The 72,089-nt window shown below is 37.3% G+C and overlaps 1 protein-coding gene across 15 annotated transcripts; it reads left to right on the forward strand.

Annotated features, from left to right (window-relative positions):
• The first annotated feature begins 16,096 nt into the window (after positions 1-16,096).
• LOC136208528 (D-lactate dehydrogenase [cytochrome], mitochondrial) lies at positions 16,097-52,010 on the forward strand. Of its 15 annotated transcripts, none has more exons than XR_010677193.1 (18): positions 16,097-16,417; positions 16,724-16,817; positions 17,304-17,404; positions 20,174-20,222; positions 20,561-20,653; positions 21,129-21,243; positions 21,479-21,539; positions 22,666-22,702; positions 22,775-22,836; positions 23,241-23,337; positions 31,613-31,687; positions 31,761-31,869; positions 32,078-32,187; positions 35,019-35,081; positions 45,109-45,188; positions 45,288-45,413; positions 50,723-50,766; positions 51,845-51,940. XR_010677193.1 is itself a non-coding variant. In XM_065999471.1 (18 exons), exons 1-18 carry the CDS (start codon positions 16,185-16,187, stop codon positions 51,962-51,964), a joined length of 1,674 nt encoding a protein of 557 aa, XP_065855543.1. In that variant the 5' UTR covers positions 16,097-16,184; the 3' UTR covers positions 51,965-52,010. The 15 variants fall into 15 exon arrangements, 11 of the variants coding, with proteins under 11 accessions (XP_065855543.1, XP_065855544.1, XP_065855547.1 ...); XM_065999471.1 differs by having other exon boundaries at positions 45,283-45,413; positions 51,845-52,010; XR_010677194.1 differs by lacking the exon at positions 50,723-50,766 and having other exon boundaries at positions 51,845-51,984.
• Positions 52,011-72,089: the final 20,079 nt, after the last annotated feature.

Raw genomic sequence — 72,089 nt, forward strand, 5'->3', positions numbered from 1 at the left:
TTATTTTATTAAAAATAAAAATGAAAAGAGGAGGAAGTTTCCTAGGCTAATTTAGCTAATCTTTGGCTCCAAATTTACTTGGAGCCAAGGATAAACTAATTGTTGGGAGCTCCATGCCTATAAATAGGATGGAGCTCAATGCACAAAAGGGGGAAGAAAAGGAGACCCGAACCACTGGAAAATTTTACCGACACTCGAACAAAGCAAAAAACACGTAAAAACGACTCAAAACACAATCAATCGACTTGATTTGGGATTTCCATTACCGATTGAGAGGTAATAATCCGAGGAACTAGACTCGTTTACTCTTTTATTGCACTTTTATTGTTTAGATCTATTTATTTAATTATTTTTGCACTTTTATTGTTTAGATTTGTTAAATTAATTTTCCATTTTGCATTTGAATAAGTATTTGGTTTTGATTTTGAAATAAAAACTTCGTTTTAAATCCCCATACGAACCGTGACCCGATTTATAGGTAGTTCGGGGTCTAAACGTCGTAGATCCGTGTATTTATAAATGTTTTGAACCGTTATTTTCAATAAAATGTCGTTTTAGAATCCTCCGCTACAAACCATGACCCGATTTGAGGTAGTTTGGAGGCTAAAATGATGAAATAGAGTAGATCTAATGTTTTGATCAAATCTGAAATGTTAAAGGACTGTTTCTGAGATTTTCTGTTTTTTTTGTCACTAAAGGCAGTTTAGCGACGGGTTTTCCGTCGATAAAGCTGCTGGAATCCGAAAATGCTTCTTTTAACCTTCTATTTAATTATGTAATATACTTATTAAAATTATTTTGGGAATATTTAGCTAATAATTATGAATTATATAGTTATCTATTTTTCATTTAAAACTTCATTTATATTAATTTAGCTTGGTAAAATTACATGTATGCATATAGCCTTTTTTGGTTTAGTTATTATTTCGGAGGTTATTGGTTTGAACCTTTGAGATGGTTAAGTAATAAATACTTTTGGGTTGTTAAGGGATGTTTTCTATTATCTATATTTAATGAATATTAGGAGGGTTATTTTCTATATATTTATCATAAGGACTATTTTGGGTAAAAAATTATTTTCTTTTCCTTTATAAACCTTTGTTCATTATTTTTACATATTTTCCAATTGGAATAAAGGTGTAAAGTGTTTAACATTATTTTTACCTACTAATAATCATAGTATATATATTTTCTCTTTAATCTATAGGTATAATTACCATTTTTACTAAAAATGTATATATATGTATATATTTATTCTTCTTTTTTTTACATTTATATGTATATATTTTAGATATTTTAGGTTGGGTGAGTTTTGGATTTAATTTGCTCATTGTGATAATTATGTTAAGTAAGGATTAATTTGAGGGAAGATGGGAAGCATAAACTACAAAAAGAGATTTTAATTTGGTTATTTAAGTCAAAGGTATTTAGATGTCTTCAAAAGTGTAAATAAAAGTTCTATTCTTGTTGTTTTAAAATGGTTTTCTAAAATGTCACGTTTTAAAACCTTAATCCGTTCCAACGATGGATTAAGCGAACCTTGTAATTAAAATCGTTTTCATTGTAAATAATAGAGTTTTGAATCGTTTTCCTAATTAAACGGCTTGGTACAAAAATAAACGGACTTGTATGCTTAATCACGTTTTAGGGTTAAAACTTTTTGCTCAACGTTTTCAAACGCTCGAGTCGTTCCAACGGCGATTCGAGTGAACATCATGTAAATTAACGGGGTTTTGAAACGTACTTAAATCGTTCCAACGACGATTGAGGTACGAACCATGTAAATAAACTCGTTTTTGGGAGTGAGATTAATTTAGATTTAATGTATAACTTAAGACACAATTCATGTTGTAAATAAATCAATTCGTTCTTCTATCTCCCTCTTTCCTCCATCTACTCTAAATTCATGTAAATGGGTGATTCTTAACTTCTATGGCTTTCAATAGTATATGCTCAAAACGGTTTTCAAAACAAGAAAGAAAAAGTTTCAAATGAATTTTAAACTTAAAGAAATATGCGATTAGTCCGTTAGCGCCTAACATGCTAAGTAGGAGGCCGGTGGTTCATAACCGGGCGATGTTAGGGTGCCTAGTAGCCTTTCTCCGGAAAGGAGCTAGCCTTCTCGGCTCGTACCTAAGTTTCCCGAACCCTCACCGGTCTCCCGCAAGGGATCGGTGTTCATTTCCCATTCGTGGGTGGCGACTCTTCCATACTCCGAGCTCCGGCCCTACCGAGCAGCTTGATTCCGCAATTGGTTGCTTTCGGTGCCAATCACAGCATCTGTCGTCAACGGTGTCCACCCCCCGGTCCGCCCGGGCGAGGCCGCGACACCTACAATTGGGTAAAGGTTTGAGCTCCAATTTTTTAGGTTCCTCCAACGAGGTTTTAGGCTTTGGTTTGACCTCGCGATCAATGTCTTCTTTTTTACCTTTTACCCAGTAGCAAATTTCAGGCGAAAGGTCCTCTATTGGTTCATCTAAATCTGAACCTTCCTCACTACCCGAATCAATGTCCGCAGAGGTCTCATCTATGCAAAAATTAGTTTCCTCAACACACTTATCTAATAGTGCATCTATAAAATTACAGCTTTTAGAATGTTCTTGAAGATACTTCATTTCATAAAAGTTGAATGTTACCTCTTCATCTTGCACCTTTAGGACCAATTTACCTCCATAGACATCTATGAGTGTCCTACCAGTTGCAAGGAATGGTCTCCCAAGGAGGATAGGGACGGAGTTATCTTCTTCCATATCGAGGACCACAAAGTCAACTGGGAAGATCAGTTTGTCCACCTTCACCAACATATCTTCAACTATGCCTCTAGGCCGAGCAATCGACCTGTCTACTAACTGTAATGTCATATTTGTTGGTTTAGGCTCTCCAATTCCCAATTTCCTAAAAATAGACAGAGGCATTGGGTTAATACTTGCTCCTAAATCGCATAATGCCCTATCTATATGCATGTTGCCTATCCTACAAGGGATGGTGAAGCTTCCGAGATCTTTAAGTTTAGGGGGTAATTTATGAGTGATTATGGCCGAGCATTGTTCTGTTAGGGCCACTATTTCATTTTCCCCAAACTTCTTTTTCTTAGACAACACGTCTTTAAGAAATTTTGCATAATTAGGCATTTCCTCTAGTGCTTCCATTAATGGGATGTTAATTTCTAGTCTACTGGGGATCTCTCAGAATCTAGCAAATTCCTTATCTAGGTTAGCCTTTTTCAATTTCTGTGGAAACGGCAGTTTAGGTACATAAGGTCTAACCGGTTTTTCTACAGCTATGTCAAGAGCTGAGTTTTCAGACACAAGACCGAGGTTGCTTACCACTTCTGATTAGACCTCGCCATGGGCCGATGAGCCCGCCCGAGCCTAGGCCCATTTAGCCGGATCTGGACACATAAAATTAGTGTCAGGCCCAGCCCGACCCAAGCCCGATTAAGCCCGCCTAGTAAATGGGCGGGCCTGGGCTATGTAAATACTCGGCGGGCCTGGCCCGGCCCGGCCTGTTATATATATTTGTATTTATAAATTTAATTATATAAATTAAATGAGTCCATAAAAACCCTACATATATAAATTTAGGTGCCCGCTATGGTTACTTTGTTTTTTACAAAGTACCGTTACTTGGTGTGGTTTTCACCATTGGATGATGGAGCACCAAAGCACCAAGTAACGGTACTTTGTAAAAAACAAAGTAACCATAGCGGGCACCGATAAATAAATTTATAGATAATTAAATAAGTAATCAGTATTTACAATTTACAATTAGTTTTCTAAGACTTATTAACTATTATGTTTATTATTTTTTATTAAAAAAAGTTAGTATTTTATTTTAATTGATTTTTTTAATTTAGTAATGGGCTTGGGCGGGCGGGCTTGGGATTCCTTTTTTAGGCCCGAGCCCGCCCGAGCCCGAGCCCGACTATATTAGTGTGGGCTTGGACTGGGCTTGGGCTTATCAGATTTGATCACAAGCCCGACAGGCCTAGCCCGAGCCCGGCCCAGCCCGGTCCATGCCGAGGTTTACTTCTGATTCTTTACTTACCTGAGGCGGTGGTCGAGCTTGTGACTGGGGTAGTACAGGTGTGTCAACTTCCTTACCACTTCTCAAGGCGATGGCTTGAGCTGTTTCCTCTCGTGAGGTGATCGCCTCTTGGTACTCTCTTTCCTCCTGCCTGATCGTGGCGATTTTCTTGCTCAGAGCTTTGCAGACCACCTCACTAGCTGCAAGCCGAGTGGATATGTCCCCTAAGAGGGCTATTACTTCTTTCGAATACCCTGCTTGCCTGTCATGAATACCTATGTTAGGCTGGAAGTAAGAGAGATCATCTGTCGGTGCCCTGTATGGCCCTGATGAATATTGAGTGCTTTCCCAATCATTATAGTAGTTATAAGTTTCAGGTTTAGAATTATACCTCTGGTGGTTTCCCAAGAAACTTACATTTTCACCTCTAGGTACAAAATGGTTGATATGACAAACCTTACCGTAGTGGTTTTGGCCACATCATGCGCAGAATGGTATCCTTGCTGGGTTATTACGGCTAAGAGAAGCCACAAGGAAGTCCATTTTCTTATTCAAATCAGCCATGGACAGTTCAAATGCTTTGTTATCCATGATAGTGTTGAAAAATGAAAATTAAAATGTATAAAAATGTGTAGAATTTTACAATAATATAGTTTTTACAATGTAATAGAATTTTAAAGTAAAAGAAATCACAAATATAGGCGAAATATAGCCAAAAACTTAGTGCGCCCCCGAAGCTGTCGCTCTGAGAGACTCACTGAGGGATAAGTGTATGTGTAAAGAGTTAGGGTGGAGAAGACAACTTACTGATCGGTCGGGGAATATGGCCACTGCATGTTGTAGCGGGAGCAATAGTCCTCCGCCACATACTCAAGTCTGGATAATCTCTAGTCCATGCTACACTCAAATGTCGCCAAGGCTTGTCCATCTGCTGAACAGTAGCATGGGTCTGGAGATTGAGATTTCGCATCTCAGTCATCATGTTGTTCATTGATTGTAGTTGAGCCTGAACCTCCAGCCCTTGATCGTACTCTTGGTACTCTTCTGCTACTGCTCCAACCTCTTCTTCCTCTTCATTCTCTTCCTCATGCTCTTCCTCTACAACCCTCTGAGGTGGTGGTCTTCTTGCTCGTTTTTTTAGGTTGCTACTTGGACCTGCTTCGGAATCTTGGTCCCAGTTTAGCACCTCCTGAAAAGTGGGCCTGCCAAGAAAATCTTTGCTAATAATAGATGTGGGTGACCAACCTCATCAAAGGACACGTGTTGCCAGTAATCCTTAACAAAGTTGGTCACTAAATATCCCAACCCAATAGACTTACGCCTACGGCTAAACATTTCTCGAAAGCAAGTATAAATAACATCCACAATGTTAGTTGGTTTGCCTTTGGACACACACCATAACATAAAAAGACCTCAGTGCAAGACACTTTATTGCTCTCTCTCTCTCTTGCCCAACAAGTTATGGGCTATAAACTTGTGGACCAGATTGAGAAGCGGGTCTCGTAGGGATCTGGGAGTAGTAGTATTGGAAGAAAAACAACGCTCACCAGTCAGTTCAAACCATGCCGTTTCGGTATTCATGGGCTTTTCAAAACCCAAAAGAGCCCCACTCTAGTTCTCCACACCTATTAAGGATGCTATAAACGACTGTTTTTGGCGAATGAAGGGTCACCCCTTCAGCCGGAAAGAATAAAGGTCGCCACTTGGCAATCCCTCTTTGTCAACGTACTTAAAAACTCCAAGGTCTCATGAAGAGAACGATTGCAACTGCTTGCAACTCGCTTGTTCCTTCACTAAATCCACCTTTAGAATCTAGAGATCTTCGTTAGCCACGGCTTTGGCCAACGATAACCTCACAGTGTAAATATGGTGAAAAGCCTGTAAAACAAGCTAAAAACATTGAAATGAATGTGTCACACAAACCTGCCGCCAATGACTTTTTAAGGGCGTGATTCACGTGATTTGTTGGTGGATACTTCTTCCTTCCTTCCACCACTCTTGGAAGATCACCAATAGTCTCGTACATATCATCCACCACCTTGGTATCTAGCAAAGCCCTATTAGGACCATTCGCCCCAACCTAGTACCGTCCTAAACGTGGCTTCACTTGTTGCCAAAACAAAAAGATATTCAGAAAGAGCACAGAAAAGAAAAGAAATGTTGTAAAAAACATATCTTATAAGAATAGGTTGCAAAATAGGAGGCATCTGTGATCCGCCTAGAGGGTTGAGAGATCCTAGAGTTAATCTGCCTGCCCCCTCATCAGCAATGACTAAAGTAGCGGATTTTTGTTTCTTAGTAAGAGGCATGTCCTCGTCAACCTCCTCAATAGGGAGTTTCTCCGACGCCTTCGCAACCTTCATGGTCTTTTTTCGCTCTGCATAGATAGAGGTCGCATTAGCTCTCCCGCTGTCAAGGGATAAACGAAACATATGTCAAGAAGCATAAGATAAAAAGTTATTACCTCCTACAAGAACATTATAGATGTTATAATGGATGTCGTCATCATGCATCACAATCAAGGGAATATCCACCCGGATAAACTCTAAGGCCTCTTCATAAGACCAAAATCCTTGAGCAATTGACTGGAGCAATTTCATAATCTTCGCCTCCCCAGGATTCGGCCGGTAATTTAACCCACGCCCTTTCGGCTTGGGATTATAGTTCCAAGAATTAACAAAACCAAGAGGTACACTTTCCACTTCCCTTATGAAAAAGAAGGCATTTCCCCATCCATGAATGCTCAACGTCTTCGAACTAAAAAGGTCGTATAATTTCTTCTTTATAAAGGTCACATGATCGTTAGATTGCCGTCGAGACACTGAATGTAGTGCATGAAAGATCCAGGGAGTAAAAGGTATGCCCAATCCATTCGCCAGATAAGAATCACAAAAGACATCCATCTAGCCATTATGGTGAAGTTGGGGAATACTGAACGATCGCAAGATATCCCCAATCACCTCAAGAAGCGGATACTCAAAACCCATGTTGATATGTCTGACATAAATGATAAAACAGCCTCATGGCGGACGTGCTGCATGTTGCTCAGGCTTAGGAATTAAACATTCCAAATCCCTCAGCCATGGGTGCAAGTCCTTCAACGCATCAAATGTGGTATGTGTAATGGTAGAATGAGTAGCCTCCATTTTTTGGGCTTTTGCTCATTTTTTCTTCGGCACTGACAAGCTGGCCTCTTCCCCCTCCCCAGAAACAGGATTGACACTAGGCTCAGTAAGGGCTTGGGGGTCAGATTAAGTGCCCTCAAGTTCTCCCGACAACTTGCGAGTAACTTTCTTACTCATACTAAAAAAATCTAGCAAATAAGAAAACTCAGAATGCAACCAAAATAGACAAACAGAAATTAAAATTACCAGGAAAGAAGTAAGGAGGGCGAGGAAAACTTACATGGCAACAGAAGCAGGAAGAAAGCAAATGGAAAGAAAAATCATAGGATTAACAGTTTAGGTAGAAGACACGAGAGAGAGAGAGAGAGAGATGGCAAGAAGAAGTGTGCTAGAAAGAACCCTTTATACGGAAATGGTGCTAAAACTCGAAAATCGAAGCACCATGGATGATGTGGCCACATCTGGTTGGTATGGGAAGTCGCGCCTGACAGGGTAATAAGTGCCCTCAACACACTAAGGAGACAAACAGCCCTAAAGGGATTTTTCGACCTAGGCTTCTGATAACATCCGAAATGATATCCATGGAGTAACATTGTAATAATACAAATAATAGAGGAGTCGCCAGCACTATAACCAGCCACGTGTAATAATGTAGAGATACGTCAGGCGGATACACAAAGATCCACAAAGGATGATACGTCCAAAGATCTGGATACCTCACAGAGGTGATCCATGATCCACCATCGTATATTATAGTGGTTACGATAATACCTAATGATGTAACTGAATAAACGTCTTTTATGAATGAAGACAGTTACATAGCTATTGAAAGACATTGAATGAGCATTAAAGGTACAACTGTTTAGTTCCTTCTTCCTTAATGACAAAGGGTTACGAAAACCTATATAAATACTCCAATAGAAGAAGCCAACGGTATACTTACTAGCTCTAAAAACACTATTGAGATTACTCTTATTATTCTCAAGTATATAATACTGACTTTGGCATCGAAATATCCCCCGCCAACCCAACGGCACCTCACAAGGAAGGCATTCCGGTTAGAAAAGTTTCTATAGTAACAATGGAATAAGGGCACATTAATAGAAATAATGTGAAACTGTTATTCCTTCTAGAAGAAAGATTAATGACAATTAATGCATGATTAATGTATAGTTAATGATAATTAATGCATGATTAATGCAGGGGTAAATATGTAATAATGAAGGAAAAGAAAGAGCCTTCAAACACTATGCCATGCCATCTGGATCGAACCATGACAAAACACGCCATAACAAGATACGGCCGATGAGAAAAAGTAAAAGAGACCTGTTATTCATCTCACAGAGATCGTACATACGCCTTGAAGGTTTTAAGAATACTAAGAGGCACCTTTACAGCCATCAATAATTGGGAACAAATACAATTAAGTGGCAATTATAGCCATTAATAGGAGTAGTGACATGACTGTTCAATTAAAACACTATTAATGGTAAAAAGTTATAAAATCTATATAAATAACCTTACTCTGAGGTATTCGAAGTATGCTCACCGGTTCTCCTAAAACTCTTGTCAAGTATTTTTTAGTGTTCCAAAAATATACTAATTTTGGCATCAGAGTGTCTCTCGCCGATCCTAACGGCTCCACACAGGGAGGAGATTCTAGCTAAGAAAATTTACACAATTATTAATAATTAAAATTAATAAACTGTAAAAAAGGAGAAAGTGACAGTTTAGCTCTGTCCTTACTGTTTTATATCATATATAGATAGATTTTTAGTGGTTTGTTGTTTAATGGAGGTGAGAGTTAAATGAGGTAATGGAAAAGGGAAGGGAAGTGATGGAAATGAAAGTTAAAAATTAACCTTGTTTGGGAGTTTATAGAATGTAAATGAGGTTAAATGTTTAACTTAGTTTGGGAGTTTAAATATGGAAGGAAATGAAAGTTAAATTTACTCTGCAGAGACAAACAGTTTTAAAAAACTTTACATTACTCCCATTAACCCCCAATTTGGAGGTTAAAGGAAGTAAATATGTAACTTCCATTAACCTTCATTTATTCTTAAAAAACAACTCCCAAACAAGGTTAACTTGATATTTAACCTTCTATTACTCCCATTTACTTCCATTAACCCCCTCCCAAACAAAGGATAAGGGAATTATTTGGATTAATGCATATTTTCACCCTTAAAGTTGGCAAGTTTTGCCTATTGGTACCTTGAACTTTTTAAATAACCTATCACACACTTATAGTCGTTTTTAAAAACCTATCACACACCTATAGTTGGAATTAAAACTCTATCACACACCTAACGTTGGCTCATTCGGACCTCCTGCACACAAAATCACTGATCTGTCATCTTTGACAGACGAGGTCGCATGTGATACGTTTTTCTTTTTTTCTATAGCACTCACATGTGACCTCATCTGCCAAAGATGACAGGTCAGTGATTTTGTGTGTAGGAGGTCTGAATGAGCCAACATTAGGTGTGTGATAGGGTTTTAATGTCAACTATAGGTGTGTGATAGGTTTTTAAAGCCAACTATAAGTTTATGATAGGTTATTTAAAAAGTTCAAGGTGCCAATAGACAAAACTTGCCAACTTGAAGGGTGTAAATATGCATTATGCCAAATCATTTACTTGGATGGAATTGACCCGTAAGAAAGTTTATGTTTTAGTTATGTGGATTTGGTAAGTAAAAGTTTGTACTTGAAACTAAAACTAGATTTAGGCTCGTGCAATGCATGGATTACATGATTTTACTATATTAGGATTTTAACATGAAATATTAAATTAAGGCCCTGTTTGTTTAGTGGAAAATATTCTGCAGGAAAATATTTTCACAATTTTCCAGTGTTTGTTTGGGCAGGGAAATAAGTGGTAAGTCAATAAAAAAGGAAGGAAGAAATAAGGGAAAATGTTTTACCATTTTCAAAAGAGTAAAACATTTTCCCTAAAACATACGTGTTCAAAGAAAAATGGAAAAAACGTTAAAAAATGTGAAAATACGAAAAATATGAAACACGAAAAACATGAATAACGTGAAAACGTTACAAAACACGAGAATATGAAAAAAACCCGCAAAAAACATGAAAAAGTGAACAAATGTGAAAAACACAAACACACAAAAAAAACACTTGAAAAAGCACAAAACATGAACAGTACGAAAAAGTGACAAAGTACGAAATATACAAAAACACGAAAATGTGAAAAATGCTAAAACACAAAAACGTGACAATACGTGAAAAACATGATAAGACGAAAAATGTAAACAAATCATGAAAACGTGAAAAATACGAAAAACATGAAAAAACGTGAATAACACAAAAAAAAAACAAAATGTGAAAAATAGAAAAACGTGAAAAAGGGAAAAACCGAAAAACTAAACATGAAAATGTAAAAAATATTTTATATATATAATTGAAAATAAAAAATACAAAAAATCTATATCTAGTGGTTGGAAAATATTTTCCAATGTTGTAGCCAAACACCAGAAAATATTTTCCAGGGTTGTTTCCAAACATAGAAAAATATTTATTTTCCTGCACAATATTTTCTTTGCCTAAAAATTTTCAAAACACAATATTTTCCCCAAACAAATATGATGTCTTACTAATTTTTTAAGTTGTAAAAATAATAAGAATATAAACTTGTGGTGACGGTTATATAAGTGAGATTCGACTTATTCTGTTTTTTAGTGCGTGATATTCTAAGTTTCACTCAAACCAAAAAACAAAATTGGAATTGACAACTCATTATGCTTATTTATTGTAATCATAATTGAATTAAGCGTTAATTTTGCCCCTAAAATTGGCACGAGTTCAGTTTTACCCAAATTTAAGTTTAAGTATCAACGCAACCCTGAAGTTAGTAATGTTTAGCAAATTAGTCCAAATATTATAAATTTTTAGGTATTAAAATTGATTGTATTTAGATGAATTTGTCAAATATTGCCAACTTATTAAGTTGATACCTAAGCTTCGATTTAGACTAAATTGACTGTCAACTTTAGAGGTTAAATTGACTCTTATTTCAATTATAATTGGAAAACAAACAAATAAGCTCGTTGGTATTTTCATGCGTAACTTATAAAATGGGCATACTAAATATTCTCATATAGTTTAGTAATTTAATATTTAAAATAAATAAAAGCACATATTTTTATCACCATATACTTCAATTATAATATAAAATTTCATGATAATCCAACTTTAAAAAATAAAATAACAGCTTTATGTTTGAAAAAAAAAATTCATTTTTATCTTCATATATATTTAATTAAATGGAAACAAAAATTATCCGTATATGATCTAGTAATTTGAAATTTGAAACAATAAAAAAATTCTCTTCTTATCCTCCTCCATAACAACTATAATTTAAAATTCACTTAACACTTCAAACTCAAGATAATCCAATTTAATCCAACATTTAAACAACTAATGGCTTTTATGAAATTAAAAAGTGAACATAGTAGTATTAACAACTAAACACATGAAAAAACCATTAAAAAACTTTCTTGTAATTTCTGATTTGCAATTAATGTCAATTTGATTTCTTTTGCTGTGATAAAATAGTCTCTCAATGCAATTTATTTTCTTAAATGCTAAATAATATAAGAACTCATCTAAGATATTGCCCATCCATATCTTTATCCCAAACTCAACTACATTAAAATTCATTATCAAATCTAACTCGAATTTTCCATGGTCTAGGAATGATGAAGTTTTCAGCAGCAACATTAAATGATGCATGATTCAATGTCAATTTCAAGAGGTGTGGGATTTACTATTGTGTAGAAGTAGATATTTATTGGATTAAGAAAAAAGAATACCAACAAAAAGGCACAAAACAATAAAATCGTATCTAAGTGTTAAAATTTAGGTTTGGCTTCCTCAATTAGAGTTCGCATCCGCCAAGTTGTCCTCGTTAGCACGGCTGAGCGGATGCAAATGAAAATCTTTGTAGTTTCTTAAATACTGGTTTCCTTTCATCTTATTGTTCAAGACACAAAAATCATTTGGCAACCCTCCCATGCAAGTTCATTTTCATATGCAAGTTCATATTTTGAACTCTAATTACTATTGGAAATTCGGGTTAGCAAAACATGAAATGATCTTACAATATTAAGCCTATCCAAATAGCACAAAATATTCAACGTTTATAGTTGATGAGGTATATAAATACTTGATAATTACAAAATAAACATCTGAATAAAACCAACCATACTCGTGTAATTATTTGGGTAATTAGAGTTATAGCTAAAGTAACAATTTCCTCTAGAAAACTGATTTAATCACTCTCTTCTTAGCTTCTGCCTCCCCTGCTTCTTTCATCATTGAACTTACCACCTTTTTCAAATCAATCATTTGTGTTCTAAAATCAATCTGAAAAAACAACCCGAAACATAATATTCAGAGGAAAGCCATTTTTAAAAATCCTTAAAACAACATACATGTCCATTTTTTCTATCAAGAGCCTCTATTCCACTAGATGCTCAAATTTGCATATAGTGCTGCAATAAAATGAAATCTATTGAATTAATATTCTGGTTTTGTTGTGAAAAATATAAACAAATATGTTAATTTGGATGAAAATTTCATATATTAGGCATCTATTTAGCAGATGGAGATTAAGGTGGGTTAGTATCGATTAAGTAATAGAGCAAAGAAATCCCCAATTCAATTAAAAAGAAAAAAAAGGAGAGAGAAGCAACATAGAAAAAAGACTTACCATAGCTCAAAATTGTAGAATGAATATTGCTACTTACTTGTACGGAATTAAAATAGATATTTTTTCAAGAGTTTGAATGAATCTATACTATACATACTATACATAGTAGCGGAAGTAGAGAGAATTTGTAATATGTGTTTTAGATGCCTTTTCGCTTAGTTGGCATCGTAGGAGGAATATACAAGTTTAAATTATCAATATTAATAGTAATTAAGAAATTGAAATATCATAGCTACTATATATATTAATATCATTTATCGCTAAAATAAATTCATTAATTACACCGTCTATACAAATTCCATTAAACAGTTTCATCAATTCAAAACCTTGAATTATAAATAGCATCTCATGTTTCTTACGCAAATTGAAATATCCATCATTTGAATCTCTCAGAACTATTGTTTCATTATTAATTACTAATTCACCTTTGTGTTACTCTTCATTCTCTGACTCTGTCGTTTCTTCATTGTTTGATGAAGATTTTTATGAATTTAGGGAATTCCTATTAACAGATACAATTGACTTATTTTATGTTCCTAATCAATCTTCTTCTTCTTGAAAATGGTAAGGTAGATGCTGCCAATGGGGTGATTATATTTAGCTGATTACATGCAAAATAAGGCGATGAAGTTGTATATTTCCAGCCGACAATGATGGTAATGGAAGCAGAGGAGGAGAAGAACACATTTTTTCTATTGAGGATAAGTCTTATTTTCCTTCTTCTACATTAACTTCATTCTAATGAATTTGTATTTATGGTTTTCTAATTCTTGGATGATTGATTGCGTTTGTACACTGTTACGATTTTGGATTTGTTGGATCATTTTTTGTTTGTCATTTTTCTTTTTCGAATCAAATAAGGTTGTAGCAAATATGAGAATACCTCTTTATGTTCTTCTATTTTTTCTTCTATTCTATTAAAACTAATAAATCTTTGATGGTTAATCCGTTAAAAGTAGATGTTAATGGTGATGTAAGAGCAAGAAGATGAAGGTGGTAATGAAAGGATGAGAGGGGTATAGATATGACATACTTTTATTTGATGATTTTCACATTCCATTTCAAGTTTTTTATTGGCATATTAAGTATTTATATTTAGATCTTTAAACAAGTTTAGGAACTAACATGGTACCCTTTAAAGTTCAAGGCCAGTTAATTTCCGATTAATATATTAAGTCTATTATTATTGTTGTTGTTGTTGTTTATGGAGGTTAGCTATATCAGTATCCTGGTTCATGAAGTTGCTTTTATAAAATTATTGGTTTTAATTGATTAATTTATGGGACGGGTTGAACTTAATGAATTCAGAATTGTAGCCAGTGAAAATTAAATCTATTATATCTAATATTTAATTATATAATTTTGACATGTACATATGTATTATAGTTGAAAAACTAGAAACTAACAAGAAAATCCAACAAATTTATGTACAAAATCAATGATACAAATTTATCAAGAGTTAGAAACACATTATTTACAGTAATGAAATGACATGAAAATGAAAATTATAAACTATAATTTATCAAAGACGTTTCAATAATTAAGTATTCATAAATAGGGTTATCTAAGACATTTCAATAATTAAAGACGTTTTAAAGTTTTTTTTGATGAATTGTTAAAAGAGTAACAGAGAAAATTGAAAAGCCATTTATATATTTATATATAATTTATAATAAATTCAATTCATTCCCCTTTATTAGTGTTGGATCAATATTGAAAAGTCAATTCATTCCTTATATTTATACTATATATAATAGCAGAAGTAGAGAGAAATAAATAAAGATAGTTTTATAGAGATTTTTGATGAGTTGTCTAAATAGTAACAAAGGAAAATTAAAAAGGTATATATATATATATATATATATATATATATATATGATTTATAATAAATTGAAATCATTCCACGTGTATTAGTGTTGGATCAAAATTGAAAAGTCATTTATGCAGTTTAATTAAAAATAAAATAATAAAATATAATAAATATAAAATTTGATAAGAAAAGACTTTCATAGTGGCTACTAGAATAAAAAATTATCAACGATAAATTCAAATGATACTATTTAGCATGTGAAAATTTCTGAAAGAAAGTAAAACTAAATGATGATACATTTGGTGTGAGGAATGTAGGGATGGCAACGGGTAGGGTACACGCGGGTAGTGCCAATCCCAAACCCTTACCCGTTTATTTTTTAATTACCCGTACCCGTCCCATTACCCTAACGGGTATATTTTTGCATCCCATACCCTTCCCATTTAATTCACGGGTACCCACGAGTACCCTTACCCGTTAAAAATTAATAAATAAAATAAAAAATATTACAAATTTAACAAAGTATAAATTTAATAAATCATTTATCTAAAAATTGAACAAATTGAACCTTAATCAATAAGAATAAGTAGCTTAGTGGTATCATTCAATGATTGAAAAACAAAAGGTTGGGGTTTAAAATCTCAAATATTGCATCTAAAAAACAATAATTTTTTTAATATATAAAAGAATTATGACGGGTAACGGGCACCGGGTACCCTGGGGGGTATTCCCACACCCGTCCCATTACTCTAACAGGTAATTATTTTGATCCCATACCCTTCTCATACCCTTTTATACAAGGTACAGGTAGTCCCATTAGGGTCGGATAGTGTCGGGTATCCACGGGTACACTACCCGTTGCCATCCCTAGAGGAATGTGATCGAAAACCAAGAACTGCAATTCCAATGTATAAGTTAATAATAAAATAACAATGTTTTGTCATTCAATATTAAGAAAAATTATAAGGATATATTTTTCTTTCACAGCTACATATATGAGCTCAAGATAGTAGTTCGAGACTTAAGTGATTCTACGACGTTTGTACTTTTCGACAGAAAAATTATACATAGTTATTTGTTTATAAAATATTAAACTTAAATTATTTTAAAGCAAAATATTAATATCATTATATACGGACGATATATAAGTAAAAAATATTAAATTTATATATAAAAAATTTATCGACTCGCGCAACGCGCGGGCACAGTACTAGTAACAAAATAAAAACCAAGTCTTTTTTTTTTGGTTTGAATAAAAACTAAGTCATTAGTTGTAAAATAAAATGCTTGGATAGTTAGAAAGAGAGTAATTTTGAAATAAAATAATGGTAAATAATCCCCAAAATTACAGAGAAAGCTTTTAAGTGTTATTTTTGTTCACTTTTGTATATATAATAGATAATAGATGCTCTTAGTTGCTTGTTCAATCATCCTTCATTCTCCGGTCTCCTTCAATCCTGTTCGTGAGGAGTAGCGATTGCCGAGTAGCCACACATGGCTTTTGTTTCCTGTATATCTCGCCTCCGTTCATCTTCCAAAACTGCCTATAACAATCTCCGAAACGCCTATTTCTATAATCTCAGAGCCCAAAGCACTACCACCGCCGCTGAAAGGCCATTCTGGTCTACATCTCTGCTTCCTTTGACCCTCGCTTTCTCTGCTGGATCGATTGCTTTCCATTTCCAACCCCAGTCTTCTCTCTGTGACTCCTCCAATCTTGATTCTCGGTTCGCTTCCACTTTCTTTTGTTTTTATTTATTTTTGCTTTCTATATCTTTGTCCATTTTTCATGTTCTTCTATTTTAGGTTGTATTTTTTTCTAGCTCCCATGAAATTTGCATTTACTTACTATTTATCAATCTCTGTGAACGCTTATGCATATTACCAGTGGCATCACTGTTTAGTGGTTTGTTATTATAGGTCAATGAGTCTCTCTCTCTCTCTCTCCATATATATATATATATATAATTTTCATGGTAATGACATAGAATTTGCGGATTATAATTGCATTTACTTTCTTTTGGCAATTTTAGGATTGGAGGCAAAGGAAGCACTGATTTTGCTGTGAAAGGTTCTTACAGGAAGGTACCTCAAGAGCTTGTTCACGAGTTAAGGGTTATCTGTGAGGTATATGAACAATCTCTCTCTCTCTCGTTCTCTCTTTCTCTGTGTAATGCGGCTTACTTTCTTTCACTTTTTTTGTCCCAAGAATTTATCTTTGATTCCCATGAAATAGGCACAACTCTTCTCTTTAACTACCAATAACCACTATTTTCCCATTTATCTCTATTATTATGGTTTGAAATTACTAAATTTAGAATAAATTAAGTGCTCAAATTGAGGGTATATTAGGAAAATATGAATAATGCTTTGTTGTTCAGTGTGAAATCATATTTGTGCCTATATCCGTGGGATGGATGTAGTATTTATTTTGTTGGACATGGAACAGCTAGAGAATCAAGTTTGGACTCTTGGAGTTTTGATGTAATGTTTTTTAGTACCTGGGCATTCTGTTACCATTTTTTTTCTTTCTCTGGATTTTCAAACACTTTAGCGCTTTAAACTATATCTTTGGGCTCTAGATCAACAATATGATACTACTGGGAATTGCAGGATAACATGACAATGGACTATGACGAAAGGTACTTCCATGGGAAGCCACAGTACAGCTTTCATAAAGCAGTAAATATCCCTGATGTGGTTGTTTTCCCGAGGTCAGTTGATTTTTTGAAGTTGAAAATGGCTACTTGAGGTTTCTCATCATCCCCCCCCCCACCAACTAAAGTTGATTTTAGATGATATGTTCCTCAATTTGACTGAGCCTTGTACTCATAGATGCAGATTACACTCTTGGCTGCAAATGCTACTAGAGTTGCATGGCTGTTACTTATAATCGCATCCTATCCCAATGCAAATATTTTTCTGAAGAAAATGCAAAATGCATGAGAAGTACTCTGATTGTAAAATACAACTAAGTTGCGAGCATAAGAAAAGACCATCGGATCCCTGATTTATGTTCAGTACCCAAAAGCCACAATGTTTTCATCATTGTCATCAATCCTTGACTTAGTAACCCTAGGGTGAAATTTATACCTTTTGTATCAAGAAATTTGACGAAAATTTTAGTTTGATTATATTTTTCAACTTATGATAGGTTGAACCTGTTTATAGACATTGAATGATTATTGTGGATCTAAAAATCTAATGCATGTGCATGAACCGAATTATTAGTTAAAGTAACATAAAATATATTAAAAATAAGGGATAAGGGTCAAATTTGACCCTAACACTTTTGAAGAAGTGTAAATTTAGCCTTAACGTATGAATGATGCAAATTTAACCCTTATGTTTCCAAGTTGGGTCAATTTTAGTCCTACATTATCGAAAATTTGAAACAGATGCTTTGACTGTTATTTAACTATCACATCAAACCTTCCAAAGAAGTTTGCAGATAAACTGAAGAAGATTTTTATTATTTGTAACTATATTAGTAGCACACTAAACATTTTAAATTTTTTGACAAATCTTTTGTGTGACCAACTTATATATAGACTTAGACTTAGTAACACATCAAATATCTTAGACATAATTGATGTTTGGAATGTCCGATGTGACATTTAAACAACAGTTAAACCAATTTTTTCAAAATTCTGGTAATGTAGGGCTAAAAATTGATATTGTCTGGAAACATTAGTGTTAAATTTGGACCATTTTGTATGTTAAGGTCGAATCTGCACTTCAACGAAAACGTTAGGGTCAAATTTGGCCTTTATCCCTAAAAATGACTTACCTTACCTCTTTGTTAACAATATGTGAAAACTGAAAAGGAACCTAAACATAATACCTCTTACTTAATTTTTGCCGTATAATTTGAGTTTTAACAGTTTATATAGAAGGCATGTAGAAGTGTTGGAAACGAGATGATGCAACCTAGACCTAGCTATTGGGTATACATCCCAAGTCCCACATCGGAAAGATACAAGAGAGTTATATAGTTTATAAAGAAGTTCACCAACTACATTAGTATGAGGCCTTTTGGGAAGGAGCCCAAAAACAAATCCGTGCGGGCTTGGCCAAAAGCGGACAATATCATACTAATGGTGGATTTGTTGGTGAACTCGTGGGCCCAACAAATGGTATCAGAGCCGATGGTTCGGCTGGGAGAACGTGCATGAGATCTAAGGAGATGTGGGTGGCTCTCAGTGTGACCTCGTGATGGGAAATTTGTGCTTGGTGCCTTGTGTCGAAAGTCTTCCTGACATTGTGGTGGTCAGGCGGCGTGTTTTGCGGGTTGTCGGCGGTACAAGATGATTAGACAGATTATCGCTGAAGGGGAGGCTTGTGGTCCTTGGTCTGAGGGGAGGATTGTTGGGTATACATCCCAAGTCCCACATCTGAAAGATACAAGAGAGTTACATAGTTTATAAAGAAGTTCACCAACTACATTAGTATGAGGCCTTTTGGGAAGGAGCCCAAAAACAAATCCGTGCGGGCTTGGCCCAAAGCGGACAATATCATACTAATGGTGGAGCTGTTGGTGAACTCGTGGGCCCTAACACTAGCAGAAAAACAAACAAATATAGCCTTTTTGGATATAATGCCTGCTATTATACTGGTAATGAGGCTCTAATGATGCTATCAGCTAAAGGAATTGGTAGTCATTTTTAGGCAGCCAGGATTATAGGCTCTAGAAGAATTATTTAATGACAACTGTCGCAACATTCTTTAAAATGTGCTTGCACTTCCTTTATTGGCTGAACTTGCCCCAAGGAAAACAATTTAGTATATGATTGAGTTTGAAGTTTGAACCATGCATCCCTGTGTTAAAGTCAGTTGGCAACATGCAGGTCGTTACTATTGTAAACATTCTAAAATGTGATATGCCAAATATATACATAATATCAAAATGATTTTTGACACGGGACTCACGGTCACTAATTTTGGTGTCATAGTTGGGAGGAAGCAGGAGTTGGGTGATTAGTTGATGAAATGATATTGGGTAGTGGTAATAACGTAGTTACTAGTTTCAAAATCCTGACTATGTTTGTTATGGTAACAGAAGATAGAGGACAGTGCTCTTGTTGTAACTAGGATGTTGGTGTCTTGGTGGTTTAAAGATGGAAGGGCCAGGAATATGCTGCAATGTATGATGAAAATGGTGATCAGATTATAGGCTGAAAAGTTTGAATTCTAAATTAATAAGATGGTTACTGAAATGAAGTTCTTAATTGTGAATAACTTCTTCAATACAATAAAAATGGCAGTATAGTTGAGCGAGTGAAAATAAATATTGGGTTTTTCTAAAACAAACAACATATAAACAAGAAGAGACTGCTAGAAAGCTTTGCAGAGTACATCTAAAGTTGTACATAATTTTTTATACTTGTCATTTACGATCAATCAATTGTGTTGCACAGCTTCTCTTTTTTTCTCCCTCTGCTTTTTTTGCAGAATGCATGCTGAGTCAATTTTGGTTCTTCCAGGTCAGAAGAAGAAGTTTCCAACATTGTGAAATCTTGTGACAAGCATAAGGTCTGATTCACTTCTATGAAATTGTAAAAGATCTGTGCAAATATTTGAAAACTGTCATCTTGTAAATTATACAGCTTTCACAACAAAATATTTTTTCCATTTTAATTTTGTTGAGCATCTTAGTTATGTAGTTGGTTCTTGTTGACTGTACTATATTGATGCTGTAACCGTAATTTCTTCCATCAAACCTTGTTGAATATCAATAATGACTTCCTCAAAAGAAAATGAAAGCCACAATAATGTAAGAGGCTTCAATGTAATGATAAATTTTTGTTGCTTTACGTTGTTAGTGTTTCCACATTAACCCAGCCATAAATTGGATTACTTTATCTAATCAGGTCCCTATAGTACCATATGGTGGAGCTACATCAATTGAGGGTCACACCTTGTCACCTCACGGTGGTGTTTGCATTGACATGTCTCATATGAAGGTATCATTATACAGTTCTGCAACAATCTTTGCTGAACTAGTATATACGACGAGTAGCTTTTCTGCCTGAATGTTAAATATATATATTTATAATATGTAAATAGTCTAATATCTATCTTTAGGAATTGATCCATGAGAAACGTTGTCTTAAATGATAGAAACTGATGTTTGAGTTACCACATAGATTGCTTCTATGTTCATGAACTAACAAGGTATGGCAGTGGTACATATGCAAAGTCAACATTTCAGTTGCTTCTTGCAAGATGCTGTGAAATTACTTTCATTTCTTTTCATCCAATCCCTTCCCTCCTTCCTCTAAGAATGTGCCATTGACTGAAGTTTTTTGAAGTCCCTCAGTTGCACAATCATGTTCTTCCCTGATGCACTATTTGTTTTTTTAAGTGCATCCACATAAATGTATATTGGACTTTACTTAGATATTGATTTGTATGTTGTATTGCTTATTTAACCTATAGAATGTTAAAGCACTGCATATAGAGGATTTGGATGTCGTTGTTGAGCCTGGAATTGGATGGATGGAGCTTAATGAGTATTTGGCACCTTATGGTCTATTCTTTCCCCTTGATCCAGGTAGAGTTATTCATATCATGCATATGTGATTGTGATGGCCTGGTTCTTTAGACCTGAAAATTAATTCCAGAAAATTCAGTTCTTGGACAAAGTTTTTTAGCTGTGCAATTTTCTAATGTGAAATTTTCTTGTTTTTTTCCCAAATAATTTACCTGCTCATATATCATGAAAAACTTTTTTTTTTTGTTCATTTTGTAATTAATATTATCACGTTTTACATACATGTGACAAGCAGGTCCCGGTGCAACCATAGGGGGAATGTGTGCCACACGTTGCTCTGGTTCTTTAGCTGTAAGGTAGTTCATCTGCTTCATCAGTGGTCCTATTTTGGTTTATCATCATGCACCATTTCATGTTGAGTAGCTTCCCAGAAGTAAAAAATAGCTGTATTTCAGTTCTCTTTTATTCATCAATCATTATCCATACGAACTCAAGTATCACCCAATCCTTGATTTAATGTATAGTATTATTTTGTAATTTCCCCTAGATTTAGAAATTCTTCAATTTCCATTTTTCCTTGAAAACCATTTTGGTTTACTTTCCTTAGCATGTTCAGACATGCCTTTTCATTGTTGTATATACTCCATATATCCTCTTTGTTGGAAATCCTTTGTTGACTGTTGAAACATGTGCATGGAAGAACATCATGAACCAGCTGCTTAACGTTTGCCGTTCCTAGGGTAGAATCTCGAAACATCTTAAAATTCTGCAGACAATAGATGCTATTTTTGGTGACGGTTAAACACCAGAAATATACTGTCATCATTTTGTTGGATTGGCTGGGTTCTCCTTTTTTCCCTTAATGTATGCGAGCCTATTTTGGGTGTGATTGTTTCTTGAATGAGCTTATATATAGATTTTATTGTCTCCCCAAAGAACTTCAAAATGGGTTTTGCTTTTTTCTCAAATTCTATCCATTTCTTGTTATTAACATAGTTAATATTAGTTGATTACTGCAGAAATTATCTTGGGTAAACTGGCATTGTCTTGGTTGAATGTCTATACATGGATATCAACTACGAAGTCTTATGCATGTTCAGCTATGAAAGTTTATCGGTTTCAAGAGCTCTAAAAAATAAATTAGTTGTAATATCTCCACGATGTAGCATAACCTAGCCTTAGTTAATATATTATGTGGTAATATCACGTGGTATGCACAATAAATTTGCCAGACTAGCAACTAATTGGTCTAAAATTTCATAGAAATAATTAATATACTTCTACGTAGCAAGTTCGACTGCTGCATGAGATGGCTAGGATCATATTTTTTTGTCTAGGTTGTATTTATTTGTTACTTTATGAATTTATTTTTCTTGGTATTGATCTTTTCCTGGCAAACTTTTTCTTTTTACAATTATAAAATAGGAAATTAGTTTTCTTTGCATCAATTATTGGACTTAATGTTCTATTTTTAGCATGCAGGTATGGAACCATGCGAGATAATGTCATCAGTCTCAAGGTTTTCCTATGTTCCCTTTTATGTCTGGTTCATTTATATGAGTTGATTTCTTAACATCATTATTTGCTCTAGGTAGTCCTTGCCAATGGAGATCTTGTCAAGACAGCTTCTCGTGCACGAAAGAGTGCTGCAGGGTGAGTTCTTGCTTTTTTTCCCCTCCCCTCCCCTCCCATTCCCCCCTTCTATTGGCGGTGGACTTTTTATGCGAAAGTTAGTAACTAGTTCCTATCAAAATATACCAGTTAAAATTTGTACTGTAGTTCTATGCTGATGGAAAATGTGATGCTAATCAAAGTCATCACAACAAACAGAAAGAAAAGATTATAAACTTCTTGGTGAAGTTGGAGTTAATGTTTAATACAATAGTTGATAAGTTGCCATTCCCACCTAAGGTTCATGTGCTCTGTGCTTGCGATGCATTTTTCTTGATTTATTCCATGCAATTAATTATTTTCTTATAATTCTGTCATCAGATGAGATTAGTATTCTTTTTTTTTATATTGTAACCTGTCGATTTTTGATGGATTGTACATCATAGGTATGATTTGACTCGCCTGGTGATTGGAAGTGAAGGTACACTTGGCATAATAACAGAGGTCACTCTAAAACTCCAGAAGATTCCAGAACATTCAGTGGTACCCTTGCTCTTTCTCTGTTTGAAAGTTTCCTTTTTATTTTCATCTCTCTTTCTTTTTGAGTGATATAATCCTACTTATGTGTATTTTCATTGAACAGGGAATGTGTTGTTGAATATTCTAATGCTACAACAATAGTACTATTCTTTGATGTTGTAAATCTCTGTAATGGTATTTCTGCACTTTTCTTATTCCATGCACGCCTAGGAGACACCTTTACCCTACAAGCAGCCTATACATTAAATGGGTAGACTATTGGGGTTGGGTAGACTATTGGGTAGACTTTACATTCATCATAGCAGACTTTACATTAATTACACTCCCCCTCAAGCTGGAGCATAGATATTAATCATGCCCAACTTGTTACATATATAGTTAACCCGATTATCCGATAATGCCTTGGTAAACACATTTGCCAATTGTCTCCCATTCTGACATGTGGTGTTGTGATTGTGCCATCTTCTAGCTTTTCTCGAGTAAAGTGGCAGACTTCTGTGTGTTTTGTCCTTTCATTGAATACAAGATTATTAGCGATGTAGATAGATAGCTGCTTTGTTGTCACACCATAACTTCATAGGTTCTGTTTGAGCAAACCCAATGTCACCAAGAAAATGGCGGAGCCATACAAGTTCACATGTAGTTTGTGCCATAGCCCCGTCCTTAGATTCTGCTTTACAGAATACAAGATTGCCTCCTACAAATACATAATAACCTGTAGTGGAATGCCTATCCGTAAGATCTTATGCGTAATCCACATCTGTAAAGCCTTCTACGGTGTGATGACCATGATTTTGATACAAGATACCATGCCCCGGAGTCCCTTTTAGATATCTCAAAATATGACTTGACAGCATCCCAATGTGAAGTTCTAGGAGATGACATGAATTGACTTACAATGCTCACTGCGAAGGAAATATCAGGACGGGTGATTGTAAGATAGTTTAATTTTCCAACGATTCGTCTATATTTCTCAGGATTTGGAAGTAAATCTCCATTGTCAATCTTTAACTTCCCATTTGGTATCATAGGTGCATCACAAGTCTTTGCCTCAAGCAATCCAACATCATTTAATACATCTAAGCATTATTTTCTCTGAGTGAGATAAATCTCTTTACAATTTCGGAAAACTTCAATCCCTAAGAAATATTTCAATTGTCCTAAGTCCTTTGTCTGAAAACAAGTACCAAGGAAATCTTTCAGTTTCCTAATACCAATTTCACCATTTCCAGTAATCACAATATCATCAACATACACTACCAGTAAAATGCACCCAGTACTGGATGATGAGTAGAACACAGAATGATATGCACTTCGACAAAGACCAAATTCTTGTACGGCAGCACTGAGTCGCCCAAACCAGGCACGAGGGGATTGCTTCAACCCATACAAAGACGTACGTAACTTGCAAACTTTCCCGGACTCCCCCTGAGCAACAAAACCAGGAGGTTGCTCCATATAACTCCTCGCGTAAATCACCATTCAAAAAGGCATTCTTAACATCAAGTTGATAAAGTGGCCAGTTGTAAGTAGCAGCCAAAGAAACAAACAAGCGAACAGAAGAGAGTTTGGCAACTGGGGAAAATGTCTCTAAATAGTCGATGCCATAAGTCTGAGCGTAACTCTTTGCAACCAAGCGAGCTTTCAGCCGAGCAACAGAACCATCTGGTTTGAATTTGACATTGAACACCCATTTGCAACCAATAGCACGTTTCTGAGATGGAAGAGACACAAGATCCGAAGTACGATTTTGTTCAAGGGCATACACTTCTTCTTGCATCGCTTTTAGCCATCCAGGATGGTTCAGTGCTTCAGAGAGGGAAGAAGGAACATCAACATAATCTAAGGAGGCTACAAAAGACTTGGAAGAAGGTGATAACGCATCATAACATACAAATGAAGAAATTGGGTAAGTGCATTGGCACCTTTTCGGAGGGCGATAGGAAGGTCAAGGCTCGGATCTGAAGATGGGGAAGGATCTGGAGACGAAGCAGGAGGAGGAACACTGGCAACCGGAGCACTGGGAGTTGTAGCACTTGAAGGGCGTATACGCCGAGAATAAACTTGACGGACAATCGGGCGGGAAGGAATAGAAACCACATGCTCACTTATAGTATAAACAAGATAATCATCGTCAGAATGACTCGAGGAAGTAACAGAAGGAGTTGAGTCATGACCGTAGAAAGAGGTGTGCTAAAAAAAGGTAACGTCAGCAGACACTAAATAACGACCCAAAGAAGGAGAGTAGCAATGATTCCCCTTTTGAGTCTGAGAATAACCCACAAAGATACACTTGATTGATTTGGGATCAAGTTTGGAGATTTGTGGTCGCATATCTTGAACAAAACAAGTACACCCAAAAACACGTGGTGCAAGAGGAAATAAAGAAGACGAGGGGAAAAGAAGGGAGTATGGAATCTAACCGTTAAGGACTGAAGAGGGCATACGATTGATGAGAAAACAAGCAGTGGAGACTGCATCTGCCCAAAAAACTTTGGAACCTGCATATGAAACAACAATGCTCGAGCGACTTCTAATAAGTGACGATTCTTATGTTCGGCAACACCGTTTTGCTGTGGAGTAACGATGCACGAAGTCTGATGAATAATACCTTGCTGGGAAAGATATGAGTGGAAAGTGCTAGATACATATTCTTTTGCATTGTCACTTCGCAAAATACAAATAGATTTATTAAATTGCGTTCGAATCTCAGCATGAAAGGCACAATGATAGTAAATAGTTCTGAACGATATTTCATAGGATAGAGCCAAGTAACACGAGAGAAATCATCAACAAAGGTTACAAAGTAACGAAAACCAAGTTTAGACACAACAGGACACGGACCCCATACATCAGTGTGTACTAAATAAAAGGAAGACTCGACACGTTTATTGATTCGCGGAGGATACGAAACTTTATGATGCTTAGCAAATTGACAGACTTCACATTCCAGAGTAGAATCACACAAAGACTAGGACATAACTTTCGCAAAACAGGAAAAGATGGATGACCAAATTGACAGTGAAGTTGTAAAAGTGACGCGCTCGTACAGGCAATGGATCTTGGCACATGTCGATAAGTTGAATCAAGCACATACAATCCATTCACCAGGTTCCCTCTACCAATAATTTGCTTCGTCCCAAGATCCTAAAAAAGACAATAGTTAGGATAAGAAAGAACACAACAGTTAAGAGCCTTGGTAAGTTGGCTGACAGATAATAAGTTGAGAGGAAAGTTGGGTAAGCATAAAACATATGATAAAGGAATAGTAGATGTTGGGTGAGCTATCCCTTGTCCAATTACAGAAGCAGTTGAACCATTGGCTAACATAATAGACTGAAAATTTGCCAGATGTTGAAAAGAAGAAAGGATACATGTGTTACCGGTCATATGATCTGTAGCACCAGAGTCAATAACCCAACTACGAGAGGAGGTGGATAGACATGCAGCATGATTACCTGTATCAGCCAAAGCGGAGGTGACGTGGATGGTTGGTCGACATCATAAGTCGCAGAAAGTTGCTGAAACCGAGCATACTCATCTGCAGAAATGGTGACAGAGGACGGGGTTGGTACAATGCCACCTTGAGTTGCCTTATTTGCAGATCTACTAGGAACATTCTGTCTCGGGTATTGGGGAGGATTGCCATGCAATTTTCAACAATTTTTCTTAACATGCCCTTCTCCCTCACAATGATAACAAGTACGGGGGAATCGTCGGTTGCCACTAGAGAGGGTATTGTCGCCACCTCGACGACCTTGGCTAGCATTGCTTACCAATGCTACTGTGTCAGAAAACAATGTACCAGAAACCATTACGCCATCATTACAGACATTAAGAAAACGAAAATAGACTTTCGCGAAAGACGGGAGTGTCCCACTAGTCAACAGTTGTGTACGTTCCACATCATACTCGGGACCTAAACCGGCCAAAAAACACTGAACAACAACGCGCTCCTTCTGTGCTTGCATTTGTTTCACATCAGACACAATTGGAAACAGACTGTTCTCTTCCTCGTTTGCCTGTTTTGCTTCCGTGTAATATTGCAGAAGAGATCGATTCTTTTGTTTTGCACGATAAATCTTTAACAACAACATATGAAGATGAGACATCCTTTTTGTTAGCATACAGAAACTCGAGATATTCTCGTAGTTCCTTGACGGTCTCACAACGAGTCACGACATCATCAACAGTGGGATCAAGAGTGTTTTGAATTTGATTAAACAATTTATAATCTTCCATTAACCACTTCTTACGAACATCAACATTTGTTTTAGGTGGCAGATTACCTGTCAAATGATCTTCTAAGTCAGTACTGTTGACAAACCGACGAATAGTCCATTGCCACTGAGTATAATTCTGACTCCCGAGTAATTTTCGATCCGTAATTTTGGAGGAGCCTAATGTGAGTTTAGTGACAATTTTCTTCTCGGAAACTTAGATCTTGGGCTCTGATACCATGTAAATCTCTGTAATGGTATTTCTGCACTTTTCTTATTCCATGCACACACACATATATATACAGCCTAGGAGACACCTTTACCCTACAAGCAGCCTATACATTAAATGGGTAGACTATTGGGGTTCGGTAGACTATTGGGTAAACTTTACATTCATCATAGCAGACTTTACATTAATTACAAATCTTATAATGTCATCAATAAGTGTAGATTTGTTCTGCAATTCTAGTTCACTCAATCCCATTATAGTGTTTTTATTCCATTAAATATGCAGAAGGAAAAAGAAAGAAACTAGAGCTTAAATATCTTGAATCATGAAACGTTGATTCAAAACAGCCATTGAACTTCAAATTTTGTATTGACAAGTTACTATTGTCAAATTTTTGTTGATGTACCAATTTTTTTATTGTTAACTAAGTAATGAAAGCTCTTGGGCCGATTTTTAATTATAGGGCTAGTTTTAAAAATGTTTAATTATCATCTCATTCTATTTAAATCTGGCAGCAGTTACCCAATGCGGTAAAAAAATAAATAGTCACGGTTCCTTTATTTCTCATTACCAGGTGTTCAAATTAACCACGAAATTCAGGTTTATATGAACTGTGTGCTTTCATTTACATATTGGTCAGAAGTATTGAGAAGTTCCACTCTATGGAGCAAAATACGTTTATACAACTTCTGAGTAACAGTGGTGGAAACTGCAAGGGGAGAACCAACAAAAATTTGTGGATGAGATGGCCACAAAAGATATTTGGACTTGTAATATGGATTTAGATATAGATTCAGTATGGACTAAAATGGAGCAATGTATAAAGGAAGTAGAGAAGGAAGTTCTAGGGGAATCTAAAAGTAGCATGCCACCGGGTGAGGACACATCTTGGTGGACAGAAGAAATACGACAAGTAATAAAGAGTAAGCGAGAAGCCTATAAAATATTGAGGAAATGGAGGAGTGATGAGAACTACGAAAAGTACAAAGAGGCCAAAAGGGAAGCAAAGAAGGTCATACGAGATGCTAGAGCAAAGGTGAATCGGGATCCGTATATAAAATTGGATAAGAAGGAAGGGGAAAGAGACATATATAGAATTGCTAGGATGAGAGATAGGAAGACGCGAGATCTCGGAAAAGTTTAATGTGTGAAGGATGTGGACCAAAAAGTTCTAGTTGGAGATAAGGATATCAAGGAACAACGATGGAGGTCCTATTTTGATGACTTATTTAATGGAGACTGCGGACAAGATGTTTGAGATATAAGTATCCCTCACGATATGATAAATCGTGACTGCATGCGGAGAATTCAAAAGGGTGAAGTCAAAATGGCATTAAATAAGATGAGATTGAAGAAATGGTTGACTACGTTCTTCAACAAGATTTGGAGAAACAATAAGATGCCATCATAATGGAGGAAAAGTATCCTAGTCCTTTTGTATAAGAACAAAAACGATTTCCAAGATTGTGCCAATTATAGAGGAATCAAATTAATGAGTCACACTATGAAATTGTGGGAGCGAGTGATCGAACAAAGGCTAAGGAGGACGGTGAAGATCTCGGAAAACCTGTTTGGCTTTATGCCGGGAAGATCAACTATGGAGGCCATCCATCTAATGAGACAATTAATGGAACACTATCGAAATAAGAAGAAAGACTTGCATAAGGTTTTCATTGACTTGGAAAAGGCATATGATAAGGTACCAAGGGAAGTACTTTGGTGGGCCTTAATAAGGAAAGACATTTCACGGATCTACATTGACATCATAAAGGGCATGTATAAGGGAGCGTGCACGAGTGTACGTACCAGTGTTGGGAAGACTGAAGAGTTCCCTATTACGACTGGAGTGCATCAAGGTTCCGCACTTAGCCCATTTCTTTTTGCCATTGTTATGGATGAATTAACGAGTTCCCTTCAAGATGGTATACCATGGTGCATGTTGTTTGCAGATGATATTGTGTTGGTTGATGAGACAAAAGAAGGCGTGGAGAGGAAGTTGGAACTATGGTGACAAACTTTGGAATCTAGAGGCTTTAAGTTGAGCCGAAGTAAGACGTAATATTTGGAGTGTAAGTTTAGCGGCGATAGGAGTAGGGAGGCAGGGACAATCGCCCTGGATGGGAGAGTTGTTCAGGGTTCAGATTGCTTTCGGTATTAAGGGTCTATTATTCAAACGGATGGAGATGTTGCTCATAGGATTAAATCTGGTTGGTCGAAGTGGAAGAGTGCTACGGGTTTCCTTTGTGACCCCGACATGCCTAATAGATTGAAGGGAAAATTCTACCGCACGACAATTAGACCTGCATTGTTTTATATGGTACGGAGTGTTGGGCAGTGAAACACTGTCACATTCATAAGATGTCGGTGGCGGAGATGCGTATGTTGAGATGGATGTGTGGTCATACGAGAAAGGATCGGGTGAGTAATGAAATAATTAGGACAAATGTAAGGGTTACATCTGTTGAGAATAAAATGAGGGAAAACCGACTAAGGTGGTTTGGCCATGTAAGATGAAGAGCGCTTGATGCGCCGGTTAGGAGGACTGAAGAGTGGCAAAGGGATGTAATGGTGAGGGGTAGGGGAAGACCTAAGCAAACTTGGAAAAAGGTGATCGAGAGTGATATGAGTTTATTGGGGATTGAGGAAAATATGGTAGTGGATAGGACGGAGTGGATGGAGAGAATTTATGTCGTTCATGACTTGATTTTCACGGTTTTGTATAATGGTTCATGTTAGCCGATCTCGAATCATTTCGGGACTGAAGCTTCGTTGTTGTTGTATAAATGATAGTAATGCAATTCAGTGCCTAATAATTTCATGAGCTCCTTCTAGAAATTCCTAGTAAGAAATTTGTCCCTTTCTGAAACTATGGAGTGGGGTCTCCATGTAGTTTGAAAATATCATCTAAGAAAACCTTGGCAATAGTAGCTGCTGTGGAAGGATGGGATAAGGGAATGAAGAGTCCACTCTTAGAGAACCTATCAACCACCTCTAGGATAGTGTCAAAACCTTTTGAGCAGGGTAGCTTTTCTATGAAGTCCATAGCGATGTCTTGCCATGCCCCTTTAGGAATAGGTAAAGGCTGTAATAGCCCAGGATAAGCTGTATGTACTGTTTTACACCTCTGGCAAGTTACACAGGTAGCCACCACCCTTTTGATAACATCAGTATGCAAGTTAGGCCAATAAAAACTCTGCTGGATCTTGGTGAAAGTGCCCTTTATCCCAAAATGGCCACCAAAAAGAATTGTGGCGAACTGTGAGCACTCCTCCCCTGTGCCTGAACTGGCCCCGATGTAGATTCTCTGCTTGTATCCAATCAACCCATTTTGTAGTGTAAACTTAGGATGCTGTTGAGGTTGCACAGTCAACTGTTGAAGCAATTGAGTTGCTTCAGGGTCATCCTTGTAAGATATTTGGACTTCCTCAAGCCATGTAGGCAGTACCATGGAAATGGCTAAAACCAGAGAGCATTGTCCTCTTCATGTTGTCTAGACAAGGCATCTGCCACCTTGTTCTAAGCTCCTCTTTATACTGTATAGTATATTCTAATCCTAGGAGCTTGGGCACTTCTTTATGTTGCAAGTAGGTATGTAGTTTTTGTTCTAGGAGGTGTTTAATGCTCTTATGGTCAGTTTTAATCACAAAGGATGAGTTTTCAAGGTAAGTTAAACAGGCTTGTAAGATGGCTAAAAGTTGTCTTTCGTAACAACTTAACTATTAACAGAATTTAACCGAAAACTATAGCCTCGCAAATAACACAATCAGTCCTCCTTCTTTTGATTTCTTCTAGAGTATGTGACAACTGATTGATTTTAAAAATAATGCAGGTTGCAATGTGTAATTTCCCTACAATTAAAGATGCAGCAGATGTTGCCATTGCCACTATGTTGTCTGGAATACAGGTAGGATTCCATTTTCCAAATCCAAATTATATTCAATCATTCAGTGTATTTATGGTCCTACTGATCGTTTTAGGTGTCAAGAGTAGAACTGCTGGATGAGGTCCAAATTAGGGCAATTAATATTGCAAATGGGAAGAATTTACCTGAAGTTCCTACGTTGATGTTTGAGTTCATTGGCACAGGTGAGACATGGCTCCTTTTCTTGTGATTATGTACATTTTATATATGTCCCAAAATTGGATCCGTTTAGTGTTGTAAAACATGTAAGCTTATCGATGATTGTGTGTGTATATATATATATATATATATATATAAAGAGAGAGAGAGAGGTTTTGTTTCTTCTTTTTTACCTGTATGTGACTCTTATCTCCTCTTCTTTGTACTATCAAGAGGCATATGCACGTGAGCAAACGCTAATCGTTCAGAAAGTTGCTTCTGAGCACAATGGCACAGATTTTGTTTTTGCAGAAGAGCCTGAAGCAAAAAAAGAACTATGGAAGGTAAGTAACTTAATTTGTTGGTTTTGGTTATCATTCATCTTGTTTTTGTGCAGGTTGTTGTTTTGATAACTTCCCTTACGTATCTGACTTATTTCGGGCCAATACCGTATAAATTATTAAAACAATAATAATGATAAATCTCTTTTTTCTTTTTTGCTTTTCTTTGTTGTTGTGATGGTGCTGGAGGGAGCAGGGAATGCTTATTGGTTTACTGTTTCCCATAGTTGCGAAAGGCGAAAGGCAAGCCGAGACGATAAGGGCAAAATATCGCCTTGAAGCGAGGCGACAAGTGAGGCGACAAAAAAATTAGAAAAACACAAAAAATAAAATCATAACTCAAATTGACTAGTTTAATTTCTAAAGTTGTAAAACATAAAAACTAAATCACTCATGCGTGTCTGAGATCATTTGAGCTCCCTGCCTTGACCTCTTGCACATACTTCCAACAAGGACCCATTTTTTTGTAGCTTGCGATGTATTAGAATTACTAATACTCATGATGAAAAGCATGCAAAATTTGGACAGCATAACACTTAGAACTAATAACTAATAATAACTTTGCAAAACTAATAATAAACTTGCACAATACAACAAACAATTAATAATGAACTTGTAAAAACTTCACAAACTTTCATAAAAATTTGAGTAGCATAACATTTAGAACAAGTCATAAAAATTTGGGCAGCAAACACTTAGAACCAAGAAAAGTAAGAGAGGAAGAAAAGAAACTAAGAAGATGAAGTAAGAAATAGAAGTTAGAACAGAACACAGAAAGAGAGAGAAGTAAAGTTGTCTTTGTATGTACCTGTTAGATCAGCGGTGCTGTTGGAGGAGATGAAGTGAAGTTGTCGAAGTGGATGAAGCCTCGAGCAGATGAAGTCTTCGAACTGGACACAGAGAACCCTTTATATCGCAATCGCACAAACTGTCTGCAATTTTAACCTAAATTTCACCTGAAACCCAAAGGCGACCGCCTCTCGCCTGCGGCAGAAAGGCGGTCGCCTTTCGAATTTCGCCCGGCTTCTGTTACAGAAGGCGGTGGCTTGATTGCTTGGGTCGCCTCTCGCAACTATGCTGTTTCCTTTAATGCAAATGACCTCTCCATTTCTTATGCTGGTATTGCTAATTATAAACGTATTGTGTAAAATTCATGAGAACCAATATATTTAGAAAGTATTGAGTTGAAGTCAGCAAAAGAAGTCATGACTTTACTTATGCTTCTTTCCCACTAATGTAAAAAGAAAAAATTGCAGTAGCCAGATCAGCAATTCCTAGAGTATGTGGTAGCCTTTCATGTTTGAAAGGCATAAAATGGTTACCTGATTACAGATGTGCATTTTAATTCAAGGATGATAACAAAGGATGATTATAACACGTGGTCCATATGAATGAGTGATTACTGCAGTGTGTGGCATCAGTTGAAGCACCTGAAAGTCTAAACATTCAAATTCAAATGTCATCATCACTATCAAAGATTCCTGAATATTGCTACTATTTTTTCTAGATGTCTTCAAACATAGACCAATGAGAAATGAGGCAGGGTGAGCATCGTATCAGATGATCCCAAGCTATTTTTTCTTGTTTCCATTTTCTGATCACGGCCCTCCCAACTTTTATAGGCAGCTGAACCAATATTTTCTTGGTCACTCCTGTTAAGAGTCTCCGTTTAGACCAACATTTGATTGTTTATAGGTTGGACCTGTTTTTTGTATTGCTGTACTTGGCTGGTGCTATCTTTGATACGTTTTTTTATCATCCAAGTAAAGATGTTTGTGTGCTTACATGCTTATAAGACAGATCTCTCTGTGGTCGTCAGTTCATTGATATAATCATCTCACCTAAAACTTCCGCCCAGTACTATACTGGAAATTATGCCATCCCAAAAACAAATCTAGTCTAGAAAATCTGAAGGCAGCCAGTTTATCAATGTTAAACAATTAGCATTCGAGTTTTTGTAGCTGCACATTTGAAGGACCTATGCCAGTGCCCGTTTCGATTTGAGAATTTATCATTTCCTAAAAAAAAAGAATCTGCAGCACTATCATAGTTGTTTAAGGCGCTAAGGGTTCCTGGAGCCTAGGATCAAGGCACGCGCTTGAGGAACACGAAGCGCAGAAGAAGAAATTTTTTTTTTTACTAGTTAAAGCATAAACCAAAATAACACACTTATGACCATACAACGAAACAAAACCACATAAAAACATAATACTAAATCAAAAACACCAAGTTAAGTTCATATTTTATAGAGACATTAACGTATACTTAATGTCTTAACCTAAGTGCCTAACTAATTATTAAACTAATAACCATTCATTGTCACTTGATATGCTTCTGTGTCAGTTTCTGTTTTAGTGGAGTGGAGGAGACTCATCTTTACGTGAATGCGTTTAATCTCTCTCTAGTATTTCTATATTTAGTTATGTGTCTTGATATTCTTATTTAGATCAAGGGTTAAGATTAATCTTATTTAAATTAGATTAGTGGTTGAGATTAGTCAAACATTTGTTTTACACAAAATAGTAAAAAAACAAAAACCTAGTGAAAACATTGAGGTTCGAGTTGATTCAGGTTCCGAGGCGCACAAGGCGAGAGCCTTTTAAACAGGGCCTCGCTTTTTGCAATCAAGGTTCACTACCTTGAGCCTTGAGTGAGGCGTGCCTCAGGAGCGCCTTTAACAACTATGAGCTCTATTTTGTTCTACCATAAAGTTTCTTTCAACACATTCTCTCGTTAATATGATTATGTACCCAATCAGAAACATGTTTTAGTAACTTAGCTACCTTGTGAACTTACTAATTCAAAGTTTATTTATTTATTCATTTTGGGTGCAGATAAGAAAAGAGGCTTTATGGGCTTGCTTTGCAATGGCACCCAAAAATGAGGCAATGACTTCTGTAAGTTGTGCCAAGAATATAATTATATCTCCAAATTCCATTGTTTCTCTTTTTCTGGAAATTTAGCCATTCTGACTTCGTAGTTGGAGGTTACTATTTATGCTCTCTGATATTTCTGCTAAATTAATAGATATCGCACAGGATTGTAATGCAATTTTATTTAAATCCTTGTCCATTATTTTTCATCATCTGCTTTTTTTTTCAGATTTAATATCCCAATCCTTTTCTATGATTCCTAATTGTCTAAACAGAAACCCCTTTTGTCTTCTGAAGAATGGAAGGAATATAATCCAGTTACGTATATTTAGGGATTAAAATAATTATGGGCATATTCTTTACTTTTGTCCTTGAACTATATCATCTAGCCACTATTGTGTAACGATTAGGGATATTTAGTGATTAGAGAAAAATTAGGGTTGGAGGTAGGAGAAGAATAAGAAGAGAAAGAGAACAGAGAATTGCAGAAGAGAGAAAGAAGGAAAGAGAAATAGTTTTCATTCAATATTCATCTTGATACCCTTTCCATACAAGGCATGACTCTATATAGACAAACCTACTAATAATACAACTGTTACAACTGTAAGCAGTCCTAAATAACAACTAATTAACACTTAAATGTAAAACAATCATCCACCTAATTAATAGCTAATAATTCCCTATTTAATTTCTCTAATAATTCGAATAATCGTGATAATACTTACCCCTTTAGAGCATTCTTATCCCAAGAATGTACGAATTTTGGAATTCAATGAACTTGAAAGTAATAGAGTTTGAATCACTGATTATCATTGATGTGTAATTCTGTATAAATACAAAGTAGAGTCCACGTTGTAGTGAATGACTAACCGATTAGTATAATAAGCTAACTAACTAGATACAGTGTGATCTATAACTAAAACAATATAATCTTAATAATATCTAATATCTAATACTCCCCCGTAGTCGAAGAGTTCGGAGGACGAACATTGAGACTATTTCGGAAGTCGTCGAACAGCGGAGAAGGCAGTCCTTTGGTGAATATGTCAGCAATTTGGTATCGGGATGGAACATGTAGGACACGGACCTCGCCTTTGGCGACTCTTTCACGGACAAAGTGAATATCCATTTCAACATGCTTGGTTCGGTGGTGCTGAACCGGATTGCCCGCAAGGTAAACCGCGCTGACATTATCACAATAGACAACCGCTCTGACACCATAAGAGAGTTTGAATCACTGATTATCATTGATGTGTAATTCTGTATAAATACAAAGTAGAGTCCACGTTGTAGTGAATGACTAACCGATAAGTATAATAAGCTAACTGATAACATTGAGATATTATCCCAAGGATCAAAAGAGATATTCACCTAGAACGGCCACGTGTTGATCGCCTGATACTGGAGTATCAGGGCGTATCGAGCAAAGGAGATCCGACAGGCGGATCATCAACACCTCACCACAAGAGACCTGCGGGCGAACCTATGAGGCGAATCGCCATAAGCCTCTCAATCCGCTACAGAAACGGCTGAGCCGATCCCGCAATAAAGACCATTAATAAGCTATCAATAAGCAAACGGGCATACTTAAAGGAAACCAGTAACCGCCATTAATGGAGCATTAATGGAGACTTTCTAGTTACTAAAGGTTACAACTTCATGACTATATATAGCTTGCATCTCAAGCTATCAAGGTACACATTCACTTACCCTTTGTCAATTCAGTTTGCTCTCTTGTTCTTCTATACTGACTTTGGCATCGGAGCTTCCCCCGTCGAACCCAACGACGCCCTCACAGAGACGGAAACCTATCGGAAATTCTCCACTAGTCATCACTAACTAACTAGATACAGTGTGATCTATGACTAAAACAATATAATCTTAATAATATCTAATATCTAATAGAAAGGGCTCCGGGACAGAAACAATCCATTAAATTTGTAGGGGGATGATAGTGAACTTGAAAGGGCTATGTGGCTGTGGCTGTGGCTGAAACAGACCATCTTCATTGCTTTCTGTTTTACATTCTAGAGCATCATCAACCCATATGAATTTCATTCTTCCCATTGCATAAGGTTGGTAAGCTACTACATCTCCTTTCTTTATACTAAAACCATCTTGTAGAGTATCATCAGAAAAGCAAACCTTTGTGTCAACTAGCACAACCGGGTAGTGTATGAGTGTTTCTGCGATAGCAGCATGGGGATAATTCTTCTTTTCAATAGCTCCTGCTGCTGCAATTTCTGCAAAATTTGTAAATTCCTTTGCTTCTGAAACTTTTCTTGCTTTATCCGCAACCTTTTCTTTCACATCAGGATATTTGCAAAGAACATAGATGAACAAGATAGAGTGGCTGTTGTTTTCTTTGCCATCAATCACACAGTTCAGAGTTATGTCTCATAAATATGTTTTATCGGTCTCTGTCTCATTTAGGAACCTAGACAAAATGTCATCTTTCTTCATTGTTTCTATGATAGGAGCATGAAGATACTTCGTCTTTTCAAAAGCTTCCTCTTCAATGTTGGCTGCCAAATTCTTCTTCGTTCAATCCATTCATGCTGTCTAAATCAGCTCCAAACGGAACCTTGAATATAGACTCCAAGATTGGATTCATAACCCAATCCTTATGCAGACTGGTATAAGGTTTAGCCACCATTAGAACATCACCACAAGGAACTTCATTACTCCCCGTCATTTTTAGCAAAACAACTTGTCCTCGACCATCACTAGCATTTGCATGTCCAAAAAATGAGTAGCTCAATCCAAGACCTTTAGCACTTCTCTTTTGCTCATCATATTCATCATTGTCATCATCATCTCGAACCCTTTTTAGAACTAGGAGATTTAACTGACATTTATTGAGTTGCTGAGGGATTTGTAGTATTCTTTCCTGCTGAAGAAGCCCAAGTTGATCAACTGCTTGCTTTGCACTCACCACAAAAACATGAAATTTCTTCTTCAGTGTAAATTCATCTTGATGATCCTTAATATAATGGGCTAAAACAAGGGTTTGATTGCTTGGATTTAAGCCTTGTACAAGGTAGAAAGAACTCATTCCCCTCTCAAGTTTGACAACGCTAAAATGATGGAATGGAATTAATGGTCGAAATAAAGGATTTTCACCCTCGAAAAAGACCTCTTCAATATGCTCAACTATTGAGTCTACCTCATTGGTTACCATGTTAACTGCTATAGAACACTCCAAGCAGCACTTCAAATTCTTCAATCCAGGGCCATAAAAGTCTCAAATACATCTTTGATCAGCGTGATTTGAATTTGAGGCAAAGAAGATGGGTGGAGTTTCTCAAGGATTATGATTGCACAATTCAGTACCATCCAGGGAAAGCAAACGTTGTAGCAGTTGCTTTAAGTAGGAAATCTCTGGGTAGCTTAGCTCATCTTTCCGTAGTGAGGAGACCTTTGATTGGTGATATTCATGAATTGATTAATCGAGGAGTAGAGTTTGAGGCAACATCTGAAGCGTTGGTAGCTCATTTTCGTGTTAGACCTATTCTATTAGATAGAATCAAGGCAGCCCAACAAGAAGATCCTCAATTGTGTAAAGTTAGGGATGGTGTTTGTCAGGGTAAGGTTCAAGACTTTGTGATTGGTGACGATGAAGTTCTTCGTTATGGGACTAGACTATGTGTTCCTGATGTTGATGTTTTAAAAAGGGAAATTTTGGAGGAAGCACACTGTTCAGCTTATACAATTCATCCTGGTTCCACTAAGATGTATAGAGATTTAAGGGAGATATACTGGTGGAGTGGAATAAAGAGAGATGTTGCAGACTTTGTTGCTAAATGCCTTACTTGTCAACAAGTCAAGGCAGAACATCAGAGACTATATGGGTTGCTCCAACCATTACCTATTCCTGAGTGGAAGTGGGAGAACATTGCTATGGACTTCGTGGTAGGATTGCCTCGTACTAGGGGAGGGTATGATTCCATTTGGGTGATAGTCGACCGTTTAACTAAGTCTGCTCATTTTCTTCATGTGAAGATAACTTATGATTTTTCTAAGCTTGCTTAGTTATACATTGATGAGATTGTTAGACTTCATGGAGTCCCAGTCTCTATTGTGTCGGATCGTGGTGCTCAATTCACTTCTCGATTCTGGAAGAAATTTCAAGAAGCACTAGGTACAAAACTTCATTTTAGCACAGCGTTTCATCCTCAGACGGACGGACAGTCAGAGAGGACTATTCAGACTTTAGAGGATATGCTTCGGGCTTGTATTTTTGATTTTGGCCAAAATTGGGATCATCATTTGCCTTTGGTAGAGTTTGCTTATAACAATAGCTATCAAGCTAGCATTGAGATGGCACCTTATGAAGCTTTGTATGGTCGTAAGTGTCGGTCGCCAATTTGTTGGGATGAGGTTGGAGAAAGGAGACTCACTAGACCTGAATTGATACAGTTGACTTCAGATAAAGTTCGTGTTATCCGTGATAGACTCTTAACAGCTCAGAGTAGGCAAAAGAGTTATGTTGATCCGAGGCGCAAGAATGTGGAATTTCAGGTCGGTGATCATGTATTTCTGAAGGTCTCTTCGATGAAAGGAATCATGCGTTTTGGCAAGAAAGGAAAATTGAGTCCGCGTTATGTAGGCCCGTTTGAGATTCTTGAAAGGATTGGTGCAGTTGCATACCGTTTAGCTCTTCCACCTGATTTCTCTAAGGTTCACCCGGTATTCCATATATCGATGCTTAGGAAATATATTCCAGATACTTCCCATGTTTTGAAACCTCAAACTATACAAGTTAGAGATGATCTGTCTTATGAGGAGCAACCTGTAAAGATTTTAGACAGTCAAGTTCGAAAGCTGCATTCAAAAGAGATTCCTGTAGTTAAAGTTCTTTGGCAAAACCACTCTAGTAGTGAAGCCACTTGGGAGACTGAATCTGAGATGCGAATTAGATATCCTCATTTGTTCGATATTACAGGTTAGTGTTTCCGTAATCTAAATTCGGGGTCCGAATTTCTTTAGGGGGGAAGAATGTAATGACCCCAACCTAGATAATATCTATATTTTATTTTGAGTTAATTAAAGTATTTTTTTTATATATAACAAAATTTTGGTTATTTAAAAGAATAAATTTGTGTTATAAAGATTACCTTTTATTTATCTCAAGTTATTATTGTGTTCAAAGGCTTTCTCATTTTTCCTCCTAAATAGAGCCCACCACCATCTTAAACCTATTTACTGTTCTCTTTTTTATGGGTATCAAAGAAAATAGCCAATAAACTTCCGCCTCCTTTTTTTTTCACACTCTGATGTTCTTCATGTGCCACTGACAACCTAGTTTTTCCTTGGGTTGATTGTTTGTAGATTGGATCTTATTCTTCCAATTGATCAAGTAAGTTTGATTTTAGTGTCTTTTTATATATTATTTCATTTTTTTTCTGGTGCGGAGAATAAGTTCATGTATAGATAGTGGGTTCTTTTTCTATTTTATACAAATCTGAAATCTAGAAATTCAACCAAATTGGTCCTAGTATTAAACATATTATTTTTTATTATGTAGGAGTAAGATTTGTAGTTTTTGTGTCAACCCTCTTTCAACCATTATCCTTCTTTCTCTTTTGTTCTCTGTCAAAGTTTATTTAAATTAAAGATCCTAATTAAAATGGTTTTATTGCACCATTATTTCCAAAATGCTCTTTTGGGTCGAATAAATATGGTTTGCAATTTTAGTTTTGTTTAAAACATTAATATATTTCTTTAATTGGGGTGTTGATGTGTTTAATCTCTAACTATGCATAATCGAAAATTGTTAGGTTAAACTCTTGTTTATACACTTTACATTTTGTTGATTTCCATTTTTCCCAAAAGAATTCAGAACCTCCTACCGATTTAATTCTAATCCTAGTCTTAGATTAATTCGTTGATGTTTTTTTCCGTTGGAATTTATAGGAGATACTATTCCTTCGGTCGATTGAGTGGTGAGCTGCCAGGATTCTTAGATTTATCATTCGGTTGGATATCAAGTGAGTGGTAATTATAGTATACGGCACTGTTTAATTGAAATATCAGACTTTAAACTGTTTATCAAAAATTGACATTTGATTATATGTTTCCTTTTATATAAGCATAGATTTTGAACCTTATGTTTACAAAATATCCTTAGTATTAGAGCGTATATTCTGGGAACAGGCCTTTATGTTGATTTGTTTTATTATCAGGTACAATGAATTTATTAAAATTTGATTTGATATGATTTGTAGTTTCTGATACGCGATTTATCGCAGTTATTACCCTTGTTTTAGAAATCTAATAATTTGTTCAATCAGTTATAATTTTCTGATTTATATATATATATACTGTATGTTTTCAAACTGGTACAAGTGCTCAGTATATCTGTATCTGTTATCTGACCTCTCACCGATCTTCATAACATTAGGATTTTGCACTTGTCTTCGAGTCAGGTTGTCAGTTGTCAGTCTGTCGTCGGTTGTGTCAGTATTAGAATCATGCATAAGATCGGTGAAGGCAATTATCTGTTATCTGTATCTGTTATTGGTAGCGCGCTTACCATTTATCTGGCCCTGGTGGTGTGCAGTATCACCACTCTGTTACACTGTACCATGTGTTTTAAAGCTTATGCCTTATTTTCTGATTATTCTAATATTTGATATTTTGAAAGGCTTCAGTATTATATTTGACAATTGATTACCAGCATTTTGATTTGATTATCTAATATTGACCTTTTTGTTTAACTGAGTTTGAAATACTATATTTTGAACTATATTTGTCATAATTTAAAAGTATCAGCCTATCTGCCTGTTCCTTTTCTACTGTGTACTATAGCTACTGCTCACTGAGGTTTTCGCTCGTATAGACGAAAATCTCATACCACGTTGAATATTTCTTTTTCAGATTAAGGTCCCTGTTCGTGAGGTAACCCTTGGAATGATGTTGAAGGAGACTGCTTAATGATTTAGCTTCATATTATTTTGGAGACTTTTGATTATTGAGATTTGACTTGAATAATTTGATTCTTTTAAGGCTTATTGATGTAATTGAGATGATTTGGATATTCTGTTAGTAAATTTTGGAATTTCTATTAGTTCAGAATTAAGGCTAGCATAGATTAAAGTTAACTTAATTTATGCGCCGGTCATGGCCTGGGTTGGGTCGTGACATGTAGTATCACAAAGCAATAGGACTGCTGATAGGGCTGATGGATACCATGGGTCTCCCAACATTGCATAGTAGCTTTCATTTAGCATCCCTGTAACCTTGCCCACCCTTGCAAGCATACCACTATCATAATCAACCGAGAATCCATCTATCCCCTTCTTACCTTTCTTCTTTTGCTTACTATGATTTACCTTCTCACTACCTCCTCCTATTACCTTCACCAATGGAATTACTCCCCCTTTTAAATCATTCTTATCCCCAAGAATGTAACAATAAACAGGGCTGCCACATAGTCCAAACTTGGACTGGAAATTTGCTTGTCCATTGATGGATGAGGAATCCATAGGTAAACTATTATGAGCTAGGTCGATTCTGAAGGTTAAGTTGGATTGCAGATTGTTTGGGCTGTTTGAGAGCCAAGGTGGAGTGGTGAATGGAGATTTGAAGAGTTGTTGAGTTGTTACCCATGTTTGGTTGATGGTAGTAGAAGTTTTGGTGTAGGAATGGTTAGTTTGGGGCCATTACTTTGGAGCTAGGGAAGATCTAAATGTAGGATTGGGCTTCGGAACCTCAATCTCATCATTCAAATGAGTGTCTTGAAACCTAGCTTGCTTATAGGATTCCATGGGTTGATATGATCTTGATTCAGATTGTATTTTAGGTATCAACATGTTAATAACAGTAGTCTGATTCCTTATCTCTTCAAACTGCTGGTGGTGCTTGTCTAGGCTGCCCAACTTCCTTGCAGAAACTTCCTCCAACAATTGAGATGCAATTGAAGAAGGATCCATTATTTCTTCAGGTTTTTCTTGCAAACTGAAATCTGGTGGCTCTAATTTCCTTTCAGGAATTTCATCAGACACTTGGGGTGCAATTGAAGAAGGATTTGAAACTCCTCTAAATTCTTGAATCGATTGAATCAAGTTTGAGAAGGATTTGCGGATTTGTTCATAATTTTCTTCTTGTTCCTTGCGAAGCAGTTTCCATTGTTCGTCAAACCTTTGTTGCCGCTCGCGCGTCTCCTTGCAGTACCGTTCCATTTGTTGTTCAAAATCTTCCATGGCCGGAGGAAAGACTCTCTGATACCAATGTAACTGTCAGATATCAATATGAAGTGGACCTTTAACTATCAGCTTGAGATTATTTTTTCAAATGGTCCTATGACAGTAACGATTAGGGATATTTAGTGATCAAAGAAGAATTAGGGTTGGAGGTAGGAGAAGAATAAGAAGAGAAAGAGAACAGAGAATTGCATAAGAGAGAAAGAAGGAAAGAGAGATAGTTTTCATTCAATATCTTATACCTTTTCCATACAAGGCATGGCTCTATATAGACAAACCTACTGCTGATGTGGCAGCAGTTACAGAATCCTACAACTGTAAACCGTCCTAAATAACAACTAATTAACACTTAAATGTAAAACAATAATCTGCCTAATTAATAGCTAATAATTCCCCATTTAATTTCTCTAATAATTCGAATAATCGTGACATATTGCCTATGAAGCACCGATACTTCCCGGAGGTCACCGTACGCGTATCTAATACTCCGGGTGCGGGGATTCGCCGGGATACGTAGGGGATTCGCCTAGGAAGTATCCCCTTTTTTCTTTTCTTTTTTAAATGAGGGGATACGCGGGGACACTTCGGGGACACGTCGGGGATACTTCGGGGATACTTTAGGGGTTTTTAAAAAAAACTTTGAAAGTATAAGGGTTTTTAAAAAAAACTCAGTAAATAGAAGGATTAAAATGAAATAATCCAAGATTACTGGTATATACAGGGTTACCGCGATTGAATTGAACCCTAAACTAAATTGAAAATCTCTCCTGTCGATTGAACCCTAATCTTATCGAGTTCTTCTGTTCAGTCGATCCCTCTGACTCATCTAGTCGATCCCTCTCATCTAGTCTTCCTCTCATCTGGTCGATTTCCTCTGGTCGAGTTTTTCTTCTCATGGCCGACCTGCTTTATGAATATGATTTGTGATTTATATATTTATGTATCTTTTGAATTTTATATATATTATTAATTATATATAAAATTTGCCGTATCCCCGCCGTACCCGTATCTCATATTTTTTTAGAAATGCCGTTTGCTGTACCCGTACGAGTATCCGCACCCGTATGCGTACCCGTATCGGTGCTTCATAGCATATTGCTCAACTTCTGTTATAAATTCATTTCTAGTAATTTTGAGCTTTTCTCATGACTCAAGAGTCTTTCGTGAAATTATATTGTGTATGTTGCTTACTCTTTGCTGTATATGGAAGTTTAAATTTGTCATTTTTAGTATCACCTATGTAGTGATTTATGGATGATTATGTTGGCGGTAGCAAAAGTTGTTCAGGGGTTATGGTGGACAACAATTATTTAATTATATTGTTGGCGATCCTGGCTCATTGGGCGGTGGTTATAGTTATTTGTTGCTATTCAAAGCTTTTAGTGTCACGGGAGTGGTTTATTGTGGAAGGTGATAGTTTTAGATTGGGTCGTTAATGGCATTAGTACTGTTGGCTAATATATTGTTTCACCAGTTGTGAAGCTAAAGGAGGATTGTTACGGTTCAAGTTCACCTGCAGTGGTGGTGATACTAAAGATTGAGAGTGCTTGTCTTCTTGATTGAAATTAGATGTCAATGGCAATCCTCGAATACCAAAGTTTTGCTTTCCTTTGATCATCATTACTTCAAACATTAATGTTCTTTGAAATATTGTTTTTTTATCATCTAACCAAATTATTCTTTTTTAAAAAAAAAACAAAAACCGAGAAGAAAAAATCTTTACAGTCATTTGAATATGTGATATTTAACTTCTAGAATTGACTGTCTTTTTTACAAGTGATTGACAATTTTTCATGTTTCTATAAAATCTTTATTCATCGTTTCCCAATCTTCTTCCTTTTATGTAGGACGTATGTGTTCCTCTCTCACGGCTGGCTGAATTGATATCAAGGTCTAAACAAGAGTTGGATGCATCACCACTGCTTTGGTATACATTTGAACTATGGTTTTTTTTTGTCTTGATTTTTTTATCTTTATTAAATTGAGAAGCACCAATGCATATTCCATTTCTCCAATTGTAGCACAGTTATTGCTCATGCTGGGGATGGGAACTTTCACACTGTGATTCTTTTTGATCCTAATCAAGAAGACCAGCGGCAAGAAGCAGAAAGACTTAACCACTTTATGGTTCACACTGCTTTGTCAATGGAAGGTACCTACTTATGGATGCCTGTTTTGTGTCTTCAGACAAGGAAATAATCTAACACGTCGAGGGCTATTAGTCATGAGTATTCACATTATTTTTTCTTGCTTACCCTATATGTTTGAGGTTTGGGAGAAAGAGGAATCGAATGGTTGACGACGTTCTTCAACAAAATTTGGAGAAACAATAAGATGCCATCAAAATGGAGGAAAAGTACCTTAATCCCTTTGTATAAGAACAAAGGCGATGTCCAAGATTGTGCCAACTATCGGGGAATCAAATTAATGAGTCACACTATGAAACTTTGGGAGCGAGTGATTGAACAAAGGCTAAGAAGGACGGTGAAGATCTCGGAAAACCAGTTTGGCTTTATGCCGGGAAGATCAACTATGGAAGCCATCCATCTAATGAGACAATTAATGGAGCACTATCGAAATAAGAAGAAAGACTTGCATATGGTTTTCATTGACTTGGAGAAAGCATATGATAAGGTACCAAGGGAAGTACTTTGGTGGGCCTTGATAAGGAAAGGCATTTCGCGGAAATATATTGACATCATAAAGGACATGTATGAGGGAGTATGCACGAGTGTACGTACTAGTGTTGGGAAGACTGAAGAGTTTCCTATTACGATTGGAGTGCATCAAGGTTCCGCACTAAGCCCATTTCTTTTTGCCATCGTTATGGATGAACTAACAAGTTCACTTCAAGATGGTATACCATGGTGCATGCTGTTTGCAGATGATATTGTGTTGGTTGATGAGACGAAAGAAGGAGTGGAGATGAAGTTGGAACTATGGAGGCAAACTCTAGAATCTAGAGGCTTTAAGTTGAGTCGAAGTAAGACAGAATATTTGGAGTGTAAGTTTAGCGGCTATAGGAGTAGGGAGGCAGGGACAATCACCCTAGATGGGAGAGTTGTTCAGGCCTCGGATTGCTTCCGGTATTTAGGATCTATTATCCAAACGGATGGAGAAGTAGATGGAGATGCTGCTCATAGGATTAAAGCTGGTTGGTCGAAGTGGAAGAGTGCTACGGGTTTCCTTTGTGATCCCGGCATGCCTAATAGATTGAAGGGAAAATTCTACCGGACGGCAATTAGACCAGCATTGTTATATGGTACGGAGTGTTGGGCAGTGAAACACTGCCACATCCATAAGATGTCGGTGGCGGAGATGCGTATGTTGAGATGGATGTGTGGTCACACGAGAAAGGACCGGGTGCGTAATGAAATAATTAGGAGGAGGGTGGTCGAGAGTGATATGAGTTTATTGGGAATTGAGGAAAATATGGTAGTGGATAGGACGGAGTGGAGGGAGCGAATCTGTGTCGCTGACACGACTTGATTTTCACGGTTTTATATGATGGTTCATGTTAGCCGACCCCGAATCATTTCGGGACTAAGGCTTTGTTGTTGTTGTTGTTGTTGTACCCTATATGTTTGAGCTATTACCTCTTGTACCCATAACATGGGATAAAGGTAATCATAAGATTTAAATGGTTGGGGTGTAAATGTTTGATACTTGGGAGCATAGTTGTGAAAGTCGAAAGGCGAACGAGTCGAGGCGATAAGGGCAAAATATCGCCTCTCGCACGTGAGGCGACAAACAAACCAGGAAAGCACAAAAATAAAACCATAACTTGAATTGACTAGTTTAACTTCTAAAGTTGTAAAAAACAAAATAAAACTTCAAATCCTAATAACATGTCATCAAACAAACATCATTATCAATCCTAATCCTAATAGCACCTACTCCAAAATAAAACCTAATTCCTAATAACATATCAAACAAACATGATCATCAATCCAAATCCTCATCATCAATCTCCATGTCATCATTAATGTTTTCCACTTTTTCATCCTTGTATTCATCTTCATCTTTATACTCATCCTCCTCATCATCATTATCATAGTTGCGAAAGGTGATCGCCTCGGTCACCTGAGACGAGAGGCTATTGCGCCCCTGCCTTCTGTAATGGAAGGCAGGCGAAATTCGAAAGGCGACCGCCTTTCCGCCGCAGGCGAGAGACGGTAGCTTTTAGGTCTCAGCCGAAAATATATTTTCAGGTGTAAAAAAAAAAAAAGAAAAGTAAATGTAAATATAAGGGTAAGTGAAATTAAGAGCAAGTGTAATCAGACATTTGTGCGATAAGCGATAGAAGGGTTCTCCTTGTCCAGTTCGAACTTATCTCCTCGAGGCTCTATCCACTTCGAGAACTTCCTTTCATCTCCTCCAACAGCACCGCCAATCTAATAGGTACGTACTTCATCTTCATCTCTTCTCTGTTCTGTTTCTAATTTCACAACTTTACTTCTTTCTCTCTTCTCAGTTTTGTTTCTAACATCTAATTCTTACATCATTTTCTTAGTTTCTTTTCAGCCCAAATTTTTAATTCTTGTTCTAAATGTTATGCTTTCCAAATTTTTATGAAAGTTTGTGAAATTTTTACAAGTTTATTATTAGTTGTTTGTTGTGTTGTGCAAGCTTATTAATAGTTTTGTTAAGTTTATTATTAGTTATAAGTGTTATGGTGCCCAAATTTTGCAGGCTTTTCATCATGAGTATTAGTAATTCCAACACATCGAAAGCTATAAAAAGAACGAATCCTTATTGGAAGTATGTGCAAAGGTCAAGGCAGGAAACTCAAATGGTCTAAGATGTAATTTCTGTGATTTTATCGCAGGAGGGATATGTAGAGCTAAACATCATATTGTTGGGGAAAATATTAATGTCAAAAAGTGCGTGAAATGTCCACCTCATGTACGCTAAGAAATTCGAGATTATATGATATCGAAAAAGATAATTAAGATTGTTGATGAATATATTGATATTACTAATTTAGATAGTTTTGGTGATGATGAGACCGGGGTTGATGATCTTGGAGAGCCCAAGAGTGGAAGTATTAAATCAGCTCATAGGCCAAAAAAAGCAAAGCTAAAGGGCCCGATTGATGTGTTTTTTTGCTCCTGATGCTGAAAAAGCCCTCGAAGATAGAAAGTTGAGGCAAACAACCATCAATGAAACATGCAAAAAAGAGCTTCGAGGAAAAGCTTTTGCGGACATAGCTAAGTAGATGTATGATGCATCAATTCCTTAATGCTGTAACTTATTCTAGTTTTGCTGTGATGCTTGAGTATGGTGAACATTATGGTGTTGGAATCAAGTCGCCTAGCGTTTGAGTCCCTTTTCTGATGATGGTTAAAATGAAATAATATGAAGAAGAATGGGAAAAACATGGGTGCTCAATTATGGCGGATGGTTGGACAGACAAGAGGCAATTAACTTTGATTAATTTCTTAGTTAATTCTTATAAAGGGATTGATTTTATTGAATTTGTTGATGCTTCTAAGTATTCAAAGACAAGTATGAAATTGTATGAATTATTTGATCGGATGGTGCTCAAAGTTGGGGAGAAGAATGTGATCCAGTTTATTACTGATAGTGCAACATCAAATGTGCTTGCAGGTTCTATTATTATTAATTTGCAACCTTTTATTAGTTTCTTACTTACGCTTTATTAGTTTGCAACCTTTTATTAATTGTTATTACATTTCTACATGAAAACTTTTGGAGGTAAAGAGACCAAACTTGTATTAGACTTCATGTGCAGCTCTTGAACATAACCTTTAGTCCATGTGCTTCGATTGGTGGATGGTGAGAAAAAGCCTGACATGGGATATATCTATGAGGCTATGTATAGGGCTAAAGAGGGGATAACAAAAGTCTTTGACCTCAAGAAAGAAAATTATGATCTATGATATCATTATGGCAACTCCACCAACCACTGTATGCAGCTGGATTCCTTTTAAATCCAAAATTCCTTGATGCATCTGATGCAAATGGTGAGATTAAAAAATACTATTTAAAAGCGTTGGAGAGATTGGTAGAACGTGAAGATGAACAAGACAAGATTGGTGAACAATTGATTTTGTATCAAAATTCTAGTAATAACCTATTTAAAATGAAGTGGCAGTTAGACATAGAAAGACAATGAGTCCAAGTATATAATTTTAACTTCCGATTTTTAAGTTTCTATACATTTACACATTCATATTTATTATTTTACAACTTGATTGCATTTTAATATTTGTTTGTAATTTTCTTTGTTCAGTTGCATGGTGGGAGACATGGATCATGTACTCCACAATTATAAAAATTTGCCATTATCAAATCAATGCAATGAGCTGCACATGGAGTCCAATACAAGTTTGGCATTTTTACCTCCAAAAGTTGTTCTGTGAAAATATAATAACAATTAATAAAAGGTTGCAAACTAATGAAGTACAAGTAAAGCACATTTGATGTTGCACTATCAGTAATAAATGTTAGGCGGCTTGATTCCAACAGACTCAAGCATCACAACAAAACTAGGATAAGTTACAGCATTGAAAGGAATTGCTGCATCATACATCCACCTAGCTATATCTGCGCAAGCTTTTCCTCGAAGCTTTTTTTTTTTGCATGTTTCATTGATGGTCGTTTGCTTCAAGTTTCTATCTTTGAGGTCTTTTTCAGCATCAGTAGTAAAAAAACACATCCATCGGGCTTTTATCTTTGGTTTTTTTGGCCTATGCAGTGATTTAATATTTCGCTGTTAGCCTCAGTCTCATCATTGCCAAAACTATCTAAATTAGTAATAATCAAATATGCTCATCAATAATCTTGCATTTTTCGATATCGTATAATCTCGAATTTCTTGGCTTACATGAGGTGGACATTTCGCACTTCTTGACATTAGTATTTTTCCCAACAATATAATGTTAAGCTCTACATATCCCTCATTTGGAGATAATTTGAGCTCCCTTGACCTCTTTTTATAGCTTTCTATGTATAGAAGTTAGAAACAAAGCAGAGAAGAGAGAAAGAAGTAAAGTTGTGAAAGCAGAAAAAGAACATAGAAGAGATGAAGATGAAGTAAGAAATAGAAATTAGAAACAGGACAGAGAAGAGATGAAGGAAGTTGTCTAAGTAGATAGAGCTTGAGATGAAGTTAGGACTGGACAAGGAGAACCCTTCTATCACTTACCGCACAAATGTTCTGATTACACTTACTCCAAATTTTGACCTAATTTCACTAACTCTTGTATTTACTTTTTTTTTTTTACAAGTAAAAGTATATTTTCGCCTGAGACCTAAATGCGACCGCCTCTCGCCTGAGGTGGAAAGACGGTGGCTTTTCGAATTTTGCCCGCCTTCCATTACAGAAGGCGGGGGCAGGATCGCATTTCGCAACTATGCTTGGGAGTCATAACTGTCATTCTGAACAATTCGCGCTGCTAAACATCGTTTTTTTTCCTGGTAATAAATAATGGGCAGGAACATGTACTGGTGAACATGGTGTCGGAACAGGGAAACTGAAGGTATTTTGTTTGTGTTATAGACCTATATGTATATCATGTCATATATTGATGCTTATTTCATGTTGAGTGGGTTAACAAATATCTATCATGACAATGGGTTTATGTTCCTTGTGTTTTTAAACTTAAATTTCATGTTTTGAAGTGGAAATGAAACCGCTGGATTGGTCACTGTATGGTTGAAATTGAGACCAATACTGAAAATATGCTCATCAAATTTTATTGTTTTAAACTCAATTTCGGTGTTATGATCACTGTTTTATGATTCGATTCAGCTCTATTTTGAGCTGAATCTATAGGGTGAATCTAAATTACTTGATTCAGCTCTATTTTAAGCTGAATCTGTAGGGAGAATTTAAATTATAACAGAATCTTACGATTCACGATTCGAATTATACGATTCGATTCAGCTCTATTTTGAACCGGATCTTCATCACCGTTCATCAAAAACTTCAACAACACTAGCTACTAAACTCACTCTCCTCTGATTGATTGTTATTTATGAAGTTATCAACTCTAACGAGTTCCTATCAAGTTATCAACTCAAACTAGTTCCACTCCATCATTATCAAGTTGACAACAAGAGCAAAAGATAGAGTCAGAAACTCAAACTCTCCGTCTCCACTAAGTTATTAAACAAGTCCGATTTGTGAATTAGTTTTGTTAGGATTGTATTTGCATTAAATTTGAATTTTAAGTAATTGGTTGATATAGTTTCTTTTTTAACATTAAAATTGCATTTCTAGACTAATATTTGATAATATTTTGAGTTCTAACATGTTAAATATTTTATTTTTTTATAAATATTATGAATTTGAACTGAATCTTATTATCTTACGATTCACGAGTCATGATTCACAAAATGAGGATTTTGATTCACAAGTCGGAGCTTGATTTGACAACTATGGTTGTGATGGCCAACTCTAGTTCTTGGATGAGAATGAGTAAATATTATGAAGTCCGATTGGTCAGTTAAAAAGCTGTGGTTTCTTGTTTACGTTCATGATAATACTAACTGTTCATGGGATTTGTCATTTTCTTATGAAATAATTGTCCTTATGGTATATGTTATGTGGTCCAGTATCTCGAGAAGGAACATGGCATCGAGGCCTTGAAGACAATGAAAAGAATTAAAGCAGCTTTAGATCCAAATGATATCATGAATCCAGGAAAGCTCATTCCACCCCATGTTTGCTTATGAAAAGCTTGTCTGCTGTGGCTGGGAGGCAATTGGGGGGGGGGGGGGGGGGGGGGGGGTGGGCCCACCTATTTGCTATTTGGTATGTCCTCTCTTAAAAGGACATGCTGTACCATTCCAAAAGGTATCTTTCTTTGATCTATACCATTTAGAATATCTGGCCCTACTTACATGATCTTTTCAGTATACCTAAGGCTAATATAGACAAATGCTGGTGAGTAGGTCCTCATATTGTACTATTTCCACAGTACGAAGTCGTTCAGAACATTTTAGCTTATTTCAATGTATTAGTTCTCCTCAAGCTTGTGTCATCTATGCTACATACACCAAATTGTACATTCATACTGTATGATGTCAAAATCATGTGTAATTTTTGTTTTTAATTGTTTTGTTTTTCATTGGAAGTGTTCAGTCAAATTGGCTCTAAGTCAAAATTTCCCTCATTCAACTCAATATCAGATTATTTCTATTGGTTAGGCTTTGAATCTAGGAAATATAATGTGTCTTACCCGTCCTTTGTTCATCATCTTTTTAGATATCAGCACATCATCCTAAGTTGAAACATTGTATCAGATGTAGCTAGTTACAAAAACGACTAGGCCGGAATTGGGATGTTGTGTTTAGTGACTGATCCAGAGGGGTCAAGGGGGTTTGAGCACGTTGTTAGAAAACTCCATGGAAGCTTTGAGGCCTAGGGAGCTTTATTTCTTCTGCAAAATCACCCAAAAATATCAATTGATCACCTAACCTAGATCACGAACACCTGGTAAGATTAGTGGTGTAATCATGAAACAGTTTTGTTGGCTAATATAAAGAATAAGATAAGGCTCTTGATTGGTACCTGTTGATAAGGATGAAAAGCTGTTGGGTCATGTAACCCTTCCTGTAGCCATAGACTAGGCAAAAAAGCATCAAGGTCCTGATCTTTTATTTACGATTAAACCATATCTTTTTTTTTTTTTTGTCAAATTAAACTGCAAAAAAAATCAGTTTTGAACATATAACTCAATTATGTGTTATTCATGTGTTTAAAAATTATATTTTTCACGATTTGAAAGCACTTTTTGATGTTTAATCTGGTTATAAGGAAACTATAAAAAAAATATATATAATTTCAAACTCATGAAATGAATAACGTATTTTTAACCGAATTAGTCTAATTCAACAACTAATTAATGGGTAAATTACACTTATGGTCATTGAAGGTTGTCAATTTTCACGTTATGGCCACTAAATTTTAAATTGTAGTATAAAAATCATTGAATTTTACATTTTTTTTACATTCGTGACCATTATTACTGTTGACCCATCTTTTTTACATTTGACTTTCTTTTCAATAAGTTATCTTTCCTCTCTCTTCCTATTTTACCACTCCTTTTTACTTCCTTCGAGCTTCATCTCTCTCTCTTCTAGGATCCATAATAGGGGGAAGAATTTTTTCATTTCTACAGTATATTTCATGTTATTCCCAACAAACAGAACCTTCTCTACTCGATTTGGATCTAAAAGTGTTTTTTGCTCAAAAACTGGCAAAGCAAGAACATTCCAAATTTTTTGGCCATAAGTTCCCCCGCACGTTGTGAAAGTCTACTTGAGGAGGCCAACCATCCTTCAAATTATCTACATTGAACTTTTGGATGTTCCACTCCCTTCTTTTTCATCATCCTCATCCTCCCAGTCTCGAGGAGAATGCCATTGAATAAAATCTTCAAAAATGGGATTAGGATTGTCTGCTTTGAATGCAAACATGTTTAGTTCAACATGAAAGTGAAATATCACAATATGTCAACATCAAATAAAGCTAAACCAAATTGACACTGTGCATATGAGATTTTGAAGCATATTACTTGATGTCGAGATATCTTTTTCCAATTGAGAGAGAGAAGGTCATGCTGTAGAAATGGAATAATTCTTCCCCCTATTATGGATCCGAGAAGAGGGAGAAAGAGAAAAAACATAGACAGATAAAGTTGTAAGGAAGAAGGAAGGGAGAGCTAAAATAGAGAGAGAAAGACAATTTGGTGAAGGTAAAAGGTAAAACAGAGTAATACTGACCATGGGTGTAATAAAATGTAAAGTTGAATGTGGTGAAGGTAAAAGGTCAAACAAATGGGTCACCAGTAATACTGACTATGAGTGTAATAATATGTAAAGTTGAACGATTTTTGTGTGATGTTTTGAGGGTGAAATGCATCGTTGGTTACTAAATTTACATGGTTGTCTCAAAATGGTCACTCAACTTCAATTTGTCTCAATAAAATCACTCAACTTTAAATTTTATCTCAATTAGACCACTCCGACGATTTCAGTGGTTAAAATACATCAGAATGATGTCATGTGAGCATGAGTTAACTCATATGTCTAATTGAAACGACACGTGGCCGTCACATGTCGGTTATTTTTATGAAAAAAAAACTAAATTTTGTGAAATCGCTGAAGTGACATAATTGAGACGAAACTCAAAGTTAAGTGATTTTTATTGAGACAAATTTAAGTTGAGTGACCATTTTGAGATAAACATATAAGTTTAGTGACCAACAATGCATTTAACTCTATGTTTTGAAGTTCAGTGACCATATTTGTGAAAATAGTCAAAGTTTAGTAGCTACGTGTAATTTAAGGTAAATTACATACGAGATGTATAATATTTATCTTATTTCATAATTTGATTTACAACTTTCAATTTTGAATAAACTTTTTGGTGATTTTCCATTAAAAAAATTACAACCAATAATTGTGATAGTCAACATTTTTCACCCTACCCATTTAAAAAGTATGACCACTGTAATTGAAATAACTTTTTTTTTTTTTTTTTGGAACAACTTTCTTACCTTTAGTTCCTTAGATTCATTCTTTCTTCTCAAATTTATTCTCTAGCAACTCTTATTTTCTCTTTCTAACTCCTCACTTTCTCTTTCTAACTCCTCACGAAGTGTGGGGTAAGACCAATACGGGATTAGGCAAGGTTAAGAGACGTCTCGATTATGTGATATATGTGGTTATGGATTGATACATAAGGGGAGAAACTCTAGAATGGATATAAGGTTTTATGTTTCGGATATAAGCTAATTTGGATATAAAGTTTTACGTGGTTCTGAGCTGATTTTGATATAAGGTTTTATGTCTTCGGTTATGAATTGATTATGATATAAGGTTTTGCGTTTGATTAATTACGAGTTTATTTGATTACGAATTGGTTTGATAAAACATTTGATTGGTTACGAGTTGTTTTGATAACGATATCGATATTTATCTGTGATTTGATTTGATTTGATTTGATAACGTGATTTTAAGGTTTTTAAGTTCAAGTTTTATATTGTCGAATCGATAAAGTATTCACGTATATTAAATAAATAATAAATAAATTTTAGACGGTCTGAATAAGCGTCCAAAATTAAGTTAAGTTATTAGGAAATTAAATTAAGTTATTAACGGGTTAAAAATTGACGAGTCGAAATCGTAGATCGAGATACTAAATATATTGTGAATGGTAGTAGCGATAAAACGAAACTATATATCAATAAAGTGAAGTTTATTAATTTTATTAACACGTCAATTAAGTTGAGAGAACTACCTAAAATAGGTAAAACTACGTGGCTTTGATTCCCGATTTAAAGATTAAAAGATGTTCGGGATACGTAGGAAGCTTGATAGAATTATCAGGTCCAAGCCAAATAAATAAATAAAACTTGGTAGTCCAAATAAATTTTTATCTAATAGAAAATCGGTTCGGCTTTCAGGCTGTCCGAAGTTCGTTATCCTATTCTCCGTTCATGCCCGATGCCGTTTAGGGTCGGGTGTGACAATTTGGTATCAGAGCTCTAGGTTATTTTCTTCGGACCTAGTGTGGTGGATTGTGATTTAAGAATGTGAATTTTTGGGATAGAAGTCTGAACGTTATATAGCTCGATAGTGGGTTAACAAAAAATCGTAAGTAAGTAATTGTAATGATTAATTATATTGATTAATTGTACTAAATAAAAATCGATATGAATTTCGAGGACGAAATTCTTTAAGGTGGGTAGAATTGTCACCTTCGTGTCCAAAATTTAGATTTTTGGAGTATTAATTATACTATTGAGTTTAATTTAAATCCTTTAAGTTTAAAATAAAAAGTTTTGGATAAGTTTAAAGAAATTATAAATTACAAGAATCTTAAATGATATTTTTCAATTAATATATATTGATTTTTGAAATCACATGGGTACTTAATCCATCACTAATTATGAATTGATATTTATGACATGTTTAAAATAATAATAATAATAATAAAATAATAAATTGATCATAATAGAATTCAAGTACAAGACACGTTTTATATACATGTCAAACTTTTATCTATTCTAAATACAATTGTCCACTATTTAACTATACACATGTGTTATTCATTTTAACTTTTTAAAAATTCATATAAACATGTATGTATGTGTATATATATATATATATATATATATATATATATATATATATATATATATATATATATATATAGAAAGAAAGAAAAGTTTGGTATTTATTTTAGAAAAAAGAAAGCTGTCAACGGATCATATACTGATTGATTTTCGGTGACCGACGATAATGTTTCGCGATCAGTTGTGAATAGATCGCACCGATTAATTTTCGGTGACCGACGACGACATTTCGATAACGAAATTTTATACGTAAATTATTGTTAAAATGTTGTAGGTATGATTTTAAGTACGTTTAGTTTCGATACTTAATGATTTAGCGTCTATTAATTACTAATAAAATTATAAATTTTAGACAGTTGTCCTTTAGATTTATTGATGTGAAATTCGGTATAAAGACCTTTTAGTCACGTAATGAGTTTAAATATCGGAATATAAAATTAGCACAAGAGTTTGGAATATAAAATTAGTACGGATAAACTCGTAGCAGTTTCACGAGTCTAACTGAACCTTTGATCGTAGTTAACGATATTAGTTTAGTTTACACGTTACAATTCCGATAGTCCGATAAAAGTGTACGAAAATAGTTTGGTAAAAGTATTTGATTAACATTTTAGAGACTTTAAATTGCCGAGTTAAATAAGTTATAAATTAGAAGGACTAATACCGAAATTTTTTTAATAGAGTTTATATCAATCTGGATATAAAAGTTCAAATATAAATTTGAATATAAAATTAGGGCGAATATACTCTTAGTTGGTTTAACGAGTCTAAAAGTATTCATAGTTCAAATTAATTATTCAATTTAGAATTTTTGTTTCGGTGACCGGAATTAGTCCGATAAGAATATTTACTTTTAAACGATATAATATTTTGAGCTATTTAATTCTTGAAGTTGAATTAAATTATGAATCGGTTATTTTATATGGGTTTTTAATAATTTTATTTATATTAAAAGTATATTTAATTTTAAAGGATTTTGATATTTTGTTTATAAACTATTTTGAATAATTGTGATTGTTTGCAAAATAGTTAATTGAGATCAGATGATTTTGTGGTTATTGAATGAATTGGAAGTTTGATTGTGAAAGGAAATTTGAGCACATTATGATTTTTTCTGAATTTTTATATCCATCTAGAGTAATCCGGACCGGTGGTTTTGATAGTTGAAGACCATGTTCAGTGAGGGACATGGCCTGTGTACACAGTGTAAAGACCTAGTCGGGTATTGGCAGCGAAGTGTGGGGTAAGACCAATACGGGATTAGGCAAGGTTAAGAGACGTCTCGATTATGTGATATATGTGGTTATGGATTGATACATAAGGGGAGAAACTCTAGAATGGATATAAGGTTTTATGTTTCGGATATAAGCTAATTTGGATATAAAGTTTTATGTGGTTCTGAGCTGATTTTGATATAAGGTTTTATGTCTTCGGTTATGAATTGATTATGATATAAGGTTTTGCGTTTGATTAATTACGAGTTTATTTGATTACGAATTGGTTTGATAAAACATTTGATTGGTTACGAGTTGTTTTGATAAAATGCCGATATAACGATATCAATATTTATCTGTGATTTGATTTGATTTGATAACGTGTGTAGACACTGAGTCGGAGGACCTGTGACGAAAACCTGAAAACAAGACGGTTGAAGCGATTGATTCCGAAAGTTTTGAAAAACAAAAAAATATATAAAGAATAATAAGCGTATAATAAGGAAAGAAAATTACGGCGGGTCGCTGTTGCCGGTAAGGTGGCTCGCGTATGCTTAGCGGCATCCGGTGCGCGGTCGACAATGGTCGAACTCCCGCTCGACGGCACTGGACGTGCGCTCGGCGTCCGTCGGACGCACGCGTCCAACCACGAGTGGCACGTTCTCAACGTCCGAGAAACGCCCGAGTCTGATAGCACGGGGCACGCTCTCGTTGTCCACTGCCGCAACGTGTGAGCGTCCGACCGCGTCGGGCAAACGCCCAACGTTGGTTGGGCGCGGGCGCCCAACCTTGCGTTGGGCGCTCGCCCAACACCGTTGGGCGATCGCCCAACAATTGTTGGGCGGCCGCCCAACGACTTTGGGCGACGCCCAATTTTACTTGGGCGTCGCCCAAAGTTCCGGGATCCGTTTCCCTATATAAGGGCACGGATCCCAATGCAAAAGAGGAGGAGGATTTTTGGAGAGAGCTTTCTCACTCTAAACATTTTTAGAGAGAGAGAGTGAATTTTTTTTGAGAAAAATATTTTTTCTCAAAAATTCCAAATTTCCTAAAGTTCAATTTTTACTAAATTTTCATTAAAAACGGAAGATCGTGGTTCGTGGAATCAATCGGCTTCGACTGTCAGATACCGAATTTAAGGTATTATCCGAGGACTAGACTCTCTTTTATTTTATTTTATTTATCTTCTTCTCCTATTTATTTTTATGTTATAGTTTTTATTTATTTAGTTACTTATTTATGTTGTCACATTTTATTTAATTAGCGTATTTATTTAATTTCCATTTCGTGTTGAATAAAATTCGGTTTTGTTTTAAAATAAAAAACCTCGTTTTGATATCCCAATACGAACCGTGATCCGATAAAAAGGTAGTTCGGGTATCGAAAACGTTGTAATTACAAGTTTTTAATTTAAAAGAAATTTCCAAATAATGATTTGAAATAAAAAAACGTCGTTTAGGAACTTCCGTTTTCGACTATGATCCATTTTTGGTAGTTCGGAAATCCAAAACGATTGAATTAGATTTAATTTAAAGCTTTCGAATAAATCTGGAAAATATTGGAGTGCTGCTGTAATTTGTCATTTCTGTCACTAAATGCTGTTTACCGACGGATTTCCCGTCGGTAAATCTGTCAAAACGTAAAAGATGCCATTTCAGTCCCTTTTTCTTAACTTTTAAGCTTTTAATCCTTAATATATATATGTATAGTTATGTAATATATGTTTTTCAAATTATTTTAGACCTTTAGTATATGTAATTATTTTAGAATATTTGTATGCTTTTTTATTATTATTCTATTTTACAATATAAGTATATGTATATATATATCTTTCTTTTTATTCATTTGGGCTCTATTAGATTCTATTTTGAAGATTATTTACTTGGGTATTTTGGGAAATAATTAATATATATTAGTATATGTTATTTTTGATATTTAAAATTATAATAGACATGTATATATGTAGTTTTGGGATATTTGGATTATTTTAGTGGTTATTGAAGGAAATTATTTTTGGATGAATTTTATTTTCTTAGTTATAGGATTTACTTACTATTTTCACATTTTTAAAGTATAGATATATTGTACCTACTATTTTTATATACATATAGTTTCTTTTGTATAAACTTTTATTTTCTTATTCTATTTTTTTGATTTAAATGTATATTTTTATTTTCTTATTCTATTTTTTGGATTTAAATGTATATATATATGCTAGAATTACTTTCTTTATTCCTTTGGACCATTCATGGGTCCATGTTTCAAATGGGCTTTATTTGAGTATGAGTCTTGGTTTAAATGGGTTTACTATTGCAAGTATAATAGGTAGAGAGTCCATTAAATAAGAGAGGAAAATAAATCACAAAAAGAGAGCTTTCAATATAATTATTTAAACTAATGGATTTTTAGAGTTTCCTAATGTAAGTAAATAGAGTTGTTTTTGTTAACATTTCAAATCATTTCTCAAAACACCACGTCTTAAAACCTTAGTCCGTTCCAACGGCGGATTAAGCGAACATTATAATTAAAATCGTTTTCTTTGTGAATAATAGAGTTTTAGAATCATTTTCTTAAAGGATTTGTACAACATGAAATTGACTTGTATGTTTAAACACGTTTTCTCATTAAAAGGTTTTTATCCTAACGTTTTCAAACACTCGAGTCGTTCCAACGGCGATTCGGGTAAAACTTAATCAAACGGGGTTTTAAAACGCACCTAAATCGTTCCAACGATGATTAAGGTGCGAACTATGTAAATAAACTCGTTTTGGGGAAAATAAGTTAGTGTAGAATAAACACACAGCGTGACATGTAAATGAAGTTGTAAATAAATCACTTCTTTCTCCCCCTCCTCTGTGTATGTATAACATAAATGGGTGATTCTTTACTAGTATGGCTTTCCAATAATATATGCTCAAAACGGTTTCTGAAAAAAGAAAGAAAAGGGTTTCAAATGAATTTTAAACTTAAAGAAGTATACGATTAGTCCGTTATCGCCTAACATGCTGAGTAGGAGGCTGGTGGTTCATAACCGGGCGATGTCGGGGTGCCTAGTAGCCTTTCTCCGGAAAGGAGCTAGCCTTCTCGGCTCGTACCTAAGTTTCCCGAACCCACACCGGTCTCCCGCAAGGGATCAGTGTTCATTTTCCCATTCATGGGTGGCGACTCTTCCATATCTCCGAGCTCTGGTCCTGCCGAGCAGCTTGATTCCACGATTGGTTGCTTTCGGCGCCAATCACCGCTTACGTCGCCATGAGGTTGTCCACCCCCCGGTCCGCCCGGGAGATTAGGCCGCGGCACCTCGTCTAACAAGTGGCGACTCTGCTGGGGAAGCGAGAAATTTGATTCTGGAAGGCGTGTATTAAGCCCTTAACGGGGACAGATCGTTTTACTTCTTTTCATATGCATTCATGTGCATTATTGCAAACCCTTTGGGTAATTTCTGCGAAACCTCTAGCGAGAGTCCATTCGTCGCTCGAAAGAGGCTAGCGTAAGTTCCCCCTTACAGTAAGGCGCCAGAGGGTCCCCATCCATTCGTTAGGGGCGAATCTGTGCGGTCCTGTGAGGTCCCGCGGTCAGCCGTGTCAGCATATAGTAGCCTTAGAAGTTTCCATAGGATCACCCGTTACTATTTTTGATGTGATAAATGAATCAGTTCGTGTTTTCAAACCGCCATGATACGTGTCTAATCCTAAAATATGTAAAGAAAATGAGACGATGCGTTAATATATACTCATGAATCGACATACTAATTACCCTAAAACATCGAAACGATTTGAACTAAAGACGACTTAGTTATCTCGTATGAATGAACATGTGCGACCCGCCTTGTCCCTTTCGGTGTCCCGACGAAGGCACGTGTTCAGGAAATACGTTATGACGTAAGCACGTATTAGTATGAATCGGTTCGGTGTTAAGGATAGTTACATTTCGATACAAAAGACTATATTAACAGTAGCCGTTATTCACATTCTTTAGATAAATTGGGATAAAACGAGATCACGACGAAACGAAAACGAAGAACATTTCTGTTTCGAACGACCTTGTTGTAACGTGAAAAGATTCGCACAAGTAGCCCGTCCCTTCTGAATAAAAGACGAGCTCTTACGTTATGCCTTGTGTCATTCTTAAGAGAAATGGACGTGTCCGCAAAAGGTGACTGAGAAAATAAAAAGACAAAAATGAACTAAACGACCAAAATCATTCTGAATCTACGATATATGTCAATCCCGAGAGTAGTTAAAGAAAATAAACCAATGCCGTTGAATACGTGTCTCGAACAAGTATATACCCCGTTTAAAACTTTGAAGCCGAATTAAGCCAAACCATATAATTGCGCCATATGGACGAGACTGCGGGTTTTGACTAACGACTCGATCATTTCAACCGTTACCAAAACTGCAAGAAATATGGCCCGATATACGTGTTTGCTTAATTCGCGCCTAAAGGAAAGAGAACGGTGATATCCTCGCCTCGAATAAACATGCGATTCAACGAAACGTTGATTTTCTATAACCACACTAAGGTGATATATCCCGTAGATCGGAAAGAATAAGAGATTGTTGTTAGCCGAAAGATTATCGTGCGCTCAAAATAAGACTCGCCGTCTTTGCACGTAGCAAAATGAGCAAACGAATCCTCGACGCTAAGAACAAACACGTTACGCGATGAGTCCGTTCCCTAAAATAAAATCCAAAAGTGATTCCATCACTAAATAAACACGTGGTTATGTCTCTCGATAGATCCAAAAGATCCCGTTGTAATCTAAAAATCGAGACACGAACCCGCGCGAACAAAAGGGAACGAGTCATTGACAATAACGAACGATTGGACTAGAAGAATAACTCGTACCACGTCTAAAAACTGAGATGCGCTCAAAGGGAGTCAAAACCCGAACTAATGCGTCTCGCAAAAGGACAAAAGACGAGTTATTCTGAAAGGACAATCCAACTTGGTCGATTTCTTAGTCACCGAACGTGGATACGTCAAAACAAACTGTATTGTCTGATGGATGATTTAATTTCCGGCAATAATCGACGGCATCACGCGTCCCCTGGACAGCAATGTGAGCCAAAAACCAAAATCCTAGGAAAGAGACCTGGACCGACGAGTGTGTGGAGGAATAAGGGTGGAAGAGAGATGTTGTGATACGTGTAAATAGAACTAACGTTTGTTCTTCTTATCTTATAATCGTAAATAAATAAACGCACACACCACGAATCATGCATATAAAATCATGCATACATACTAATGGATACCGTTCGCGCAGACGTCATCATTAAGCGGTTGTGGTTTCGCGAGGGTAATCGGCTTGTCAGAAAGTTTGATCAGCTACGAGTAGACAGTTCCGAATCAGTAGTTGTGGCTTCTGAATCATCTTCATCCGGGTATACTCAGTCTTCCGTCAATATGTCTGCGATCGACGAGAAAGTGGCTGAATTGGAAAATTCTGTGAACAATATCAATGATCAGCTGGCCGCAATCTTGGCCCAGCTAGCTGAGTTAGCACTGAAGGACAACAAGAGTGGTAGTAAGCATGCTGAGAATGAGGTGAACGATGGCCCTCGCTTTGGGAATGAGGAGGATTATCAGGATTATATCCGAAAACAGCTGGAAAAGGAGAAAGCTAAGGAAGAGGAGTGGAAGCAACACATCACACAGGAAGTGCAGGACTTGCGTGGAGGAAGTTCCGGAAGTCAGGACTTCTATAACTTGAAGAATTGTTTGTCGGCAACAGCTTTGCCTATGAAACTCCGGCTCCCTGACATGAAAAAGTTCGATGGAACGGGAGATCCCACCGCTCACATGAATCAGTATGTTACTGTGATGAAGCACACGATCCTGACTGAGGATCAAGTCCTAGGGCTGTTTAACACCAACCTAGAGGGGGCTGCCCTCACATGGTTCCATGCATTGCCGGTGGTGACAAAGAGGGATTGGAAGGAATTAGCGAAGTCATTCATCGCTCAGTATAGCTTTAACACCATGCTTGAGGTCACTTTGAAAGAGTTAGAGAGCACTAAGCAACAGGCTGGGGAATCCTTTTCCGATTTTGTGAAAAGATGGAGGGCTAAGGCCGCAGTGATGAAACAAAAGCCGCTCGAGCAGGATCAGATCCGAATGGTGGTTGGCAACACGTTGCCGTATATCAAGAATGAGTTGCGGTATATGCCATTTACTGATTTCAATCAGATGTATAGTTGTGCCTTGACTGTTGAAGGGGATGGGGAGCCAAAGAAAGCTTATACCAAGTGGACGAAGTCTGGATATAGTGCCGGGGGGCCTAGTGCGAGTACGGAATCCGCAGTAGTGAAAGTGGTTGATCTTAATGCTATTGAAAAGAGGCGGTTCGCCAAGTTCGATCAGACCTACGCAAAAGTTTTTGAGCGTCTGCAGAAAAAGGGATTGTTGAAAGCCCTTACCCCGTATAACAAAGCTCAACCTACTCCGCAGATACAGGCTAGAGGGTATTGTGAATTCCATAGCAGTTATGGGCATACAATAGAGAATTGTGAGAGGCTGAAACACGAAATCCAAGATTTAATCGAAGAGAAGAAGATAGCTAATCCTTCGTCAGCGAACCCTTCCGTTAGGCGCAATCCTTTGCCTAATCATAGGGTAAGCATGATCGAAATTGGTCTGACAGAACGTGTAGTGATGGAATCCTTCGAGGAGAACGTAGAAGAGTTGTTGGACTCCGATGGGAAGAATAATGTGGGAAATGGTTTGTATGTGTCGGGTTTGGAAGAGGAGCCAACGGAAGGAGTGATGGATGATAGAACTGAAACTGAGGAGACCGAGGAAGTCTCATCTTGGAGGATCATGCCTGTGTTGAAATTGTTTAGTGGGGTAGAAGACCCCGAAGCTCATTTGTATGGATACGTGTGTGCTATGTTTGGAGAGCCATACAAAGTGGAAGAAGTCGCTCCATGGTTCCATCTTTCGCTGGTGGGCGAACCTTTGAAGTGGTTTCAATCGCTACCTGACGCGACTAAGCATGATTGGTCACTGATGTCAAGCTTGTTTTTGATGAAGTATCGAAGAGACAAAATACGGGCAGGGGAATATAGCGCGATGCAAATTGGGCCTATCAAACGTCCGTTTCCAACTGTCAACAAGTATAATGAAGGGAAGGACCCCATGGAGCACTTGAATTTTTATCTGTCGGCTATGGGTCCTCAAGGTTTCAAAGAGGATGAGATCACGAGCTTGTTTTGCAACTCATTGGCAGGAGATTCACTAGTGTGGTACATGTCTCTTCCAATGCACGTTAAAGCAGATTGGGCAAAAATGACTAAGAGATTCATCAAGAAATACGCCGCACGGGAATGTCCAGAGGAAATGCATGCATTATCCGAAGAGGAGACACCTGAAGCAGTAACAGCCATGTCTAAGTATAAGTGAGATAAGAACCCCATTGATCACATAAACCGTTTCCGTGCCTACATGTTTGACGCGGGACTCTACCGAAGTGAGTTAGTCCAGCATTTTCCAAAGACACTCATAGGAGAAGCTTTGATATGGCACCGAATGCTCGCGGCAAAGACAAAAGGGGACTGGGGATCCCTCATGGAGGCCTTTGTGCAGAGGTATGAGAGGTATATTCCGTGGATAGGGTCGTTGGAAGATTTAGAAAGGATCAGGCAATTCCCCGAGGAACCATTTGTGGATTATGCTAGAAGATGGAGGTTCAAGTATGCCTCGTGTCGGGTCACCTTGAGTGATCAGGAGCAACTCATGCGCATCCGGAAAGGTGCTATTCCACTCGTGGCTAGAAGAATGAATGGAGTGTTCCTCAAGGACTATGAAGAACTGATAGGCTGGGCTCGGTATGGATCGTCGGACCCTTCCTACATAAATCCGAATGTCCCTCACATAATGGATCTAATGGTCGTGGACGTTTGGGGAAGTTCCTCCGACGAGGAAGGTATCAATCAGAGGGTTCCGATCAACATCTGGGACGAGTCTGATGATGAGTCGGAAGTGGCTGTTAGCGCCGAAGGAAAGATTCTGCCAGGATTCGAAATCTTCAATGATGTTGCCGACTGGGGCAAAGGAAAGGTGAGCTGCTTTGTCGAAGAGATTATGGTGCTAGACTTGAATGCCGAGGAGCAAGTCATCACCATTGAAGCAACTGCGGGAGCGGTGGACGAGCCCAGTACCTCCAAGGTTCATGAGGAGCCCGAGAACCCTGATGATGAAAATTGTATTACTGCTTTGTTTGAATTAGATGATGTAATCACCCATGCTATCAATGAAATGAATTCTGATTTTTCTTACTTGCTTGATGTTGATCATGATCATTCCATGCATTCTCATTCATATAACATGCCTACATTTGAAATCAATACGATAGAAATGTCAACTTTCAATCTTGGTACGGATGAAAATCCTAAACTTATACAAATTGCTCAAGCATTAACTATTGAAGAGAGAAAAGAATTTGAGAGAATAATTAAAAAATATGAAATTGTATTCGCTTGGACATACGAAGACATGCCGGGAATTGATCAATCTATCGTAACTCACCGCATTCCAACTTACCCCGAAGCAAAGCCCGTAAAGTAGAAGCTCCGACGTATGAGACCAGAATGGGCAGATAAGATCAGAGAGGAGGTGAAGAAGCAGTTAGAAGCAGGATTCATCGAAGTGATCGACTATCCCCCTTGGGTCGCAAATGTGGTGCCAATCGCAAAAAAGGACGGCAAAGTGAGGATGTGCGTTGATTACAGAGATCTTAACAAGGCATGCCCCAAGGATGAGTCCGCATTGCCTCATATCGACGTATTGATCGACAATGCAGCGTCAAGTGTATTACACATGAATGTGGATGGTTTCATGGGCTACATGCAAGTTCAGATGGCCGAAAAGCACAAAGCAAAAACCTCGTTCACAACTGAGTGGGGGACATACTGTTACAGAGTAATGCCGTTTGGTTTGAAAAATGCCGGGGCAACTTACCAGCGAATGGCCACAGCACTGTTCCATGATATGATACACAAGGAGGTAGAAGTCTATGTGGACGATATGATGGTCAAATCAGAGACAAGAGAAGGGCATTTTGCCGCGCTCGAGAAGTTTTTGGCTCGAATTGCAGAATTCAAGCTAAGGTTAAACCCGAAGAAGTGCTTTTTCGGTGTTTCGTCGGGGAAAATCTTAGGCTATGTAATCGAAAATAAGGGAATCGAGGTGGATCCTGATAAAGTGAAGGCTATACAGGAGATGCCGGCGCCGAGAAATGAGAAGGAAGTGAGAGGGTTTCTGGGGCAGGTTCAGTATATCAGTCGGTTCATAGCAAGACTCACCGCAATCTGCGAGCCAATCTTTAAGTTGCTAAGGAAAGACCAACCTGCTATTTGGAATGATAAGTGTCAGCAAGCTTTGGAGAGCGTCCGGAGCTATTTGTCTAATCCGCCAGTGCTGAGACCGCCTAAACTGGGAAAGCCGCTTCTCCTCTACGTAGCAATTGAGGAGCGATCTATTGGGGCAATGTTGGCTCAAGAGGGAGACACCGGTGTGGAGCACGCGGTGTATTATTTGAGTAAGAAATTCCTGGAGTACGAGCTCAAGTACAACATGATCGAAAAAACATGTGTGGCAGTGGTATGGTTGACAAAGAAACTGCGGCACTATTTCTAATCGTATAAAGTGATCATTATTTCTCGGATGGACCCCGTGAAGTATCTGTACCGAACTCCGTCTTTGACAGGGAAGTTAGCCCGATGGTTACTACTTTTATCCGAGTTTGACATTGAATATGTAACGAAGAAGGTTATCAAAGGGAGGGCCGTGGCAGAGTTTCTGGCCAACCAACCTCTGAATATAGAAGAGGAAGAGATAAGCTATGATTTCCCCGATGAACACTTAAACGTAATAGAAGTTATACCGTGGAAAATGTTCTTTGATGGAGCAGTTAATTCGAATGGAGCCGGAGTTGGAGTACTACTTATCTCACCAGAGGGAGAAAGGATCCCGATGGCCAAGAAGTTGTCGTTCCCTCTTACCAATAATATGGCCGAATATGAAGCGTGCATTTATGGCTTAGAGTCATTAGCAGCACTGGGAGCATCATATGTCGAAATTTGGGGTGATTCCAAGTTGATCATCGAACAGGCACAAGGAAACTGGGAAGTAAGGGAAGAAAGGCTACGTCCATATCTAGATCAGCTAGAAGGGTTGGCACAAAGATTCAAGGAATGTCGTTTCTATTATATTCCTCGAGCACAGAACCAGGCGGCGGATGCTTTGGCCACTTTGGTGTCAGTTTGGGACAATCCCCGGAACCTTGCTTCGAAACCGTTGGTATTGAGAAGATCTCACAAACCATGCTACGAGGATGTAATGCTGTTAGGGGCAGATGAAAAACCATGGTATTTCGATATCGTGAACTTCATGAAGCATGGAACATATCCGGCAGAGTCAGAACCGAGGGATCAAGCTGTGATTAGAAGGCTAGCTCGTCAGTTCGTCATCCATAACGACTTGCTTTACAAAAGGCACATTGACGGATTACAATTAAGATGCTTGGATGCGGGAGAAGCCCGCGAGGCAATGGAATCAGTACATTCAGGAATTTATGGAGCCCATATGGGGGGAGCAGTACTAGCTAAAAAAATTATTAGGCAAGGCTTCTATTGGCTCACCATGGAAAGAGATTGTAACGAGTATGCAAAGAAATGCCATGATTGTCAAATCCACGGCGATTGCAGTCATCTTCCGGCCATAGAACTACATGTGCTAGCACCTATTTGGCCATTCGCTGCTTGGGGCATTGACATCATCGGCGAAGTAAGGCCTAACGCTTCAAATGGACATAAGTTTATTGCTGTCGCCATCGATTACTTCACCAAGTGGGTAGAAGCAGAGTCGTTTAGCAAACTGGGATCCAAGCAGATGAGAAAGTTCATTGAAAAACACTTGATCACCAGGTTTGGAGTGCCTCATCACATGATTACGGATAACGGGGTCCAGTTTCAGGGGAAAGTAAGGAATCTGTTCCGAGAATATGGCATTGAACATCACAAATCTTCTCCGTACCGTCCACAAGCTAATGGGGCAGTAGAAGCAGCTAATAAGAACCTTAAAAGGATTCTCGTAAAGACGGTGGAATCACATCGGAACTGGCATGAGCATCTCCCACTCGCGTTGTGGGCTTATCGCACGACAATTAGAACCTCGACTGGGGCAACGCCATTCTCCTTGGTATACGGAACAGAAGCAGTCCTGCCGATTGAGATCGAAAAGCGATCATTGAGAATCGCAGTGGAGGCAGAAATCCCCGAGACGGAATGGGTGAAGAGGCGATGTGAGCAGTTGGCTTTAGTTGACGAGAAAAGGATGGAAGCCTTTTACCATGTACAGTTATATCAAAGAAGAATGGCTCGGGCTTTCAATAAAAAAGTCAAGACCAGCCCTATCAAAGAAGGAGATTTGGTGCTGAAACAGATCCGTGTGACGCACACCGACCCTAGGGGCAAGTTTAGGCCTAACTGGGAAGGGCCATTCGTCGTGAAGAAGATACTAAGCAAATGAGCGGTGAAGTTAACCACAATGGACGGCATGGAATTCTCCGAACCTACCAACCTGGATAGGCTTAAGAAATACTTTTCGTAAAAAAAAAAAAAAAGAAAAATAAAGAAAAATTCCCGATAGGTTGAAAACCCGCAAAGGGCGACCTATGCAACAATAAGGGAAATCCCAATGGGTGAAAACCCGAAAGGGCACTCATTTAAAAATTCCGGGATAGTAAAAGGAGAGAAGAAAAATCGCCGGGGTCCGAAAACCGAAAGGCGGGTCCTGGTAACAATAGTTATGACTTGAGCAATTACAAAAACAATGTATAAGAGACTAAGTATTTCTGTTGTTTGTAAATAAATAAAGGCATGAATATATTTGACGAGAATGATTGTAATCATCATAATCTACTGAATGCATGGTAATATGAATCACGAGTTATACATTTCCTATCCTACTTTTCACAAAAAGCCTACCTACTATCCACCCCACTCCCTATACATCAGCTATACATCGGGGAAACTCTAATAAAAGCTACAAAGCAATAATGAAAGCTACAAAGCAATAATGAAAGCTACAAAGCAATACATAACGAGCCTAATACGGAGGGAAGTCCCAATAGTCCTCAAAATCTCTCAGGTGCGATGCCCGCTCCGCAGATAGTGCCTCCTCGGCAGCACGCGCTCTCTCATCAGAAACTCGCGCTCTCTCATCAGAGGCGCGTGCTCTCTCATCAGCAACTCGTGCTCTCTCCTCTGCAGCAAGGCGTCTGATCGACTCATCACGCGCCCTCTCCTCGACGGCAAGGCGACCCTCAGTCTCCCGTCGCATCATCTCTGACCAGTGGTCATTTCTCTCCTGATACACCTGACCGACCCGGGCGTCGGCCTTCCGCACTAACTCGCTCTGCCTCCACTCGTGGGCATGCAGATCACTCTACAGAAAAAGAAGAAAAAAAAAGAACAGATAAAAAGCAGCATAGGCAAAAACATAAATCATACATACATGCATACATTCCACTACACTAAAGTAAAGTAATGATACATACCAGGTGATCGGTGCAGCGCAAGCTGAGGCGATCTCGTAGGTAACCAGATAGCCCCACGTAATCCGTACAAGTCTCCCTCGTGGTCAGAGAATCGTCTGAGGGATCAAATGGGACCCTCGAGGAGAAGATAGGAGGAGCCGCCTCGAATCCCGCATAAGCTGCCCCGGACTCGTCATAGCAAATCGTGGTATAATCTCTCCCGTAGTCTGGTAGGGGCACGCCTAGGGAAGACCTCTCCGGTCGGGAAGCACTGGAGGACTCGCCGACGTAGTAGGGCTGCTCGCACACAGGCGTCTGAGCTCGAGTACCGTCAAAGAAATCAGATAAATGGGCACTCATCCAGGACCCCTCCTGCAAAAAAAAAACACAATAAAAACCCCTAAACATCTCATGAATGAAAGGTAAAATAAGAAGGGGGTAGAACCACTTACCGGGACCTCCTCCTGACCAAAGACTGCCGCGACAGCCTCCCTCGAAAATACATCCGCCACCGGATCCACCTCCATCGCTGCCGCCGGGGCATCCCTCGCACCCAGCAGAGTAGATAAGTAAGGCTCACGGCCCCCGGCGTGAATCCACACCGCTCTACCAACAAACCGACGGGTCAAGTCCCGATGAACGGTCGATAAGGGCATAGTCCGCACCGCGAACATAGAAACGGGAATCTCACCCGGTGTCCAGTGAGCGTCCCTAACTCCAGTGATGCCTCGATCCCCTAGATACCATGCCCGCACGCAGGGGCCGGTGAGCACACACTGCTGATCTTGGATCATCGATACATATGTATAATCGGGGCCGAAGTCGAGGTCGTCCCACCTGAACTTAATCTAAAAAATGCACAAAGAGAAAGTCAGAAAGACTCAAACAAAAACCGAGCATGATTAGGCAAAATCTACCTGTGTGAGGGTCAGCGAGTCGATCCAATCTAGGAGCCGTGGCACCGTCCGACTCCTTTCGGCGCTCAAGTCAAAATCCCTCCATCGAGTCATGAAAGGCGACCTCGGTACTCTCGGTCGAGATCGAGACCGGCTGGGAAGGATGTGCCTCTCATACGCCCACACCTGCGGTAAAAACAAGGACTAGGAGTGTGAAAAACGCGAAGAAGATAAGACGGGCAAGTCAAGAAGGCGTCACGTACCAGCAGAGCAAAGGTGTAACCACCGAAATCCTTGCGCTTCCGGCAAGTCAGATCCAAAAACTTGTAGAGAAAGGCTAAGCCTGCCCCTGCCCAATCGTAGGAAGCCGCTGCATCCAGATCGCTGAGCACCTGAATGAGACCTGCGTGTACCTTTCCGCCCTTCGTGCGGAAAATCGTCTCACTCAGAGTATACACTAAGAAGCTGCGAACCGCCAAGTCGGTATCGTCTGTCTCGCAGAAATCTCGCCGACTCAAGAGGCTCACGGTGGAAATAAACTTCGCTGGAGTAGATTTGGCGCAAAGACGAACTCCCGGTCCAATCAAGGCAGCGAGCCTAGCAAGGTCGACCCGTGGTCGCATCATATCGAAATGGAAAGGAACGGGAGTGTTGCTCCCTCGCAACCCTGTCAGCAGTGAGAAATCTCTGGGCGAGATGGTCATCTCCCCAAAAGAAAGGTGGAAGGTGTGGGTCGAGTCAACCCACCGCTCACATAAGGCCCGTAGGCCAAAATGATCGCATACCCCGTTGGTGCGGGGCAGCGCTGCAATAAAAGGCTCGAAGCCCAACTCACGCACGCGGGCTCTCGCCGCGGCACCTAGCCTATCGTACCACGAGTGAATCTCGGCGGTGGTCCCCGAAATCTCAATGAACTAAAAAGAACAAGACAAGAAAATTTAAATACAGCTCCTAAAGCATGCAATTGATAAGAACGCGTTAAGACTAGGTATTCTTTCATAGAGACATCCGGTCAGTTAGGACCAATTTTCTGTAAAAATCTCTCCTGTAGGGTCATTCACGTAG

This window comes from Euphorbia lathyris, chromosome 10 (genome assembly GCF_963576675.1).
Source record: "Euphorbia lathyris chromosome 10, ddEupLath1.1, whole genome shotgun sequence".
NCBI classification, from domain to species: domain Eukaryota; kingdom Viridiplantae; phylum Streptophyta; class Magnoliopsida; order Malpighiales; family Euphorbiaceae; genus Euphorbia; species Euphorbia lathyris.

Coding starts and splice junctions, on each gene's coding strand:
- LOC136208528 (XM_065999467.1), top strand. CDS start 16,185: ATGGCTTTTGTTTCCTGTATATCTCGCCTCCGTTCATCTTCCAAAACT. Junction 16,818..17,303: donor AGTTAAGGGTTATCTGTGAG/GTATATGAACAA, acceptor TGGGAATTGCAG/GATAACATGACAATGGACTA. Junction 20,223..20,560: donor AATCTTGTGACAAGCATAAG/GTCTGATTCACT, acceptor TTATCTAATCAG/GTCCCTATAGTACCATATGG.